The sequence below is a fragment of the Bubalus bubalis genome, chromosome X, assembly GCF_019923935.1.
Source record: "Bubalus bubalis isolate 160015118507 breed Murrah chromosome X, NDDB_SH_1, whole genome shotgun sequence".
NCBI lineage: Eukaryota > Metazoa > Chordata > Mammalia > Artiodactyla > Bovidae > Bubalus > Bubalus bubalis.
The window spans coordinates 23,758,192-23,830,280 of NC_059181.1; the positions used below are offsets into that span (position 1 = coordinate 23,758,192).

A 72,089-nucleotide genomic window follows, 5' to 3' on the forward strand; every position below is an offset into this window, starting at 1 on the left:
TTCAAAAGCAAAGACATTACTTTGCCAACAAAGGTCCATCTAGTCATGGCTATGGTTTTTCCAGTGGTCATGTATGGATGTGAGAGTTGGACTGTGAAGAAAGCTGAGCACTGAAGAATTGATGCTTTTGAACTATGGTGTTGGAGAAGACTCTTGAGAGTCCCTTGGACTGCAAGGAGATCCAACCAGTCCATCCTAAAGGAGATCGGTACTGGGTGTTCTTTGGAAGGAATGATGCTGAAGCTGAAACTGCAGTACTTTGGCCACCTCATGTGAAGAGTTGACTCATTGGAAAAGACCCTGATGCTGGGAGGGATTGGGGGCAGGAGGAGAAGGGGACGACAGAGGATGAGATGGCTGGATGGCATCACCAACTCAATGGACATGAGTTTGAGTGAACTCAGGGAGTTGGTGATGGACAGGGAGGCCTGGCGTGCTGCGATTCATGGGGTCGCAAAGAGTCGGACACAACTGAGTGACTGAACTGAACTGAACTGAACTGGAGGTTAGGGATGGTGGACTGGGTGGGTGTGACTGAAGAGGTAGCAGGCTGGCATCTTTGTGATGGTGGACTAGTTCTGTATCTTGATTGCTGTGGTGATTACATCTATCTACAGAATGTGTAGATATGATAAAATGGCTTAGAACTATACACACGTTGTCTGTCACTACAGTTATGCAAGATGTAGCCACTGGGAGAAACTGGGTGTAAGCGATGCAGGATAGATTGTTCTTTAGTTACTTACTTACTTAGTGTTAGCCGCTCAGTCGTGCCCGACTCTTTGTGACTCCATGGACTGCAGCCCACCAGGTTCCTCTGTCCATGAGATTTTCCAGGCAAGGATACTGGAGTGGGTTGCCATTTCCTTCTCCAGGGGATCTTCCCATCCCAGGGATCAAACCTGGGTCTCCTGCACTGCAGGCAGATTCTTTACTGACTGAGCTACAAGGGAAGCCCCAGACTGTTCTTTACTATCTGATTATTTCACAATAAACACATTTTGAAAAGAAGAAGCCCTCATATTTATTTGGTGAAAATTTTTAATTTTCATTTACCTTTAATAAGTGTTTTTTTCTGCATTATTATAAAATTTGTCCCATAGAAATCTTACATGGCAGTAGCAAATTAAAACAGGAATTTTCTCTCCTTAATGTTGTTTTACCTTTGCGTCATTGTGGTTTAGATTTGCGAGCTATTGATGCCAGTATTTATAGGAGAGAATGAGGTGACTGTTTCACCCCCTTCTCACTTCACTGTAAGCAGGACTGCTCTGTGGGGTTACTTTTCAGTAGGAACGCTAAAAAAAGAAATTCAGATCCTTCATTATGCCTGCCTTACCCAATGACCTAATTTTATGAGTTTGTTTGCTGCAGTCAGAGGTACATTGGTGGCTGTGGAGTAGAATTCTCATTACACAAGGTTAGGTAAGTAACCTATATGATTTTCCTCTTCATAACTTTGACTAACTGAACTTGGATTAACTACAGGTTTTCTCTTGTGACTATCCTGTTTTCCGCTAATTAATCAAAATTTCCGGAAGCTCTTTCTGTACAACTAACTAAACTAGATCTCTCTACAGAGGTGGGAGTAGAAATTACTCTGGGAATCTTGATTGTGTTACTGATTTGCATAGTGTTAATGATTTGTATGTTAATGGGATCAGGAGGCCCAAGACTTGCATGTCAGTACAACCTGTATCCTATTTCCAGTTCTGGAGCCATGCAAGGTTAACTTCACCCTTGTTTTTGGTTTCTTTTTATTTAATTTTTGTTGCACTGTATTTTATGTCCAGAATTTTATATCAAGTAGCATTTGGGAATATGACTTTGAGCTCTCTGCTCTGCTTTTGCATATACTATCTCAATTACTCCAAACAGCCATCTTTTATTTTAAGTAATAATTTAGTATTTCGGTATTCCATTGTGTTGGCATTCTGTTTAAATGCCATATTAAATATTAAAAATTTGATGAATGCTTTCAAATGCATTCTAAATGACACGTGGGACACTTACATTGGTTTGATACAATAGTATTATTAAATACGCCTTAAGAGACTTAATATCATTTCAGTGCATCCAGTGAAGGAAACTTAGAAACCATAATCAAGAAGCTCATCTATTAAAAAATTTTCAGTCTACCATTTACTTACATTAGTCCTCTGATGTTCATCTTGAAGTTTCTATTTCAAGTATTATTACAGATGTACAAATAAAGGTGAAATGAATGGTAGTATATCCCAAGATCTATGTAGTGGTTAACCAATAATGAAACCATTACAGTTCATCATGATAAAGCACACACACTTGGAAATGTATTTTTGTTATTATTTTCATTATGACAGTGTTGAGAGGGGCTCAATTAATCAGTCTAGGGTGTAGCCATCTGATGGAAAGATGGGATTTGTAATGAGAGGTTTACTATTGGGTGGCAGATTTGGCAGGTAGCCCAGAGAACTAGCTTGGGCTGGTGAACCACACATCCCACTGGCAGCATTTGTGGCCCCGGACGTCGTATCTATATGCAAGTATTTACTCAGAGGAGTAGGAAAGGCGAAAAAATAAGAGCATGTATGTGAATGGCATAATAAAGCAGTGGGCTCCCAAACTGTGAACTAACTTTCAAAATGCACCCATTATTTGAAATCCAGTTTTACCTCCTGACAAATGCTAATAACAAGACTGCTTGTATTATAGTATACTCAGCAGTAAAAGTATAACTGTAGACGGGTTTTTTAAACATTTATTTTATTGAAGTATAGTTGATTTACAGTGTGTGGTTTCTGCTGTACAGCAAAGTGACTCAGTTACACATATATATACATTCCTTTGCAGATTCTGTTCCATTCTGGTTTATCACAGGATATTGAATATAGTTCCCTGTAGACATGTTTTTCGTCAATAAATTGGGTCTTATATACTGTGGCAGGCAGCCTCAAAGATGGCTTCCAGTGATCCCTGCTTCCTGATATCCACACCCTTGTGTAATTCTTTCCCTTAGAGTGTGGGCTAGACTTTTTAAAAATATTTTTATTTATTCTATATTTATTATTTGGCTGTGTCTGGTCTTAGTTGCAGCACGTGGGATCTTCCATGTGTCACACAGACTCTCTAGTTGTGGCGCTTGGCCTCAGTAGTTGTGGCTTAGTTGCTCCACAGCATGTGGGATCTTAGTCCCCCAGCCAGGTATCAAACCTGTGTCCCCTGCAATGCAAGGCAGATTCTCAACCACTGGACCACCAGGGAAGTCCCAGAATGTGGCCTAGACTTTTTGACTTCCTTTTAATGAAAAGAATAAGCAGAAGTGATGAGATGCCACTTCTGATATTCGGTTATAAAAAAGACTATGACTTTCTCTTGGAGTGCTTGTTCTGGGGTGTGTTAGTCTGCTTGGGCTACCATAAAAAATACTACAGACTGGGTGGCTTAAACAACAGAAATTAATTTTCTCACAGTTCTCGAGGCTAGAAGTCCCAAATCAAGGTGCTGGCTGATTCTGTTCCTGATGAGGGCTCTCTTCCTGTCCCATAGGCAGTCGCCATCTTGCTGTGTGCTCATATGGTCTCTATATGTGGGAATGAGAGAGAGCTCTCTGGAATCTCTTCTATAGTGGCTAATCCTATTGGATCAGGGCCTTACCTTTATGACCTCATTTAACCTTAATTACTTTGAGAGGCCCCATTTCCAAATACAGCCACACTAGGCTTAGGGCTTCAACTTAGGAATTTTGTGGGCATACACACATTGAGTTCACAGTGTGCTAGAAGCCAGCTGTCATGTCACGAGGCAGCCCTGTGGAGAGGCGCACACTGGTGAGTTTGGACACGGATCTTCTATTGCCTGCCAACAGCCATGTGAGCCATCTTGGACCTGGCTTCTCCCCCGGTTGAGCCTTCAGATAACTGCAGTCCTGGCCCACACTTTGATCATAGCCTCATGAGAGACTGGATCAACACCACCCAGCTGAGCTGCTCTTGGATTCTTGATCTATGGAAACTATGAAATAATAAATGTTTATTGTTTTCGGCCTCTAAGTTTGGGATAATTTGTTATGTAGCAATAGGTAAATAATACATATTGTAGTATTTAATATTTGACTCTTCAGTTCTTATGTCAGAAACTTAAGAAGTTGCATCTGTTATTAAGACAGTCTGATTATCATCAGGGAGTGGAAGAACAGGGCATGTGAAAAGGGACTGACACCTTTCTCTTCATTGATAGTCTTCTTCCCAGAAATGATTTATAGAATAAGGGAGTATGCTGATGAGTATAATGGTTTTATCTGACTCAGGGAATTGTGTGTTTTATTGGAACTATCTCTGGGCCCTTTGATTCAGCAAATGCATCCTGAATAGAATGTATGGAAAGGCTTTGTCACTGCAGGATTTCACAGACGCAGTTGTCACTGAGCATAATTTTTACCAATGAACACCAAACAGCCTACAGGGGTGACAGCCTGATAGCCAGTGGGAGGGGAAAGTTGGCAGATGAACCATTTACAATTATAGTGCTTGCCCAGCAACCTTCAACTTTCCCGAATGCCCACTGTAAGGATCTATTTGCCTCAAGTCTCTTAAGACCGTGGACTACCCCGTGCTCCATTGGCATGCTGGAGTAGTTACATTCGTAGCCAATTAGCAGGGTGGCATACACTCCGCCAAGAAGCCCCAGTCTCTATAGACCCGGTATAGAGAGTGAAATTAGCTGAGACAAATACCTGTTAATCCCCAGTTCTTGGCCGGCGTGGAGCGCCTACTGTGCAGTGCTAATAGTTCTGGGAAATCCCAATTCCCAGTGTCAAGAGTTGAACAGACTAAGTCTGTTAAATGAAGAAATTTACAGCGCATTAGCTTTGATCAAGAAATTCTAGGTGCAAGTCTCTTAAGCAAATGAATGCTGCTTGGGAATACAGGTCACCCTTTCTGGGAAGCTGTTTTTAAGCAAGTTTATCTTCACTCTCTTTCCCATGCCAGAGCCAGGGCAGAAAAGTGACACTTTGAGTGTCTGGATTTGGAGGCAGTAGAAAATAGTCTTATTTGAGCAAGAGGAGAGAACTGGGTGACTGTACCAGAGTTATGTCCACGGGAGCTTGGATATGGTTTTTGGAAAATGCGAAATTTGTGACAAAAATTGCAGGAACCCTTACAGCTTCCATCGCAGGCTCTTTTATACTTATATGTGTAAGCTGCGCCCTCTGCTGGCTGCATCAGGCTATGTCCTTGTTCTTTCCCCCTCCCCCCGCCTCCTTCCTGGGAAAAACGTGTTGTATTTTCCCATCTAAATTATGTTTTCAGTTGCATTCTATCAGCTCGATGCTGTCTATGCAAAGAATGAGGCAAGCAGAATTGAAATCATGGCGTGCACCATACAGTCTGTCACTCAAAGTTCTGCATAACGGCTCTCAGAGAAGGACGAAAGATTCAGAATTCTTCAGGACACACTATAAATGTTCAGATTCTGATTCCTGGCTAAGTTCACAGACACCCAGGTTTATTATTTTTTTTGTGTGACATATCTTTTAATGTAATTCTTGTTCCACCGTGGAAGGCAGAAGGATTTTTTCTTAGTCTCAGGAAATATTTTTAATTAATTCATATGTTTTAATTCAGAATGCTTTTAATTCTTGGTTATATGAAATCTAAGGGAGATTGGTGTCTCAGCTCTGGATAAGGCAAGGGAGAGAGGATGAATAAAGTCGCAGTGAAAGAGGAGGAGGGTGGGCTGCTGAGACCAGTGGTGGGGAGCCTTTGAAGAAAGATGATTTATGTCTTTGACGTATCAGTGAAAGGAAACCAAAAGAAGGTGTGCAACTAACAATTTGTTAAGGGCTTCTCAGGCATAAAGCACTCACCATTTTTTTTTCCAAAAAAGGAAGAAAGGAGTATCCATTCCATGGAAGGCAGAGGAGAAATTACAGCCTAGCCCCTGAGATGAGCATGCCATGAAGAGTCAAGGTGGTAGATGGTCGTGTAGAATTTCATTTTGGAAAGGCATATTCAAAATGTAGTCCAGGAGGTTTGTGAAAATGAGCCTATATCATTTTAATCCCTCTAGATTGACACACATCATTTAACCTTCTCCCCTCACCCCCTGCGCAGAGGTTGGCATTGTCTGGTGTAGTTGGCAGGACTAAGACCTATGACAAATAATACAGGTGCTTTTTTAAACTGGGATTAAGTCCCAGTTAGCAGAGATATACAGCTGAGCTGTTTGGGTAACCCTCTCTCTCCTCCACAGTGGGCTTTAGCTGATGAAAGCATTCTCTAATAACTGTGGTCACTGTATGCTTATTCTGTTGATCCCAATTCATAAAAATAAAATCTATAGCAAAGAAGTTTCTACTGATGTCAGGATTGGAAAACTCACTTTCAGGCCAACTCTATGCATGGGGGATGTTAAGTTCTTACAACAATGGATTCCAGCTACTGGTGTTTACGAAGAGCTAGAGATAAGGACCCATGCTGTTATAATACAGTAGAATATTTTGTGATTACATGGGAGTACCACAGACATGTTTAATCTTAGTCTGAAATTTGTATGCAACATAACATTGCTGAAAACTTTTAGCTGTTTTAAGCTCTGAGTATTAAAAAAATCAAGCATTTTGCTTGCCATTTTTATTTTAAAGATTATATTTTGGTAATTTTTTTCTATGTTGTTCAGTCATTAAGTTGTGTTCGACTCTGTGACTCCATGGATTGCAGCACGCCAGGCTTCCCTGTCCTTCGCTATCTCCCATAGTTTGCTCAAACTCATGTCTATTGTGTCAATGATGCCATTTTTTTCTATATTTGCAATATATCCAAGTAAACAATTGTTTGATAATCCAGTCCTTCTAATTTGAGAGCTGTACTTTGTATACCAAAGTGTTTACCAGTAACTCATGAGAGTAATGGTTCAGAGCATGGGTTTTGGAGTTAAACAGACTTGGATTTGACCTTAGTATATATGTGATCTCAGAGAAGTTATTTCATGTCTTTGGATCTTAGCTTTCTTTAATTATAAAGCTAGGATAATTGTAGTATCTACTCATGGAGTGGTAAGGATTTATTAGGTTGGTGCAAGCATAATTGCGGTTTCACACTGTGAAATTTTAATCATTATAACTAGGCTCAAATACATCTTTGTTAATCAAAATACAAACCATTACAGTCAACACATTTTTGCCAACAAGAAATAAGTTTGTTTATTCCTGTAGGGTAAAAATCCATGCTTCTGGATTTGACGAGCTCTTGGAAAGCATTTTCTGCCTCCTGCTGGTTGTAGAAGCATCTTCCTTGCAAAAACTTTGTCGAGATGCTTGAAGAAGTGGTAGATGGTTGGCAAAAGGTCAAGTGAATATGGTGGATGAGGCAAAACTTCATAGCCCAATTTGTTCAACTTCTGAAGCACTTGTGCGTTGTGTAGTTGCACGTTGTCGTGGAGAAGAATTGGGCCCTTTCTGTTGACCAATACCGGCTGTAGGCATTGCAGTTTTTGGTGCATCTCATCGATTTGCTGAACATAATTCTCAGATGTAATGGTTTCACCAGGATTCAGAAAGCTGTCGTGGGTCAGACAGGCAGAATACCACCAATCAGTGACCATAACCTTTTTTGGGGGTGCGAGTTTGGCTTTGGGAAGTGCTTTGGAGTTTCTTCGTGGTCCAACCACTGAGCTAGCCATCACTGGTTGTCACATAAAATCAACTTTTCATCACACATCACAATCCGATCGAGAAATGGTTCCTTGTTGTTGCATAGAGTCAGAGAAGATGACACTTCAAGATGGTGGTTTTTTTTTTTTTTAATTTTTGGTTGGCTTGTGAGGAACCCACTTATCAAGCTTTTTCACCTTTTCAATTTACTTCAAATGCTGAGTTATTTGGCAACCTCTTGTGTAGTTGTAAGAGGATCAGCTTTGATGATGGCTCTCAGTCGGTTGTTGTCAGCTTGCAATGGCCGGCCACTGCGCTCCTCATCTTCAAGGCTCTCATCTCTTGCAAAACTTCTGGAACCACCACTGCACTGTACATTCATTAGCAGTTCCTGAGCCAAATGTGTTGCTGATGTTTCCAGTTGTCTCTGCTGCTTTACAACCCATTTTGAACTCAAATAAGAAAATCTCTCAAATTTAGTTTTTGTCTAACATCATTTCCAGAGTCTAAAATAATTGTCAAATGCACAGCAAGTAATAAGTCATTGCCAAAAAAGAATAAAGTGAGAAATGTGCATTAGGATGATGTATAACATAGCCACATTTAAGAACGTATTTGAATATTGAATAGCAAGGTTCAAGAATGCAAAACCACAATTACTTTTGCACCAACCTAATAGTTAAATCATGCATAAAAAGTTAAGCCCAATTCTTGGCCCATGTATCTTCTAAAAATGTTAGCTGTGTAAATAGTACATCAGACAGACAAGAATCTTGGGATGAACTTAGAAAACATCAACACTTATTTGGGTCTCCCATTGTCCCTTTACATTTATTTTGTGGAAAACTTTCTTCTCCAGCCACAGTTTAAAAATTCGGTCAAGTCCCCAAATTTCCTGGCTACTCATAGGAAAAAAGCAATTTCTAAGGTGACTTCAATTTGCAAACCCCACCTCAATTCAGCAGAACTCCCAGTCCCAGAGAGTCCAAGTCTGACTGAAAGTGAAATTTCTCTGTTCTCTGCTTCTCTTCCCCAGTTTGCTGCCTAGACTTTCGATACCTTTGGAATCAGAGCATGGGAAGAGAGGAAGGGAAAGAGGAGCAGGGACGTTTTTATTTGTTGGTCATGTTTCAGAGTGGCTTTGCAATCTTTGGTCAAGTGTTTGAAGTTGAATCTCTCTGAGCTTTTCTGTGGGTTCTACAGAGAAGCCATGCTGGGCCTCCCTCCTTTCAGGCAATGTTGCCCCATCCCCTCAGTCCTGGTGATGCCTTTCTCAGCCTGTTAGTCCTGCAGGCTTCACACTCTGACAGGCGCCCTCTTAGGCAGGGTCCTCATTTGTTCCCCAGGATTTATACACATTTGACCTGTAACTGAAGATTGGTGTCTTTACTTCCTAGCTACATTGGTTCTCTAAAGCCAACCATCTGTTCTCAGTCAGCTGTCAGTTCACCACGGGCCCTCTTCTATTGAACACATACTAAGCTCTCCAAGCGATGCCTGTGGAGCCTGTCTCACCTGACTTGGAGATGGAGGTAGTGCCCCTATCCCATGCCCTTGAAGGGTACAGTAATGAGAATCAGAAATCAGCCCTTTCCAAAAAGTAGAAATTATTCTCGTTACAAGTGCTCTGAATTTCCAATATTTTTCTTTTACATCTTCAGTGTGGGTGAAATATCTGACACTTACTCTCCCACTATGAAATCTCTGGGTGGTAGCCTAGGTGTGGGGCCTGAAAGAGGACAATGAATAGAGGAAGACTCCACGGTGCATAACATGGAACAGGGGCACATTAACTGGGGTAATGTAAATCATGGTGTGAGTTTCATTCAGTTGTTCGAAAATATGGAATGCCTGCCATTTAGCAGGCCTTGGGTAAATATTTGTTGGCTCTGTGAATGAATTTTCGCCTAATAAAGGAGTGTAGCTAGGCTGTTCATATGAATGTGTTGCACAGCATAATTGTAACTTAGCTGTAAAACCAAAGGGGCTATTTTTAAAAAAGTCTCCTTTTCACCACAGTGGCTTTTATGCGCTCCCTTAGCTGGTCAACGTAGGAGGGTCCCGAGGAATTGAGGTAGTGATCCCAGTGGGTGGATGACAGGGAAACACAGTAAAAAGCTTGTCGAAGTGACCGCTTTTTGGCTCACATTTAGTTTTGTCCCTTTGCAGTCATATTGTGCCAGCAGCATCACTGTGAGGATGTAATAATCTCGCTAAAAGCGGCTTTGTGTGTGTGGGCAGTGGAACAGAGAAACAGAAGACATTTCTAGAATGCCATTTTAATCATGTAATTGAACACTTGCCCATGTACCTGGAATTTAAAGATGATTCTTTACTCCTTTCTGCTGAGTTTCATGGGAACTGGGGTCTGCAAGGTGGATGAGGGAGTGGTTTGGATCCATATGGCATACACAGCTCCCAGAGAACTTAAGGTCACTGTCCCTGGGTATTGACATTTGACTGTATATGTTTATCAGGCTAATAGAGTAGCTATCAAATCCAAGAGAATGTTGACCTTTTCTGTATATACACATCATATGTATGTTGGCTTGAAGGAATATGCCTTATGCCTACTTTTTTTTTTTGGCCACTCTGTGTGGCATGAGAGATCTTAGTTCTCCCACCAGGGATTGAACCTGTGCCCCCTGCATTGGAAGCACAGAGGCTTAACCACTGGACCTCCAGGGAAGTCCCAAATATGTCTACTTTTAACCAAATGATGGTGGATTAGTTTAGAGCAGCTGAAAAAGAGTAATGATGAGTTCAGTGTTTTGAGGACTACTTTCTATAGGGAGCTACAAATACATGTGGGGCTCAATTAAAACATTAATCCAGCTATAAGCTCTGTTATTGAATATAAGAGGAAACAAATTGACAAGGTGGCTTATTTTTGAACAAAGCAACTGGCCCATGATGATATTATTTTGATGTATCTGGGATTATCATAATAGCAAAGTCCGACAGTAAATGGAAAAATGAATGGCAGTGAGAATCCAACAGAGACCATTTCTCTAAGAATAGGAGTCAGAATATGCACCATTGTATTCACAGTATCATTAAAATATGAATAAACAGCAGCAACTTTTTTTATTATGCAGTGAAAGAACCTCCTACAGGGCACTGAAAATTGAGTGGTGTGTGTTTAATAAATTAAAATCATCAAGAAATGGCTATTTACCAGGATGCAGGAAGGACTCTGAGAATAATGGGGGTTTAGCTAGGGACATAAATGAAACTGATTTATTATGAGGTAAGGTTTTAAAGGTTTGAAAATGTTAATTATATGGCAGAGGTTGGGAGGGGAGGAGGGGTAATGGTGAGAGATGAGACCACAGAGTTTAGCTGGTGCCCCAAGGTGAAGGGCCACTTTTAGTAAGTTAAGATGTTTGGGCTTTTTCTTGAGGGAATCTCTTCTGGGATTTTAAGCAAGGGACAAAAATGATCAGTTAGCATTGGCTGTGTAACAAACTGCATCAAAACTTGGTGGCTTAAGACATCAGCCTTTTATTATTTTTCATAAATCTGTAGGTAGGTTGGGCTGTTCTTTTGGTCTAGTCCAGCTCAGCTGAGGTTGGATGGTCTAGGAAGGGACGTCAGTGAGATGGCTGGGATCTCTCTCCACATGGTCTCTCGTTCTCCAACAAGCCAGCCCAGGCTTATTCCCATGATGGCTGAAGAGTTCTCATGATGGCTGAAGGGTTCCTAGCAGCAAGAGAAGACAAGTACCAGTGTGTGAGCACTTCTGAAGCCTCTGCTTGGGTCCTGTTTATTAATGTCCCATAGGCTGAAGTAAGTCACACGACCAAGCTCAGATTCAAGGAGTAGAGAAATAAAGCCTACCACTTGATGGGAGGAGCTGTAAATGTCATAGTCATTTTTCTCCTGATCTGGCATAATTAAATTTGAATTTTGGAGGATGGACTGAAATGTGGCAAGTCTTCAGCAAGAAGAGGTAGGTGACAGATGTAGTAATCAAAAAGAGAAGTAATGGATAGTGGCAACAGTGATAGATGCTGAGGATTTAAGGGACTTCCTTGGCAGACTCTGATGCTGGGAAATATTGAAGGCAAAAGAAGGGGATGGCAGAGGATGAGATGGTTAGATAGCGTCACTGACTCCATGGACATGAATCTGAGCTTTGCTGGGAGATAGTGAAGGACAGGGAAGCCTGGAGTGCTGCAGTCTATGGGTTGCAAAGAGTCAGACATGATTTAGCAGCTGAGCAACAACAACACCTTGGCAGTCCAGTGGTTGGGAGTCCATATTTCCAATGCAGGGGGCAAGGGTTCGATTCCTGGTCAGGGAACTAAGATCCTACATGTTGCACAGTGCAGCCGGAAAAAAAAAAAAAAAAAGTAAGAGATGTCAAGAATTTAAGAAATATTTAGGAGATAGGATTAACAGATCTTGGTTTAAGGGTCTGTGTGTGTTGTAATTTCAGAATCAAGCATGCTATTCATGTTTTGATTCATAATAGTCCTTCTGTGGGGACTTTTTATTGATATATATTTGTAACTGAATTAGACTACTTTTGATAGAAGTGCACTGGCTGTGACGGACCGGGCAGCAGAAGCATGGCCGAGAGGAGCTACCTCTCGCCTGAGGCCAGGGGTGGCTGCCGAGAGGAGCAACCCCATGTCCAAGGAGCAGTGGCTGCGCAGGCACAGGAGGGCCAAGAGGAGCTGCTCCATGTTCAAGGTCAGGAGGGGTGACCTCCTCCAAGGTATAAGGAGCAGCGGCTGCACTTTGCTGGAGCAGCCGTGAAGAGATACCCCACGTACAAGGTAAGAGAAACCCAAGTAAGATGGTAGGTGTTGCAAAAGGGCATCAGAGGGCAGACAGACTGAAACCATAATCACAGAAAACTAGTCAATCTAATCACACGGGCCACAGCCTTGTCTAACTCAATGAAACTAAGCCATGCTGTGTGGGGCCACCCAAGACGGGTGGGTCATGGTGGAGAGGTCTGACACAATGTGGTCCACTGGAGAAGGGAATGGCAAACCACTTCAGTATTCTTGCCTTGAGAACCCCATGAATAGTATGAGAAAGCAAAATGATAGGATACTGAAAGAGGAACTCCCAGGTCAGTAGGTGCCCAATATGCTACTGGAGATCAGTGGAGAAATAACTCCAGAAAGAATGAAGGGATGGAGCCAAAGCAAAAACAATACCCAGTTGTGGATGTGACTGGTGATAGAAGCAAGGTCTGATGCTGTAAAGAGCAATATTGCATAGGAACCTGGAATGTCAGGTCCATGAATCAAGGCAAATTAGAAGTGGTCAAACAGGAGATGGCAAGAGTGAATGTCGACATTCTAGGAATCAGTGAACTAAAATGGACTGGAATATGTGAATTTAACTCAGATGACCATTATATCTACTACTGTGGGCAGGAATCCCTTAGAAGAAATGCAGTAGCCATCATGGTCAACAAAAGAGTCTGAAATGCAGTACTTGGATGCAATCTCAAAAACGACAGAATGATATCTGTTCGTTTCCAAGGCAAACTATTCAATATCACAGTAATCCAAGCCTATGCCCCAACCAGTAATGCTGAAGAAGCTGAACGGTTCTATGAAGACCTACAAGACCTTTTAGAACTAACACCAAAAAAGATGTCCTTTTCAATATAGGGGACTGGAATGCAAAAGTAGGAAGTCAAGAAACACCTGGAGTAACAGGCAAATTTGGCCTTGGAATATGGAATGAAGCAGGGCAAAGGCTAATAGAGTTTTGCCAAGAGAACGCACTGGTCATAGCAAACACCCTCTTCCAACAACACAAGAGAAGACTCTACACATGGACATCACCAGATGGTCAACACCGAAATCAGATTGATTATATTCTTTGCAGCCAAAGATGGAGAAGCTCTATACAGTCAGCAAAAACAAGACTAGGAGCTGACTATGGCTCAGATCATGAACTTCTTATTGCCAAATTCAGACTTCAATTGAAGAAAGTAGGGAAAGCCACTAGACCATTCAGGTATGACCTAAATCAAATCCCTAATGATTATACAGTGGAAGTGAGAAATAGATTTAAGGGACTAGATCTGATAGATAGAGTGCCTGATGAACTATGGAATGAGGTTCGTGACATTGTATAGGAGATAGGGATCAAGACCATCCCCATGGAAAAGAAATGCAAAAAAGCAAAATGGCTGTCTGGGGAGGCCTTTCAAATAGCTGTGAAAAGAAGAGAAGCAAAAAGCAAAGGAGAAAAGGAAAGATATAAGCATCTGAATGCAGAGTTCCAAAGAATAGCAAGGAGAGATAAGAAAGCCTTCCTCATCAATCAATGCAAAGAAATAGAGGAAAACAACAGAATGGGAAAGACTAGAGATCTCTTCAAGAAAATTAGAGATACCAAGGGAACATTTCATGCAAAGATGGGCTCGATAAAGGACAGAAATGGTATGGACCTAACAGAAGCAGAAGGTATTAAGAAGAGGTGGCAAGAATACACAGAAGAACTGTAGAAAAAAGATCTTCACGACCCAGATAATCACAATGGTGTGATCACTGACCTAGAGCCAGACATCCTGGAATGTGAAGTCAAGTGGGCCTTAGAAAGCATTGCTATGAACAAAGCTAGTGGAGGTGATGGAATTCCAGTTGAGCTATTTCAAATCCTGAAAGATGATGCTGTGAAAGTGTTGCACTCAATATGCCAGCAAATTTGGAAAACTCAGCAGTGGCCACAGGACTGGAAAAGGTCAGTTTTCATTCCAATCCCAAAGAAAGGCAATGCCAAAGAATGCTGAAACTACCACACAATTTGCAGTCATCTCACATGCTAGTAAAGTAATGTTCAAAATTCTCCAAGCCAGGCTTCAGCAATATGCGAACTGTGAACTTCCAGATGTTCAAGCTGGTTCTAGAAAAGGCAGAGGAACCAGAGATCAAATTGCCAACATCCGCTGGATCATCGAAAAAGCAAGAGAGTTCCAGAAAAACATCTATTTCTGCTTTATTGACTCTGCCAAAGCCTTTGACTGTGTGGATCACAATAAACTGTGGAAAATTCTGAAAGAGATGGAAATACCAGACCACCTGACCTGCCTCTTGAGAAACCTATATGCAGATCGGGAAGCAACAGTTAGAACTGGACATGGAACAACAGACTGGTTCCAAATAGGAAAAGGAGTACATCAAGGCTATATATTGTCACCCTGCTTATTTAACTTATATGCAGAGTACATCATGAGAAACTCTGGGCTGGAAGAAGCACTAGCTGGAATTAAGATTGCCAGAAGAAATATCAATAACCTCAGATATGCAGATGACACCACCCTTATGGCAGAAAGTGAAGAGGAACTAAAGAGCCTCTTGATGAAAGTGAAAGAGGAGAGTGAAAAAGTTGGCTTAAAGCTCAACATTCAGAAAACGAAGATCATGGCATCTGGTCCCATCACTTCATGGGAAATAGATGGGGAAACAGTGGAAACAGTGTCAGACTTTATTTTGGGGGGCTCCAAAATCACTGCAGATGGTGATTGCAGCCATGAAATTAAAAGACGCTTACTCCTTGGAAGGAAAGTTATGACCAACCTAGATAGCACATTCAAAAGCAGAGACATTACTTTGCCAACGAAGGTCCGTCTAGTCAAGGCTATGGTTTTTCCAGTGGTCATGTATGGATGTGAGAGTTGGACTGTGAAGAAAGCTGAGCACTGAAGAATTGATGCTTTTGAACTGTGGTATTGGAGAAGACTCTTGAGAGTCCCTAGGACTGCAAGGAGATCCAACCAGTCCATCCTAAAGGAGACCAGTCCTGAATATTCATTGGAAGGACTGATGCTGAAGCTGAAACTCCAGTACTTTGGCCACCTCATGCGAAGAGCTGACTCATTGGAAAAGACCCTGATGCTGGGAGGGATTGGGGGCAGGAGGAGAAGGGGACGACAGAGGATGAGATGGCTGGATGGCATCACCGACTTGATGGACATGAGTTTGGGTGAACTCCGGGAGTTGGTGATGGACAGGGAGGCCTGGCTTGCTGTGATTCATGGTGTCGCAAAGAGTCAGACACGACTGAGTGATTGAACTAGACTAGTTTAAAAAGGCTTAATCTCTACTTGACTCTATAGCTAAATATGAGGAAGAGAACTAGAAGGACAGATCGTACTGGGTAGAGACGATGCAGTCAGCTTTCACCTATTCACACAAACATGATGATTTTCTAGTCATTAATAAAAGTTCTCTGGATATGGCTTGTACATCTGGTGTGGACTGAAGGAGTGGGTCATTATGTAGACAGTTGGTTTAATGAGTCAAATCCCTAGGAAATACCTTCTATGCCAAAGTTACTAGGCTAAGACCTAAGGGCAGTTTGAAGAGACATAAGCCCCTGACTTGGTTCCATTTTTCCCTTTATGCTGGGGCACGAGGCACATTTACAGCACCTTGAAAAAGATTTGTCACCATTCAGAGATGTAGGTAGCTGTTGAATCAGTGGGAATGATAGTGAGGTCTTCTGAAGTCCTGAGGAGGAAGCAGGATTCACAACTCAAGCTGTCTGGCTAGGAGTTAGATTGGTAGAATGTATACTCTGGAAGATGATTCAATTTTAAATCAGTTTCTCAGAAAAAGTTGATGTGTTGGAGTTAAATTACTTTTACAATTGAGTTATGAAAAAATGGACCACAGTAGATTTCTTTCTGAGTAGTATACTTTATTGCTAGCTCTTCTGCTTTTAGCAAAACTCCTATATAAAATTTTATTTAATAGCATTAAAATGTTTTTTCCTTATAATGCTTGTTTGTTAAAATAAAAATGTAGTGCCACTCCCCCCTTTGTTTTGAAAATTTATAAAAAATGATATGGAGGTCTGAATCAACTATCTGGGTACTTCAGGTTTCTATAATTTAGGATAAGATTTTGTATAACTAAAGGCATATACATGTTTTTTTCATTTTTTTCTCTAGATAGCTGTCATAAGGTTAGCATTCATTCAGAGCTTCCAATCAGCTTTATCTCTCTGATTTTCCATTGTATTAATGTGGACATTTTATATATTGAAAAAGAAGTTTGGCCTTTTAAAAAATGCTTTGGTATTTACATCTGATGACTAGGAAACCCTTGTTTTACTTTCTAAGAAAAAATAAAGTTTCTATAATGTTTCGACCATTCTTACAACTGCTAATCATGGTGATAGAAAATCAAGTAATTATTGCTAACACTTTACATACATTTCCTCATTCACTTATCAGAACAATACTTTAACATGAGCACTATTTTACCCCCAGTTTACAGAAGAAGAAACTGAGGAACAGAGTGGTTAAGACACTTTTCTAAGTCCATATAGCTATTAAGTGGGAAAGCCTTGGAAGTTTGGATTATTGCACAAAAATACTCATGCTGTCACTTACAGCCTCAGGGGAGGAGTATATGTGCCCATTCCACTGATTTTGGGCTTGGCTGTGTGACTTGTTTTGTTCTCTTAGAAGGTGGAGTGTACCTTACCACTTGTTGCCCTTGAGCTTGGCCATTGACTTGAATTGGTCTTTGGGATATTAGCAGAAATGATGCAAGCAGAGACTCAAAATGTACTCATGTGATTGGGTTTGTCCTATTGCATTTCTGCTAGTATCATGAGAAGAACATATGCCAGTTAACTCATTGGTTCAAAGAGGAGATCTATATCAAGCAGGTATAGATCCAACCAACAGCATGAAGCCAATTCCAACTGATCCCAGCCTAAATCAGCAGAACCACTCCAGCTTTGCAGTGGTGAGTGGTGAGTGAGAAGGAATAAGTGATTATTTTTTTAAGCTTCTGAATTTGGTGTCATTTGTTATGGAAGAAGAGCTAACTGATAAAGAGCCTAAACAGTCCCAATCTAAGAGCCTGCACTATTAATCAGTGTCAGTGTATCAAATTTAGCATTATTCCTAAACTGATATTTCTAAAACAACTAAATCAAGTTCATTTGTCAACAAAAATTAGCTCTAGAACAGTATGGGATAGATACTATTATAGAACTATTCTTCTTGGTAGTTACATGTCTTCATATCTCTTTCTGTAACTTTAAAGTTAAGAATACAGATATATGATTTTGTTTACTGTCCAGTTCACACAGCCTCTATGTACATTTCTTGGTCTTCAGCTTCTAGGTGTAATCCACTTATGAGTTAGGGAACATGTCTGCCACTCTGAAACAATATCTGAGATGGATAAGTGAACACATTTTGAATGACACAAATGGTTCCCATTCACGGAAAAGCAATGACAGGGAAGGAAATGGAAAACTGGATACTTACAATAAAAATAACTAACAATGCGAAGAGGTTTGTTCTGCACCAATGGGTCAGAGATGTAAAATTTAGATAGAGGTGTGGACAATAGCTACCTGAGCAATGACAGACTTTGTTTTTCACCTTTTAAGATGTTGATCTTATGCATTTAAAGCAGTGCTGAGAAAAGCGAAAAGCAGGTCAAGGTCTTGGTTTGAGCTTGCCTATGTTCGCTCCCTGAAGCTTTAGGGCATAAAATAGCATGGGAGATTATACATTTTAGAACATGGATTATCTAGCCTCCTCCAGTGGACTGTACATTTGTTTCATGAGCTATTTTCTAAAATATGTTCTGAAATTTTGGGATTGGGGGGCATATAGGTTTTGAAAATGGATGGTCACTCAAAAAATTAATACATTTCTTGGTTGCAGGAATTCTAGATTTTAATGCACTAAGATGCTTTATGAATCTTCCAGAGTGGGGGTGGACCATGCAGCATTTTCTAGGCTATTTGTTCCTGAACACTGTTCAAGGATTTACTCCCTGGGCTGAAATTATACAGAACATGCATTAGGGAGTTTTGCTCTAAAATATTTTTCTAATAAAATCCTGTTCCTTCAGGGACCCTTTTTCACTGTATTCTCAAAGCATCCAGTGAAATAAGTAGAGAATAAAGTTTATTGGCCAGATTCTTCTTGATGAAGAAGGGGAGGCTGCCTATGAAAACCTACATGCTAGTGAGCACGATGTGAGTTCTGGCACCTGAGTTCATGGAATCAAATTCTGATTTTACTAATAGTGTCAGCTTGGGTGTCTGTGCCTCAGTTTTCTCATCTATAAATAGGAATGATAATTCATGTACCTAGTCTCATAATTTTGTTTTGAGGACTTAATGAGATAATAACTGGGAAGCAATTAGTGTAGTGCTTAACATATGGTAGATTCTCAGTAAATATTATTGTAAATTATAATTATAAATTTACTAAGGGACTTGATACAAGAATATATAAAGGAATCTTGCAACTCAAAACTAAAAAGACATAATCCAATTTGACATTTTAAAAAAGGGCAAAGGATTTAAACAGACATTTCTTCTGGTGTACAAAAAGGTGTACAAATGGCCAATAAGCACATGACAGGGTGGTCAGTGTCATCAGGGAAATGCAAATCAAAGCATAGTGAGAGACTACTTTACTCTCACTAGGATGGCTATAATAAAAAAGACAGATAATAACAAGTGCTGGAGAGAGGATGTGGAAACACTGTAACCCTCACACATTGCTGATGGGAATGTAAAATGGTACAGCTTCATTGGAAAACAGTTTGCTAGTTCCTAAAAAGGTTAAACATAAAGTTACCATATACTTCAATTCCACTTCTAAACATATACCCAAGATAAAGAAAAACATACTTTGACACAAAAACTTGCCAATGCAAGGTTATAGTAGCATTAATCATAAGAGCTAAAAAGTGAAAACAATCCAAATATCCATCAACTGATGAGTGGATAAGGAAAATGTGGTCTCTCCAGACATTGGGATGCCATTCAGCAATGAAAAGAGATGTGGTACTGATACATGTTACAACACGCATAAACCTTAGAAACATCCTAGGTGAAGGAAGCCAGTCACAAAAGGCTGCATACTGTATGATTTTATTTATAGGAAATATCCAAAATAGCTCAGTCTATAGAGACAGAAAATAGATTAGTGGCTGCCTAGAACTGATGGGGACTGGGTATGAAGGGAAGCGACTGCTAATGGGTTTTGTTTTAGGGGGATAAAAATGTTCTAAAGTTAAATTGTGGTGATAGTTACATAAACTTCTGATTATAGTACACACATTGAATTACACACTGTGGGTGAATTGTATGGCATATACAAATTGAAATATATATAAACTGACTTGTATATATATATATAAATGCTAAATATACATTGTAGAAAAATATATTGAATTATATATATACATATATGTTGAAATATATCTCAATAAAAATGTTAAAATTATAGTTATTATTACTAAGCAAAATGGCTGGCACTAGCCTGTGGGACTTCCCAATGTATGGAAATGTCTGATATCAGTTGGATTCCTCCCATAGCTGCTAATTGTGCTGTACAACTTAGACTTCCCAGTGAGGTCTGAAGTATGACAAAAGATGAGAATGTTGGATAGCATCACTGACTGAATGGACATGACTTTGAGCAAACTCTGGGTGATGGTGAAGGACAGGGAAGCCTGGCATGCTACAGTCCACAGGGTCACAAAGAGTCGGACATGACTTAGCGACTGGACAACAATTGAGGTATGAGTTGAAATGTCTGGGAAATTTCTCTCCTTCTCTATTTTTATGGTAGATATTTGTGCTGAGGCCTTTGATTACAGTCTTTGTGTCTGGTTGATAAAAGGGATGAAGAAAGATGTGGATGAGGCCAAGTTCATAGCCCATTGAGATGATCATAACCAGGTGTCTTTGCTTCCTGCTCCGTGGCCAGAGAATTCCTTCTCATGTGCAGATTGGCCTTTGGGGAATTTCTTCTGTGGCATCCACAGCTGGGAAGTGATTCTCTTCTTCAGTTTGGTTATAAGGTCTTCTCTCCTTTATGTCTTTGGCAGTGAGCTCATTATTTCTGTTTTATAAAGCAGAATGTAAAATCACTTCCTTTCATCCAGCTAGATTGGTTTTAGATTTTACATTCAAGACTAGATAGGGAACTTTATTGTCTTCTTAATGTATGTGAGTGGGGGTGGGGGAGAAAAGTACTCAACTAATTGAGGGATTGTTGCAGACATCATGACATATTACCCCTAAATACATCATCCTAAGAACAAGGACTTTCTCCTAAATAAGCACAGTATAGCAACCCCCACTTCCCCAGGAAATTTAACAATCATGAATCTAATACATAGACCATATTCAGATTTTTCCCTTTATAGATTGGAAACATTTGTTTTTGTTTTGATGACCTTTCTAGAACCACCAAGGTTGTGTTTTTTTTTTTTTGTTTGTTTTTTTTTGGTGCTTTTGTGCTTATCATGCACATTATTTTCTATTTACTTGACCTCCCAGCGCTAGGCTGGGAGTTAAGAGCTTTGCTCACAGTTGCAATTCAGCACAGACTTGGGTACCACCAACTCCTCTGCTCACAGCGCCACCTATTGTGCGACCCATAATAGATGCTCAATACATGCTTGAGGACTTAGATAAAACTGAGTATTGCCAGTCAGGGTCCATGTTGCAGAGATACACTTTGGTATTTCTGAGTGTCTAGTTTTAAAGCTCACTATGAGTTGCCCTTGACTGCCCTTTTCCTCAGATTTCTTGGCATTGCTATCAGTCTTTTGTATACTCCATCTCCCTACTATACTCATATATTATCTTTTGTGTGATTTTTGATAGCTCATGAAGCACTGAGTAGAAAGGGAATAAGAGTGATGATGTAAGTGGAAGAAACTGAGATGCTAGTTATATTCAGAGCAAGTGGGTACTTTTAAGCTGGTGTCAGCTGTCTCAGTGGCAAAACCCCAAAGTTACCAGTACTTTTGAGCAGCTCAGGGTGTAATTTTCTAGCCTGTTTCCACATTCTTTTTACAGGTGTAATGTTATAATACCAGAATGGTACTGGGATCAGATCAGACTGGAAGTAAAAGATCCCAGAGGTTTTATACTTTAGTCCTGGTTGGCAGGAAGATTTGCCATGGGTAATCAAGGTGGTTGTCAGTTCATCTGTTTTGTCTTGTCAGGAAGCCTGCAGGACTATGACATTTTTAAGGCTTGTCGAGTTTATTAGATCCATGAGTAATAGTTATGTCATTTAAATTATGCTCTAAGGACAAGGGTGATGAAGGAGTTTAAGACAAACTTTTCTTAGCATGCCTTTGGGAGCACATTAATATCTGACATTACCTACTTTGACAGGGTCCTCAAGAGTAAGATTAAGGAAAGGAATGGATATGTTTGGAAGCTCTGAAGTGTCTTAGTCCAGGTCAGTAGAAACTAGAATCCAGTGTTTTCAAGATGTTGGATACTGTTTAAAGTAGAGTGAGGCCTATGTACTTACTTCAGTGTTTATATATGGATGCAAAGACCATGCTTGGCATGATTTCTTCATCTTCATCAAGTAGTTATAATGTGATACAGATTTGTTTCCTATTGATAAATGGAGAACTTGAAGTGTAAGGGTTGCTAAGTAAATACCCCCAAATGAGAACTGACAAGACCTTTCAATACACGGTGGAAAAGCCAAACTTTTATCAGCATTTCCTTGGCTTTTTCAAATCTCAAAACAAAAGACAAGATGAATACAGGGTAAACTTTTTTAATCCTAGATATCTGTAACAGAGATGTCACTTTTGAGTTATGCTCAGTGTTGGTCATTTAAATAAATCCTAATGATTTACTGAACAAGTGTGGGGTTACTCTTTTTCATCTCAGTGACTTCTACAAAGATGTCTGAAAACACAAGAGATAAGAGTCTTTGGGCCTCAAGAAGGATATCAACAGAGGAATGTTGTTATACACAGGTGAAATATTGAAAGTGGCCATATCTTTTCTTCTTCTTCTTATTTAGAACTTTCTCCTTATTCTACAAGCTAGGTACCCAGAAACACCACTGTGGCAGCTTACTTAGGTCTGGTCTTGGACAGTTCTCTCAGTACTTGGAAAATTTCTCAGCTTTATTGCCGCATTCAACTTTTGCTCATTTCCCCAGTCTAAGAGTCTAAGGGCTTTGTGACTTTAAGTAAACAAATGAATTAATTTGCCCTTTGGTGTGTGTGGCCATTTTAATGTAACATATAATCTTTCAAAATATTTTTAAAAGTTCTTTAACTATGAAACTTTTTAATGGAATTTTAAAAACGTGTACAAAAGCAGAGACACTAACTCTAAGGGACTTGTCTTCAATGATTATCAATACACGACCAATCCTGCTTAATATAGAGCCTCACCTCCCTCTCCCCCCGATGATTTTTAAGAAAATCCCAAATAATATATAATTTCATCTACAAAAATTTCAGGGTATCTTATAAAGACTTAGAAACTACCATACCATCATCATAGCTAAATATTAACAGTAATTCCTTAAAATCATCAAGTATGTAGTCATTCACATTTATCTGATTATCTTATAACTTTTAAAAATAGTTCATATACTTTGTTTGCATTTGGACCCAATTAAGGTTCATACATTTCAGTTGGCTGATATGTCTCAAATCTCTTTTAATCTACTGGCTTTTTCTTCTCTGTCTCTGTCTCCCCTTCTCTTCTTTACCCACTCACTTCTCATGTATTGAAGAAATTGATCATTAGTCCTGTGCTCATTTGGATTTGCTGACTGAACCCTTGTAGTGTCATTTACTGTGCTTCTGTTTTGCTCTCCGAATTTCCTGTTGTTGTTCAGTCGCTCAATCGTGTCTAACTCCTTGTGACCCCATGGACCCCAGCATGCCAGGCTTCCCTGTCCTTCACCATCTCCCGGAGCTTGCTCAAATTCACATCCATTGAGTCGGTGATGCCACCCAAATATCTCATCCTCTGTCGTCCCCTTCTCCTCCCGCCTTCAATCTTTTCCAGCATCAGGATCTTCTCCAATGTCAGCTCTTCGCATCAGGTGGCCAAAGGATTGGAGCTTCAGCTTCAGCATCATTCCTTCCAATGAATATTCAGGACTGATTTCCTTTAGGATTGACTGGTTGGATCTCCTTGCAGTCCAAGGGACTCTCAAGAGTCTTCTCCAACACCACAGTTCAAAGGCATCAATTCTTTGGCACTCAGCCTTTTTTGTTGTCCAGCTCTCACATCCATACATGACTACTGGAAAATCCATAGCTTTGACTAGAGGGAACTTTGTCAGCAAAGTAATGTCTCTGCTTTTGAATACACTGTCCAGGTGTGTCATTGCCTTTCTTCCAAGGAGCAAGTATCTTTTAATTTCCTGTAAATCGGTTGATTTGGAGGCTCTATTAGATTTATATTTGAGTTTTGGGGCAACTTCACTGGAAGTTTTGCATGTTTTTTCCTCTTATAAAGGTTTTAGCTGTACTCCACATATTTTGATATATTGTGTCTTTATTAACATTGTTTTCAAGAAAATTTTCAAATTTTCCTTTTCTCCAGTCTCCTTATTTTTGAATTTTCTTAATTCTGATTTATGCTGTTCTTTCAGAGCTTCCACCATTTTCTAAAACTGTTTAGCTGATGTTGAAATATCAGTGTGCAGTTTTTAATCACTTTTGTAGGTATGACTTTCTGGATTGCTTTCTTTGTGGGAGCACTAGTCTACTCCTTATTCTCCTTTTTGTCCCAATCACATGGTAGAAAGTCAATTGTGAGTAAGTTTTCCTGTACTTTTAGAAGGGTGGGGTGGACCAGGTAGCTTTTTTGGCCTCACAGATTTACAAATCCCTCTTCCCAGGCTTTCTCAAGGTGTTAAAGAAAACGATCTCGCTGTTTCTGGGATCTGCCTCCTCCGCCCACCTCCTTCGCTTTCATCTGACCTCATCATCAGAGGTGTCCATATTGTCCCAGTCTTGCTTAATTTGGCGTTTTCCTCTCAGCATTTTATCATTACTGTGGAGTTTTCTCTTGGGAGGGAGATTTGGTTTGTTAGTTTTGACGTGTGAAGGGTCCAACCTGCTGCAGCCACATCATATCTTACTGCGTCAAGACCCCCTTGATGAAGGCACTCATTCACAAATTGCATCAAGCAGAATCTCTTCCGAGTTTGGCTGGCCATTCTCAGGCTGCTCTGCTGTGCATACTTGCCGATCTGGGGGTTTCCTGTACTCAGGGACATCAGAAGCCCACCTGCCTTCCTTCTGCATCCTCCTGTCCGGATGTGTAATCCACATGAATTGTGCAGCTGTTGGAGTTTTGCAATACCTTCTTACTAGTTTCCCCACGTCCAGTGCTTTCTCCCTCTAATACCTGCCTTGTGTGCGTGCTTAGTTACTCAGTCCTGTCTGACTCTTTGCGACCCCACGGACTGTAGCCTGCCAGGCTCCTCGGCCCATGGAATTCTCCAGGCAAGAATCCTGGAGTGGGTTGCCATTCCCTTCTCCAGGGGATCTTCCTGACCCAGGCATCGAACCTGGGTCTCCTGCATTGGCAGGTGGATTCTTTACTGCCTGAGCCACCCTTAACCATATTCTGTCTCACACCGCCACTCTCCTGGATGGAGTTCTCACTCCTGTCACGTTGTTTCCTGCTTCTGGGGCTTTGCTAGTGCTGTGGTTTCTGACTACAGTAACTTTCCCATTTCTTTGACTAACTCCTTCAGTTAACGGTTTCCCTCCCCCAAGAGAAAGCTTCCCAGATCCACTCCTCCACTCAGCCTGAGTTAGCTACTCCTTTATGCTCTCACAATGCCTCATGAACATATCTTGCCTTGTAGTCATCACTGCATGATTAGCTATTGAAGGGCTCTTCACGTCCTCATCACCTAGCTTAGCTCATGACTGGCCTAAGCTAAACTTTGTCTTACTCACATTTGTTTCCCTAGCACTTTGCTAAGAATGGTTCTTCATAGATGGTTGTAGAATAGAGGAATGAATGAAAAAATAAATGAATTATTAGTTGGATATTTTTAGGTGAAGTGTGAGAGGCACACATGAAAAAGGATGAGTTTCCAGTATAACTCCAGTAGAAGAGTGGAGTAAAAGAGGATCCATTCTGTCTACATGTGGGTTTGGCTCTCTGTGACATGTTGCTTCTCTGTAAGAGATTATAACAAAGTTCAAACTTTGTTTCTCTCCATATTCACAATCTGGCAAAAGCAAGACCACACGGTCCCATTGTGGTTTGTAGGCAGATGTGTGCGTGTGTAAAGTCTGTCTGTTACTGATCAGTACCAAGGTAAATACAACATTGAGAACCGATTGATTCAAAGCACTGTGAAAACAATGCCCATGGGAAGCCTGTGTGTGTGTGCGTGTGTGTCTGTCTGTCTCTGTGTCTGTATCTCAGCACAAATGGCTGAAGCTAGATGAAACAGTGACCTAAAACTGGCAAAACTGAGCACTTCCCTGATAAACATGCACCAGTTGTTTGGAGGACTGAATTTATATTTGTGGAAGTAATTCGCGCATGATAAAGGCAAGGAAACAAGGGAGAGGAAGAACAGGCTCCTCTCCTTAATCAACTTTTTTCTCCGAAGAAATAAAAGTAGCCAACACCTGCTCTGGAGGATGATGAACATTTGAATGAAGGAGATATGCTTCATTGAAGTCAGTAAACAGGCAAGTTAATATACTAAGTTCACAGCACATGGAGCTATTGTTGTCTTCCTCCAACAGTATTTAGATGATAATTTGGGAAACAACTTAAGTGTAGTAAGAGAATCCTTGAAGGCTGAGACCAAACCTCTGTTATCTAATATCAGTGACAAACCTATTTCTATAAATACTAAGAAGCAAGCTTAGTATTTTGCAGAATGCTAAAGACGTGGCAGTATGTAAGCCGGGACCAAGCTAAACTTATGAAATGATTTATGTAGTTGTCCGTCCATCCAGCAAGCACTTAGTGATTATGCACTATGGTGAGAAATGTTATGAATGTAATCAACGTGGTCAGCCCTTCAGCTGACGTCATCTGCATAGCATTCTGTTCCTCCCCGCACCCGCCCCCCACCCCCACTTGCACATTGCGCAGCTTCTGGGATCTTAGTTCCCTGACCAGGGCTCGAATCCAGGCCCTCAGCAGTGAGGACGAGAAGTCCTAACCCCTGGACTGCCAAGGAGTTCCCAGCATTCTGTCCCTTTATCCTTTTAACTTTTCCACTTGATGCTTTTTTAAACCCTAGCTAGTGTGTTTGGCTGTTTAGACTTTGGGACCAAAGGTTACTCTAGCCAGAGAGATTGTAAGGAATTCTAGCTCAGTAGACATGACCCAGCCTCAGCCTTTATAGCACAAGCTCTCCTGGATTTCTGCTTAATGGAGGCCACTGGACTCAGACTTTGAATGGCAGCTCTTGGAATTTTGCAGTGCACAACTTGCGTAGCCTAATATGGCAGCCCTACATAGGGACTGATTCTTTCTACTTTCCTTGTTCCTTCCAGGGAGTCTACACTAAATTGTCCTTATAAAAAAGACAGTAAAAGTACAGAAGGATTCAGGCCAGTTTCTGCTGCTGCTGCTGCTGCTGAGTCACTTCAGTTGTGTCCGACTCTGTGTGACCCCAGAGACGGCAGCCCACCAGGCTCCCCCGTCCCTGGGATTCTCCAGGCAAGAACGCTGGAGTGGGTTGCCATTTCCTTCTCCAATGCATGAAAGTGAAAAGTGAAAGTGAAGTCGCTCAGTCGTGTCCGACCCTCCATGACCCCATGGACTGCAGCCTACCAGGCTCCTCCATCCATGGGATTTTCCAGGCAAGGGTACTGGAGTGGGGTGCCATTGCCTTCTCCAAGGCCAGTTTCTAGTTTGTTATATCTCAGGGAATTCAACATTCTTTGAATATTCACAATTTTAATTAGCTTTTAGAGGGCAAGCACTATCTCCTGGATAACTTTGAATCTCACTGAAGATGCTGAGGAAATTGATCTGGAATCAGAACTGAATATTATTTTAAAAAAATATTTAGTGATTTGGGTGAGTTGGGTCTTTGTTGTGGCATGTGGAATCTAGTTCCCTGACCAGGGATCAAACCCAGGTGTCCTGCACTGGGAGTGCAGAGTCTTAGCCACTGGACGACCAGGGAAGTCCCAGAACTAAATGACTTAACTTCTGTTCATGTTGTTACAAACTATAATTAAAATCCATTTGTAGAACAAAATTTCAGTACTAAGTTTTACCTTTGGGGGCAAAATTCAAGTACCCTAATGATAGTGGAGAAAGTGAATTGAAAGTTTATGGACGAAAGGGGTATAGAAATTGCTATTTTATTTATTTGGATCCATAGCTTTAGCTTTGTTCACTATGATCGCCAAAGGACATTCAGCTGGAGACAGAAATGTAAAGAAAACATGTATGTATCATTCTGCCTATCCAAGTTCTTGGTGGCAGTGGAGGGATCAGGCTTAATTTTAGCTATGGTGGTTCTGAAAGTGCTTCAGCTTGGTGGCTGACTGCATATTTGGCTAGACCCTGTGAGCTATTTGCAACAGTAATAAAAACGTCACATAAAAGTCACCCAGTCCATGGAAACTTCCCACAGCTGAGTAGAGCTTAATCTTAATGCTCTGCTAAGGTTGTACGGGGTTGTTAGGCATTGGTGTGTATTTGCCCAGTGACCCAGGCCTTTTAATGTGTATTAAAGAGACCACTGAGACTCACATTTAAACTCACCTGTGGGTACTATTTTTCCATTTCTGTGTCAACCTTTGGAACATAGGAAGTTCATCTTCTTGTTTAGTTGTATGAGAGAAACATTACATACATATTGAGTATCCAAGAAATATTAGATACTCAAAAATAATCCGGGCCATTTAGGATCTTTAAAGCCACGACTTCCCTTGCCTTCCAGGGATAAAATAAAAGTTCTGTGCTGGTAAAATTGCTTGGACCTGATACGTTATGTCTGATGGCCAGAGCAGTAGCAAATCTGCTGACAGGCTTGGACAGGGGAAGGAAAAAGCCAGTTAAAATATCTGTGTAATGCTGCTTCAGGGAAATGCTATTTTTAAAGAAATGAAACACATTATTTAGGGTTTGTGGATGCAATCCAGGGCTTTGAAGATGGGAAGAAGATCTTAATTAGAAAGAAATGGGAAGATTGAATGCTTTTATGGGGAACCCAACTTTAAGAGGTCTGTTTATCATAGATGCAGATGATATATATTGTGTACTGGCTGCAAGCCCTTCTTTGACAAAACCAAAGCCTTTAAAGTTACAGGAGTGCATCCATCCACAAGTTTGTTCAGTGTCTAATGAGCAGGCATTCATCATGTAAAACTTGGAGACAGTTCATAAAAGGACAATGAAGATGATTTAAGGCTTGGAAAATAAAACCTATAAGGAAAGGTTAAAACAATTCACATTATTAGCTTGGCAAAGAGGAGATGAGGAGTGAGGATTTCTAGTCTGTGCAAGGTTATTCTTGGTGGTTTGGCATGCTTAATGAGAAATGATTCCCCAGGAATTCTGAAATTTCCCTTTTGTTGGTCTTGTTATAAAAATATATTCATAGGAATAATTAGGAAGCAGAATATGTCCTAAAACCTTCTCACCCAGAGGGGCTTCACAAAGCTAAAATGGAGAGGATGAGCTGAGTGTTTGGAGCTAGGGTTTTCTTAGGCAGAAAGTACAATATTCTGTGTGTTTTTTTTTTTTTTTTGCAGCATTTCTCATAATTGCAACTAACTAATGGCTTGTATGCTTATTTATCTAATGTCTACCTTCCTGGCTAGACTGTAAGCTTCATGAGGGCGGGAATTATGTTTGTCTTTGCACCGCTGCATTCTCAGAGCCTAACACAGTGCCTGGCATGTAATAGGTGCTTGATATGCATTTTGTGCACACACGGGGAATATATATGCATTTCATATTTTAAACAAAAATGGGTTCATCCTGTATGTGCTGTTCCATAAACCTGTCACCTTTAACGAAATATTATGCCATTTATATTCTATACTGTCACTTGCATGGCAGCAAGATGTTCTGCCATACGCATGTGGCCTCAGGTATTGAACCACTCCTCTATTCTGGGACATTTAGGTTGTAGCTGGTTTTCCCCATTTCCAATAGTACAGCAGTAATCACTGCTGTAGCTAAATCCTTCTTCAAAAGAATTTTAAAAAGGAGACGATTATAAGAGATGGCAAGATGTTGTTCACTTAAGGTCTTAAAAATGTGGCAGATACTGATTTAATCAGTTTTGCTGTGGTCCTGTATGGAAGCAGGGAAATGGATCTGATGACCTCAGGATCAAATTGTGATTGAAACCTTAGATGTGTAGATACAACTGTCTTAGTCTGTTGGGACTGCCATGACACAAGACTGGGTGGCTTCAATGGCAAACATTTATTTCTCACAGTTCTGGAGGCTGGGAGGTCTAAGATCAAGGTGCTGGCAGATTCTGTGTGTGGTGAGGGCCCGGCTTCCTGGTTCTTAAATGCCTATCTTCTTGCAGTGTCCTCATATGGCAGAAGGGATGGGAAAGTTCTCTAGGGTCCCTTTTATAAGAGCACTAATCTCATTTATGAGGGCTCCACTCTCATGACCTAATCACCTCCCAAAGGCCCCATCTTCTAATCCCGCCAGAGTGGGGGTTAGGTCTCAACTATGAATTTTGGGGAGGGGACACAAACATTCAGTCCTTTGCAATGACTGTCCCCTCTAAGTTACTCTTGCACTTCTGTTACTCATTGGAATGTGAGCTTGTAAAAGTTACAGAGTTACCTCAACTGAACACTTTTGAGATAGGAGAGAAAATGAAGTGTTTTAAAACAGAAACCACAGTTATCAATCTGCTTTTGTCATTTAACATTTGTCAGCATCAGGGTGGCTGACACTGAATCCTGATACACGGGAAAATATTGACTGTTAGACTGAGCTGAGTGCACTCTTTTTCTAAACTGAAAAGCTAAAGCCAAGTTCAAATTTTTCTTAAAGATGAAAGGGAATTTTCAAGTGTTACTCTTCATTAGGTGCCGTCTTGTTTAATTTTAAGGAAATGAGTCATTTCTAAGGAGTGATTCATAACGGAAATGTCTGTGTATAGAATTCCATCTTTCTTTCCAATTCCTTTCATGATCAGATTGGAGATGTGTTCTGAAAAAAATGTTAAAAATGCATTCAAACATGGCTCTTCAACTCTATATACCAGATGCTATTTTCTTCAACTTCCATACCCTTTATATAAGTCAAGTTGTCCTAGTTTTTTTTTTTTTTTTCATGCACTGTGATTGTGGCTAACTTTGTGTTGACTGGTCATGGCTTTATCTACAAAAAGCTGGAAGATGAGCTTCCAAAGAAATGCTCTTTGAGGATTGTGCCTCTACTTTCATTTCTGTCTTTCTTTTTTTTGTATTTTCCCATTTTTCTCCTATTGAGTTCTGGGTTCCCAGCTGCTGCTGGGGCTGGGGGTTGGTCACTGTCACCCTTCTTTGCTCTCTGTAGTGTCTGTTCTAGACACAAGTCTTTCTAGGACTGTTTTTTCTTAACCCCTAAGTGAAACACATTTCATGTGTCCCTAAATTCGACCTGACCCTCTTTGGGACCAGGAGTGGGCATGGCATGGCAGATGCTTGCCCTTTCTTCCTATCTTGGCAATCACAGATCTTGCTGCAAGAAGTGTTGACCTCCCAAAAGTTAGTCAGGCAGAACGAGTAAGATGGAGTCAATTTGCACAGCTCTCAAGGGGTGAGTCTAGTTGAGAGGGACTATCACCCATCTCAGGGCATTCTGCACTTGCTCTTTTCCCTGCCTGGCCCACCCTTCCCTCATTTATTCTCAGTGCTGTCATGAACGCTGAAGGGCCTGACAGTTTACCTTGCTTGCAGGCCATTGAGTTAGCCTGCTGCAGTTTCATGGTTGCTGGCAGAAGACATGACTTTCCTGGGTCATAGACAAATGACTTTATTATTCACAGCAATATCTGTAGCTGGAGCATCAGCATTTTCTTGTGCTACTTTTCTGAGTCCCAGTTCCCACAAGAATAAACACAGAGGGCCAGATGACACCAGCACATGCAGTGGGTTGTCTTCGAGGAGAGGAACCCTGAGATTAGGAAACCTGAATCATTTAAAATGGGCGGTAAGCATGGCTGTCCTTTCCTCCAGGGGGTGGCATGTTATACTGGACAGCAGTGAATCTGTGCTTAACTCTGGAGGAAGACATTATCTCTGCCATCCATGGATGTTTGCCATATAAAACCTTTTACAAGCTACTGAACACAAAGGCAGTCAGTGCCTTTGCTCCTACATTGTGCAAAAATGCTTGAGACCATGGAGGGTTGTCTCCCGACAGTGACTTGCTGTCTCACTTCCCTTGGGTCTCTGTTCAAATGTCACCTTATCAATGAAGCTCACCTAGAGCATCTTACATCAAATAGCCGCTTATGATCACTCACATCAGATAACTCCTTATCATCACTGGAGTACTAAACTGTGTGTACTTAGCTTTATGTTGTTGTCTGTAAGCCAAAAAGGTTTGTGATGGCAGAGACCTTGTCTGTGTTACTCACCATGGTATCGTCAGAGCCCAGCACCGTGCTTGGTGTTAGTAGACAGTAAATATTTACTGAATGAAAGAATCAACATGTTACCACTAGATGACAAAAATGGTCCATTTTAGCTTTACAAAGTGATGTTAAACTTGCTCTGTCTCACTCCATAGTCTGTTCTAGCTCCAGCTCAGAGTGCTATTCTAAGCATCCAATTCTGTTTCTACTCCTGGTCTTCTGGCCTCTCTCTCGGCCTGCCCATCTGTGCATACTCCCTCCTAATCTCTTGGCCAGTTCCAAATCCTGGCTCCTTACCCTGTCATCCTTTATCTGTCACTGTCTTATGTCCCACCACAGACCATGGCAACCCTTTGAAAAACCAGCCAGTGGTGTGCTAGTAAACTAGCTCCCTGCGTGAGAGCTCTGATGTGTGATGATTGCTGATTTCCCTGGTGTAAATACTCCCACCATGGCTGACTGCAGGATTCCAGGGGTTTAACAGCTGGCTTGCAAACTTCCTGAATGCTTACCAGCGGCCTTCACAAGCTGCTAGACGCTAGCTCCAGTACATCATTATAATAACAAGGCAGCAACGTATATGTGGTGTTGGGCTATAATATAAACATTTACAGAAAATATGTCCGTGGGTGAAGAAAACCCCTTACCTTGAACTGGGCTTCTCATTCCTTATCCTCATGTTCTCTACTTACTGTGTTTCTCACACTCTTGCTGGCCTCAGAATTACCCAGGGCTGGGCCCCAACCCCAGAGTTTCTGGACGCTTTGTCCTGGAGGATTGCATCTTTAACATGTTCCCAGGTCAGGATACTGTGGATCCTGTGACCCTGCTTTGAGAGCCACTGCCCTAGTGGCATCACAGGAGACATGTTTTGCTCAGAATCTGTTTCCAGGTGCTAGGTGGAAGAGGTAAGTTTTTGTAAATAAACAGTGTATCAGGGCCAAAAAGAAGGAAAGCCGCAAAACCATGGGGAAAAAAGTTTGAAATGTTTTTATGAAATAACTAACAGATGGGAGTGCTCAGTAACTGAAGCTCATTGCTACAGGTCTTCAAGGTGGTGAAAAGTGAGTCTCCAGGTGTGCCCAAAGAAAGACTCCCTCAGTTTCTAACTCTGCTGGAGCTAATTTTGTAGTATTAGGTTTCTGAACGATGAGGTCAAAATGGCTCTGATGAGGGCATGAATCTTCAGACTTGCTGGGTAACCACTCCTTTAGATGAAACTGAGCACTGATCACTTATTTAAGGGCCTGCATCTGAAACAAGCTTGAAAAAAATTATTTACCCATTACCATGTGGTACTCGTGCAAATAAGAGGGCTTGGGCAAAGAGGGAACACTTAGCCTTGATTAGGTGGGGCATATTAGCTTCCTGAAATTTTCTCACCTGTTTAAGCAGCTCTCAATCACAGATCCTGACAGGATAGACACTCAGGGTAGGGAGGATTCACTGGGCTCAGCTAAATCCAAGGGGTGTCACACTTAGCCTAGGTCTCCAGGGCGATGTGTGGTTCTCTGAATTCCGCCAGGATTCCAGTTGTGGCCATTCGTGGTGGCCCCGCCTTTGTAGTTCTCCATGAGGACAATGCTCTAAGACAGTATTTCAAGCCTAGCATCTTTGCAACTGATTTAACCCCAGGACTAGCTAATTCATGGACAACAGGGCAAAACAAGATAGGAATGTGATCCCACTTGGGGACTGTGGGCGGAAGGGCTGGTAGTAAAAGCCCAATCTTCCTGAATTTAGCTCTTCTGTTGTTTGCCAGGGACCAAGCCTGTCCTTGGCCATCAGGCACAGTTTGTTTTGACAAGCTTTATTGGAAAGAGGTAGGGAGGAGACATAGTTCATTATCAGATACCTTCTTGGCACAATAGCCTCTCTGACACAATTTTCTTTTTCACTGAGCAAAGAAGAGAGGCAGACCTCTATCTTGCTGGCGTTTCTCTGCACTACGTAGAACAATCGTCTTGATCACTCCAGGGATTTCTATGTGACATCTGTAATTCAATGAGACCACTTTCCCCTTGGTGACCTGATGTCATCAGCAGCCTTTATCTAGCCCAAAGGGTTTCCTTATCCTTCTGAAAGGGCTGAACCCAGGGTATTAGAGGATGTTGGGCCTCTAGGAGGAAGCAGTTTACTTTTTATCTGAGGGATCTATAGCCTCTATTATGACCTGGACATTTCCCTTCAGGTCCAGGGATCCTTTTGTCCAGGAAAGTTCTAGTCACCTTTTAGTTTTAACTGTTAGCACTGCCAACGGGCTGGACTTAAGGCTGTCCACCAACGCTCCCAAAGTGTGTTGGGGGTCAGCAGCACACCTGGGAACTTGAGTTCGCGCACCTCATCCCACACCTGCCGGATGAGGCCCTCTGGGGGAGGGGCCCAGCGTGCGGTGCTGTAACTCGGCCTCCAGGTGTTCTGATGCACGCCACAGGCCTGTGTGGACTTCAGCTCCTGCAGACATTTTGTAGTAGCAGCAGCGGTAGCTGTGAGGCGTTCGGAATGAGCTGTTTCTTGGCAGTCATCCTTTACACTCTGTTTGCATTTTAAATAATACTCTCTTCTTCCCTGGCATCTCTGCTTAATGATGAAGTGGCACTCTGGCTGTTTAAAAGGTAAGTAAAAACTGTTCCTCAGTAAGTAGAGATGTAAAGCCATATAAATAAAGGGAGACAGGCTCGTTAGTATCCATCTTTTAGCTACTGTGATTGTGTGGCTACAATATTCACTCTGATTAAGTCTCCCCTCTTGTCCAAATCAGAACATTTCATGTCTGTGTCCTTTCAGTTGGTTTGGAATCTCACCCTAGGCTTTGCAGAATGTTTTGTGATTGCAACATGGTAGCAGGCCATGGTTTTAGAGGCGTCCTGTGAATCTGGATTGACTTGGTGACCATATGGCAGGAGCATAGACCTCACTGTTCCTGAAGTTAAGATGTTTTCTCAAAGGTCACCTTGTGAAGGTTAACATGCACCAGGGAATGCTGGCCTCAGCATTTATGATACACTTTAGGGTACACTTGGGCTTCCCTGATAGCTCAGTTGGTAAAGAATCTGCCTGCAATGCAGGAGACCCTGGTGCAATTCCTGGGTCAGGAAGATCCGCTGGAGAAGGGACAGGCTACCCACTCCAGTATTCTTGGGCTTCCCTTGTGGCTCAGCTGGTAAAGAATCCGCCTGCAATACAGGAGACCTGGGCTCGATCCCTGGGTTGGGAAGATCCCCTGGAGAAGGGAAAGGCTACCCACTCCAGTATTCTGGCCTGGAGAATTCCATGGACTGTATAGTCCATGGGGTCCCAAAGAGTTGGACATGACTGAGCGACTTTCACTTACTCTTAGGGTACACACACCTTCCCCCCGCCCTGCTCCCCTTCCCCCACCAAGGGGTCTAACAGACATGGAATTAATGGTGATGTTGAAGTAAAATTTTGGTGGGCTGGAAAATGTGTGGAGCTGCTAAGGAAAAGAAATGTTTTTTGGAAGAGATGGATGTTGAGTCAGGATTTACTTAATAGCTTATGATTTTGAGCAAGTTACTGAGCCTCTCTAGGCTTTTGTTTCCTTATCTGAAAAGTGAGTATAGTATAAGGAATGTATGTCTTAGGGTTCTTGTGAAAATGAAGAGAAATTATTTACGGAAAGTACTTAGCAGAGTGTTTGCAAGCTGGTAAGCTCAGTAATCAGGAGCCATATATCAAATTTATACATGTGGATGTGACTACAGACACACATACACACATACATTCATAACCACTCAAACATATATGCTCCTGCATGTATATACACACTCACAAATATATATTTACATATATTCATGCATAGATTGAGGAAAGATTGAGGGCAGAAGGAGAAGAGGGCATCAGAGAATGAGATGGCTGGACAGCATCACTGATGCATGGACATGAACTTGGGCAAACTCTGGGTGATGGTGAGAAACAGGGAGGCTTGGCATGCTGCAGTCCATGGGGTCACAAAGAGTCAGACATGACTGGGTGACTGAACACCACCACCACAATCCATATACATATAAAACATACACATAAAAATATCTACATATACTAATATATCATGGAATAATAGGGCATTCTGTGAACAGGAATAATCTAGATCAGAGTGTACCTCACACTATTCCTTTCTTTCCCTCTGTATATACCTGTCCCAACTCATTGTCACTTTGACCTTATGGTGACCAGTTGTCCCCATTAAAGCACTAATGTCCATGGGATTGGTCACTCGACCCATCTGAGCTTCACTCTGATTTGGGGTGGGGGTGGGGGGGACAAGCACCGGGCTTCACGGGCACAGTTGTTGTAGGAAGGCATTTGAGAATAGGAGTGGGCTACAGAAGCAGATTCAAGGTGGTGCTGCCCTCCTCACCATGTGCTCAGGGCTGTCACAGAATAGAGGGGAGGCTACCTTGTCCTATGGTACCTGTTGACTCTTAACGAGATCTTTTCTCTGTCTCTTAGAGTCTTGTCTCTTAGCACATCCCCTTTAGTCACATGAGTAGGGAAGTGCACATGGAATTGCACAGACCTTGGCCATCTGGCCGCTGTCTGCTTCAGCTGCTTTGGCAGGTCTCACTCTTCTCTTTGCTAACTGCACTCCTACATCATGGGTCTTATTTCAAGATGCCACAGTTTCTCTACCCCAGGGCCCTTGCACATGCTGATTTTTCTCCTTGGAATACTCATCTCACACATTTGGCCTGCCTATATCTTACTTACCCTTCAGGTATTAGCTCAGGTATCACTTCACTGGCCTCTCCCACACTATGGATGCATCTCTACCTAAGGGCCCCTTAATACTTTGTCCTAAAAATTTTAACCCTTCTATTCCCAGAGCTTAACACAGAGCTTAGATGGGGGCTATGTTGATATTTGCTCTTGAATAAGGAAGTGGCTGTTATGTGGATGGTCACAGTTGTGAGAAGGGATTCCTTTAGTTGACTTTTCTCCATCATGATAAAAATCATTCCTGGATCTCTAGGATAGCAGCTGTTCAAGAAGGGGAAACTGTTGCAGTTGGAAAAGGGGGGGGGGAGATATTTTCACAGTTCCTGTGAATTTTGTTCAAATTCTATGGCATGACAAAAATCTCTTATTCTATCAGCCCTGGGGGCTCAATTGTTAGCTTATGGCTCTGTGAAATGTATCTTCCCCATAAGCTCAGTTGAAAAATGAGTACTTTATAAATCTTAGAAACAAACACGCACTTTACCTTTTCTGTCTTAGTAGGTGGGAGCACCAAGCATTTCTGGGGATTTGAACATTTCTTTCACAACACTGTGCAGGAAGTGGTTTATCATTTTACTTTGAGTTGATGTTCTTGGCAATAACATTCACATACTTAGGATGGATGCAATTGTTTAGCTGTCACCCCCAAACTTAGTCATACCATTGATCTGACATCAGAAAGTACTTATCCTATTGATCGAGTGTCAGATGGGTGGTATAATAATGAGCTTTGATTGACAACTTGAGTTGACAGATTATCAGGTTGCATTTTCCCACAGCCAAACTGCTGACGGGCTTGGAACTTTTCCTTGCCCACACAGATCCCTTTGACCTTTAACTTCTTGTTACATGTGCTAAATCCAGTTCTCATTTAATGGCACTGGGAATGCTCCCAATTCAGCTTATTTAAAATGCGCAGACGGAGAGTCTAGAATGATGTGAACTTAGCTGAGAGCATTACACATAAGAGGTAAACAGCAAATGTTTATTGAATAAACGAATATATGAATTTAAGTTTATGGCTTGTCTTCCAAGAGAGGTGATCAGAGATGGTCCGGTGACATTCTCCATGGCATCTCAGGCATTCCAAGGTAGACTGTCCCAGCGGTTAGGACCAGCCTGCATCAACCATGCAAATATGTAGAGTCAGCTGAGGCACTGACCAGAATAAGGAGGGCAGTCAGGCCCTTATGTGGCTTGAACTCAAGGATGCCCAGAAGGATCAAGGCCCAAGGCCCCACTCTTAGAACTTTAGGTCTGTGGTTTCAGGACTCGCTCCACAGTGTGTCCCGGGACTAACATCTCCAAGGAGCCTGTGAGAAATGTACATTTTCTGTTTCCCCTTAGTCCTACTGAATCAGACTCTGCATTTTAACAAGATCCCCAGGTGATTCTCATTTAATTCTGAGACACAGTGGTTTAAGAGTTTTATCCCTCTTAAGATGCAAATGTCTTAAAGAGAAATTCTTCCTAGGACTGCAGGGGTTTAGACTCTAGGTCTTAGGTTCTTGACCTCCAGCTGTTACCTTTAGAAGGTCAGAGTTCTAGCTGTAAGCAACAGAAACATTCTTGGGCTGATTCAAATAATTGATTAGAAAGACTATTTCATTGTTCTCAGAATGACTGAGAAGGATGGGGAACCAGGTTGAGAAACTGCAGCAAGGGATGCTAATTAGCTAGGACCTCCGACACCAGAGAACTGGTTTGCTTAGAACATTGCTGCCACTCTCACTGAGGCCTCTGCTGGTACCACAGGTGGTGGTGTGTTGGAGCTGGCCTGTACCAGCTTGTAAGGGCTGACTGCCTGCCTCTCTTCCTAGTTCTTTATTTTATTTTATTTTATTTTTAAACCTGAAATACTGTATTAGTTTTGCCAAACATCAAAACGAATCCGCCACAGGTATGTCTAGTCTGTTTGGAAGCTTGGTACCAGCTGTGGTGGGAGTTTTTACAGCATGAAAATCAGCAAATGCTATGAATCAGGGGCTATTTTATTTTTTGAGAGCTGGTTCATTTTATCAGTGTGCACAGCAGTAAGTCCATTACTAGTACCACTGGCCCTGCTTCCCCTGGAAACTAGGTATTCCTGCTGGAGCTGAATCAAGATGGCTATTTATCTGTACCCCCTGCACCTCTCCCGCTGTTATGTATCACTCATCTAAGGAAAATGTCATGTGATATGGGTGTAGATCAGTGTTTCCCACCTTTGACTGCACCATGGGATTGATTACCTGAAGAACTTTAAATATTACTAATGTTGCACTTCAAGCACTGAAGTTCTGATTTAGTTTGTTTGGACAAGGGATTCTTGAAGTGTGGTCCCTGGACCAGCAACATCTGCATCACTTGGGAACCTGGTAGGGATGTAGATTCTCAGGCTCCGACCCTAGATCTACTGCATCAGAAACTCTGGAGGTGGGGCACAGCAATCTGTGGTGTAAAAAGTTCCCCAGGTGATTCTGATGGAGCTAAAGTTTGAGAACCACTGCTCTGGGGTGAGATGTGGGCATCTGGGCTTAAAACAGAATTCCCAGGTGGTTCAGAAGTGCAGCTACGGTTGAAAACCAGAGGGTTAATAGCTTAATAGAGGGTCCCAGTTTTCTGCCCTTGCTTATAGGGATTGCAGATGATTCATCCAGAGGTAGAGTCATGTCCATAGGTTGATAGGCTGAGATGAAATAAAGTCTGAAATCTCGATTCGTGGTGAAGATCAGTAAATCCCAATTTTGGTTGTCATTAGTCCAACATAAGATTCCTCTAACGGCAGTCTTTTGTGGGATTGTCAGTAGAATACTGCCATAGGAAAGTGTTTCACTTGGTAGTTTCCAAACACAATGACCCTTAGGTCAGAAGCACCTGGAGTACCAATGAGAATGCAGAGCTTTGGGCTCCACTTCTTACTGAGTCAGATTTGGGGAGGTGGAAGGGGTATAGGCTGGACAGCTACCTTTATAGCAAGTTTTCCATACCACTCTCAACAACACCTGTTTAACCGCTGAATTAATTCAGGGAGGAGGAGGGACTTGACAATTATGATTTAGATAAATCCTAGACAGACATTTTTGATCCAGAGCTGATTCTTTGTACTACTCATCAAGCTCTGACAAAAATAAACACTGGTAGGTTCCAACAAACCACAGGGAGACTAGCAGAAAACCTGGAAATTCTGGATGAACACTCAACTTGGTCCTGGATTTGAAGACAGCAAAAAGCTATACAAACTGGAAATCTTCTAGTATTATCTTTCCTAAGTATTTGATCTTATGTTAAGACAAGGAGAGAAATGGAGAATAATGTAAAGAAGCATTTTCATTTTTATTTCAGTTTCTTTTTGATTTGGCAAAATATATCAGTAATGTTTACATTCAGGCTACTTTTGGATAGTAGCTAAAATTAGTTGCAAGATTCATTGGAGATGGTTGTATTTAGGTAGATCTTATCAGTTTCAAAATTAATAACAAAAATTAAAATTAGTAACAATGCAGCTCTAATTTCCACAAAGCTATGTGCTCTCTTTGACTCTTTCAGACAGTTTTGGGAGATAGGTATATTTATCCCCCTCCTCAAATGAGGAAGCTGAGAAATTGAGTGAATTAGCTATACACTTAAATGGTAGACCTGGGTTTTGAATGTAGGGTTTTTGTTTGTTTCTTCTCTGTGCCATTTTGTGATTGAGAAAAAATAGCATTGAAAGTTTTTTGTGGCAAGTTGGTGAAGTCACAATATGTGAAGGAACCAAGGTAGAAGGAAGATAGTAAAGATGAGGTAGTTGATCAGAAGGTAGATGAGGTTATTTTTGTCCACAAATAGTTTAAGCAGAGTCAATAAACTTTCAGTGGCTGTGAAAGAGATGAGCTGGCAGCTGAAGAAATCATCCTGGATGTAGTTTTTTTTTTCTTTTTTTTTAATTTAAATTTATTTATTTTTATTTGAAGAACAATTGCTTTACAGTATTGTGTTGGTTTCTGCCAAACATCAACATGAATCAGCTATCCTGGATGTAGTTTTATTGCTAATTGGCTCCTGGTCCCTGGAGGTGCAAAGTCCAAGAAAGGAAAGGTAGGGGTTAGTTAGATCAACTAAGGTCTGGGGAAGGAATTGTGTTTAGATTAAGCAGTGACTGGTCACACTTGAACTGCATGAAAAAAAATGAAGAAACTTAAAAAAAAATAAGCCTGTAAAATTTGAAAAGTTTTATTTGACATGTTGCTTTCTCTGTGAGTTAAGACAAGTATGATTTTATTTTCCAGAGGAAACTGAGACTTAAGAAGTTTCTGTAATTTACCCAAGTTCATAGAGATAGTAGAATAGTAGAGATAGTAGATAGAATAGTAGAGCTAACTGGAATCTTCTGGTTTTTTTTTCACACCACAGTACCTAAACATATGTAGGAATTTGTACATAGTTAAGTCTTATTATAAATTGTGTATCTCTTTTGTGTTATCTGGTGGTTTTTGTGATGTGATGTGGTGGTGATGTGAGAGTTGGACTGTGAAGAAAGCTGAGCGCCAAAGAATTGATGCTTTTGAACTGTGGTGTTGGAGAAGACTCTTGAGAGTCCCTTGGACTGCAAGGTGATCCAACCAGTCCATTCTAAAGGAGATCAGCCCTGGGTGTTCTTTGGAAGGAATGATGCTGAAGCTGAAACTACAGTACTTTGGCCACCTCATGTGAAGAGTTGACTCATTGGAAAAGACTCTGATGCTGGGAGAGATTGGGGGCAGGAAGAGAAGGGGACGACAGAGGATGAGATGGCTGGATGGCATCACTGACTCGATGGACGTGAGTCTGGGTGAACTCCGGGAGTTGGTGATGGACAGGGAGGCCTGGCGTGCTGCAATTCATGGGGTCGCAAAGAGTCGGACCCAACTGAGCGACTGAACTGAACTGAACTGAATGCTGGTTAATGTTCGTTTGGTATTTAAATAAGACTTGACTGAGGCCTGAGTACTAGCCTAGAGATTCTGATTCAGGTTTGCCTGAGGGATTTTCAGAAGTTGATTCTGAGGTGCAGTAAAGTGAGAACCACTGGACTAGAAAAGTCTCCTCTTGCTCTATTATCTTGCCTTTGCCTTCTTTAGGGAACATTTTTAGGAACTTGAGGCTATAAACAATGTACCCTCATTAATCTGTTAGCATGATAGCAGGCCAGAGAGCAGCCTAAGTCACACTGACAACCGGGAGACATAAATCTGACACTCAGTCAAATTTGGAGACTATCTGCATCTTTCATTCATCCAGAGACCATCCTGAGGTTGTCATAACTGAAGTTCACAAGCTGGCTAACTTCCATCAGTGAGGTTTTCCTTTGCTTTTCTAATGCAGTGGCAGTTGAGGCCTTGTCTCGATGAGAGCTATTAGTGTATGCAATAAGTAGCTCTTGAATGTGTACGAATATGTGCTTCAGTTTCAACTCCTGTAAAATGGGAAGAACCACACCAACCTCCTTGGGCAAGTGGGAAATTTAGCTGGGATATATTTGTGTAGAGCACCTGGAACCCTCCCTGGCACTAAGCAGCTCCTTAAAGAGCTCTGTATTCCAACTGTTCATCTGGCTTTATTTTCCTCCTTAGGGTTTAGGCTCTATTGAGGCATTCAGTAACAGAAACATCCAACTAAAGCAGAAGATCTAACTCTAACAAGAGGTTTGTGTGCAAAATAATGATATAAACTGAGCCCAGATTTAACATATGCTAATTGTCATTCTTTCCAGGAGTGTGTGTGTGCTCATTCATGTCCAGGTCTTTTGCGATCCCATGGACTGTAGCCTGCCAGGCTCCTCTGTCCATGGGGTTTCCTGGGCAAGAATACTAGAGTGGATTGCCATTTTTTTCTTTGGGGGATCTTCTCGCCCCAGGGATTGAACCTATGTCTCTTATGTCTCCTGCATTGGCAGGTGGATTCTTTACCAGCCGGGATTTAACATATGCTAATTGCCATTCTCTCCAGGAGAGGTCTTTGAATATTTGTTGATATCCAAAGAGCTTCCCTGATATCTCAGCTGGTAAAGAATCCGCCTGCAATGTGGGAGACCTGGGTTCTATCTCTGGGTTGGGAAGATCCCCTGGAGAAGGGAAAGGCTACCCACTCCAGTATTCTGGCCTGGAGAATTCCATGGACTGTATACTCCATGGGGTCACAAAGAGTCAGACATGACTGAGTGACTTTCACTTTTTCACTTACTTTCACATCCTCAATATGAAATCTACTTGTAGTCTAGATTTACAATAAACATAATACTAGGGGAATTTTGCATTAACTCAGGCTTGAATTAGGCAGTCGAGCTGCACAGACATAAGCTTAGCAGCCTAGTCTTTGACTTAACTTCTAATCCCTTCCCTTAGAGGATTTTTGCCCCTACTGGAATACCTGCTCACAGCTGTCAGGTGATATTTAGTTTAATTCTACTTTAGATGCATTATTGTTATTTTTTAAAAGTGTACTTTTTTCTTCTGTTTCAAATGTGTGCTTTGAGTGTTTGAATAAGATAGAAATTTCATCTCCTAAAAGTAAGGGCAAAGAGAAATCAAGGAATACTTCCTTTTTGACTTGCACGCTTTTCTTCTGAGGCTCTGTGGCAGTAAATAAAGAACATTGGACAAAAAAAAAAAAGGCACCACGGCAACGTGTCTTGTCACGTTCTGCTCACCCCTACACCTGATTTCGAATGTAAATTGCATGGCATTTAGCGCTAATGAAAATACTCTAGTGAAGGAAATTGTTAAGATTTTCTGGTGCTCCCCTAGGGGTAATATTAAAACCCCCATTACTAGCATCTCACTCCAAGAAGACAAAAATGTGTACCGAGAATACAAAAGCCCTGTTGGCATCTAAATGTGGGCCAATTAATTTGCTGTTAGCGACGTACGGGTTTACAAGGAGATGTAAAAGTAGGACCCAGGAAAGCTATTGAGATCCCCATATTGCGGGGCTCCTTGACCCTGGGTTTTCAATGCTTGCTTAATCATGGCATTCTGCTTTCTATTTATTTATACAGTTGCTTCAATGAACAAATTAATAATTATACAGCACATTGACAAACATGCCGGGTAATATTTGCCAGATTTTAAATTAATTTAATTCAAGGGCCACTTCATTTACAGGATTCATCCGCACATCAGGCATCAGCCTCACCTCTTTGCTATTCATGCTACACCAAGATTTTTCATCATTTTCCCCCTTCTTTTCTTCTCTGCAGACAAAGACAGCACAACTTGCCATGTCAAATAAATAGACACTAACAGAAAGGAGGAAGACAGACAGATGACAGAGAAATAAGAATATAAATAAATGTGCAGATGACATAAATTTAGAAGGCAGGATAATAGCTCTTACTATGATATGTGGAAAACAATTAGATTCCACTAAAATCTTGTATTTATTTTCTGTGTAGCTCCGATTTGTAATTTTTCTTCTTTTGTTTCATACCCACAAGCCTTCTTCACAGTTTACAGATTGGAAATTCAAACGAAGAGCTTAGAGTTCCAGAAATGATCACTTCTTGGAAACAGAAATACCGTGTGAAAATGGAACTGCATGGGCATGGGAAGCCATGCAGAATTCTGGGTTTATTTATGTATTAGTGAGATCGGAGGGAAAGTTAACTGATGAGATTGGATTGCAGAGACGGCATCAGTTGCTTTTAGAAAAATCACAACTGAACCATCAGATGTAATTGTATTAGAATTTGTAAGAAAGTAAAAGAGTTTTTAATTCAATTGAAGTATATTGTCATATATATAATTGTGGCTAAAGATGAACCCTTGTGGTTAAAGATGAATCCTTCCTAGGATAATAGGAAGGAATAACACCTATCAAGGAAATTAATGAATTAGTTTTCATGTGTAAGACCTCATTATGAATATCAGCATGTAAAAATACTGTCTGAGCCTGAGTTTCTGCCATAAAAGAAAGGCCTGGGTATCAGGCTGTTTTCTTACATTGATAAACAGTAATGAAATGTAATTCAGTCATAAGAGGTTAGCTCAAACAGAAGAATTGTAAACTAGACCCCAATTAGAGGGTTTGCCAATTACTTTGTGCTGCTAGTATTCTAATATTTTGGGCATTAGAGGCTTTATAAATGTATATAAACCAGTTGGTGGTTGTGCTTTAGGGGAGATGAAAATTTTTCCTACATGATGTTTATACTTTGTTACATATCCTGGATATGGATCAGTGTCTATCACCAGACTGTCCTACAATTGATAACCATTTTGAGTGACATCAACATTGTTATTGTTTTGTCGCTAAGTTGTGTCCGACTCTCTTCCAGACAAGAATACTGGAGTGGGTTGCCATTTCCTTTTCCAGGGGATCTTCCTGACCCAGGGATCGAACCCAGGTTTCCTGTGTCTTCTGCATTACAGGCAGATTCTTTACTACTGAGCCACCTGGGAAGCCCCAGATCATGAAAAGATATACTTAACGATACCTTAATAATGCTTAATAATATCTACCTCTGAAAATACAAACAGACTGATGTTGTGTATATACCACGATATCAAGAGATACTTTTTTTCAGGAACATGTTCATTCATTAGAGTTGCTTTAGGTTTTTCGGTGTATGTGTGTGGGGTGGAGTGGTTAGGAAATCCACAGGGTGCTGTTGATAAAGAGAAAGCTTTTCTTTTGGGGAGGATAAATGTCCTCCCCAAAGGATTGCATTACAGAATCAGAATACTCTGTATATGTGCCAAACTGTTTGTCTATCTTGATTAAATTATTCTTAGAATGTTTTCATTTTCTAAGCATAGAAGTATATGTAGGTACAATGCTATAAGGTGGCTCTTTTTCAAAAATGGAGTAACCATTTAGAGAAAAATCAGGCAAAGACTAGGCAGATAATTTTAGTACAAGCAGGCTTTTGCTTCAGTACCCGAGATAATTGTCTCAATCTCCTTTTTACTCTGCAGGGTCACAGATGTCAAAAGGCATTCCCACATGCAAGTTGAAATTGTGCAATACATAGCCCAGAAATTATGTGTCTTTTACTTAAAAAAAAAATCAAGTAGACCTATATGCCATAATAATTATAAAAATTATACTAGCATGTATTTGGTTATATTAATGTGCTATTTGTATTAACTAGTTTTACTAATTACCTAATTACTGCCCGCTAGGGTAATTACTCATCTTGATTAAATGAATGTTGAAAGGTGAACTCATAGGCATTGGTAATCATTTTCCTATCTAGAATAATAATGCTGAGGGCAGATGCTCAATCCATTTAATACTCTCATTGATTGTAGAGCTAGGAGGAGATTATAAGGTGTAGTTCATGAAACTGGTGTAACTAAATAGGAAATTGAAGCAAATTAGATATACATTAGAAGCACTTAGTGGTGTTTTTTGATAAAAGGGAGCATTAAAATGGATTATTTGAAAGTCATTTTTTAAAAGGTGTTGTGGAAAAAGCAAAGACGTCGGCACCAGATGGACTTGAGTGTGAATCTTAGATCTTGTCTTCCTATGACGTGTGGAGAGCAGCCTCACTCCCTCTGAGTCACTTTTTCTTATTTTGTGCAATGCAAATATCATATTCAGTATCATCTTCTGGGATTGTTGTGAGGAGTGAGTTAAATGATGTTTGCAAAGTGTCTGGACCCAAAGAAGTTGCTTTTAAAACTATTCTGTTCCACTCTATGATTTGGGTTTCATCATCTTGACATATTGTTTAATTATTAATATGGAATCAAAGTTTAAAATAAAAGTTATTAGAATGCTTAATAGTGTGACAAAGAGAGAATTCTTAGAACAAATATGCTTCAGTAGCTGGACTCTGGTATCCCCAGTCCTAAAGTGTCCTGGTTGTATGAGACAGGTGTACATTTTGGCATAGGTGCCGCCTTTGTGAATGTGAGCACATGATGGTAGAGACTTTGCTTACTCTGATATCTTCAGTATTTATCATGACTCTAGTCCAGTCTGCTTAGTAAATATTTGTTGAATGAGTAAAGGAATTAATGAATAAACATCTGTCTAGATGTTAGTTTAATAAATGCATCATATCCTTTGTGTTCTCCATGGCTCTGAAGGTCACATTGGGGCACCCATTGTATTCCTAGGAAAATAGGACTATCTCTGTGGGCAAGTTTTGCACGTTAGTAGCCATGGTGGACCTGGATGGTTTACACTGCCCAGCTCTTCTCAACAGAACGTTTGAGGTAACAATGAAACGCACATCATCTCTCTCAGCAGAGGTATGCAATTTATTTCACACTGCAGCTTCCCTCTGCTCTAGTCTGGAGCTGCCAGCCAGCATGGCTGACTCTGGGGCCAGGCAAGAAATGGGGACCCACTCATCACAGAGGAAGGGTCAGGCCAGCCTTTTTTACCTTGTGCGAGGGCTTTCTGTGCCTGCACTAAAGGGCTAGCTATGGGGATTCAAAGGAGAAGAAGTCAAAATCATTCCCCAGGAAGTCCAGTGGGCAAGCCAGACAACCAAGTGAGTGCTTGCAGCTAGGCAGTGAATGCTCACGAGATCTGTATTCAAGTACAGAAGACGAGCTGCCCAACACTTCCTGAATGATCTGTCCAGAGGCCTGAAGGCAATCTTTGATGTCTCATAAAAGGAGAAGCTTGCTGGATGGACAAGAGGGCTAGGAAGGGCTAGTCCAGTGAGTATCCTTGAGAGAATCTGCATCATTTAAAACCCTGTCAGGCCTCTCAAAGATGTTGATCACAAGAAGAAAGTAATAGTGTGAGCATCAGTAGTGGAAAATAGCACACTTATGGTGATGATGCAATTAACTGCAAACCCTGTCAATGCGGCACCTATCAGTGGTGGTACACTGATAATGCAGATACTACCCTTCCCCCGATGGACGGAAATTTGGACTAAAACACAAGTTAGGAGGGTGAGTGCTTGGATAATGTTTTGAGTGAATGAATTTTTTTAAAATAAAGTAAATGTTTTAAAATGCAAGGTGCTCCTCAATGGGAACAGGGTTGCATGAGACATTGCGGTGACACACTGATACTCTAAAGAGAGGTGTACTCACAGGTGGTGCTGGGTTTTTGTCTCACAAAAAGGTCAGAGAGGGCCCTGAATTCTTAGGTCAGAAACACTACTGGCGATTCATTTCTCACTTAACCTAGTGAACTGTACTCAATCTTTGCTTCCAGCTTTCACACAAACAGAAGAGGACCTTGCATTTAAGCAACACAAGCAGAAGATGAAGACTTCTTTTCTTTTTTTCCCCAAGAGCTTTTAGGTGAGCTTCCAGTAATTTCTAACACCACTTAAAACCCTTTTAAAGAACAGCCTTCTTTCCCAATAATTGACAGCCAAGAGAACACCTTGGGGGAAAGGAGATAGAGGACTGAGGTGTAGATATCCTTGACTGAAAGAGCCTCTGCGTTGTTGTCAAAAAATTATAGCAACATCATTGTAAAGGTTTTCCTCCTATAATGTTCTTTCCTCCAGTTCGTCTCCACTTTGTTTTGTGTGATCCACCTACAGGTGAGGTTATATTGGCTTTTGGGGGTTGCTTCTTACAATGTTGAAGGGAGATCCCAACACTCCAGGTGGAGAGTGTTAGCTACTGGTGTGTGAGACAGTCTGTGGATTTCTGTTTACATGCTTTCAGGAACTCTTCTCTAACTGTATTGAGTTATGTGCTTCTGAAGAAGTCCTGATTTGAAGTCTCCAAGAATGCTTTTCTTGGAGGATTCACTTGGAAAACCCAGGGAAGCAAGAGAAATGGATAAACTAAGGCAGGAGTGGCCTCAGAATTCACTGCACTTAGAGACTGTCTGACAGGAGCTGAGAAGGCAAGGCTGTGGGGAATGAGCCTCAGTCTAGAATGAGCACTCTAGGGGGAGATTTTGAAAAGAAGCCATTTGCAGACTTAGCGAAAGTGTTGCTGTCAGGAAGACCTGGAAGTCAAGGCATCAGGAATGGGAAGGACCTAAGAGGGTCACGATGCTACCACCCAGTTTTTCACATTCGTAGAGACCCCAAAATGCAGATTCTCTTTGGGTCTGATGAGAATCCTGTGGACTTAAGGTCAGCCTCAAGGGCTCTCTAGTTAAGATTTTCTATTCATCCATCCATTCATTCATGAAACACTGAACACCTACTGTATGTCAGGCTTTGTGCTAGGTACACATTTAGAGGCTCATGGGCATCACACATTTGACTGTTACTAACAGAAATTTAGGCCCTCTAGTTTTGGTTGATGCCTTAATGCCTCTTGTCAATCTTTTGACTTGTCAGTTTACTCTTCTCTTAATTATTCCAACCCCTTTTCATGCTCAGACCTACTTCATAGGAAACAGCTGGCATTGCCCTCTGGCCGCCAGGTGGGCTCAGCCTGTGGGGTGCGCTAGCAGAGGGGAGGAGGAAGAGGGAAGTTAGGGTATTTCTCACTTTCTTGCTCTTTCTTTCATGTGTTATCTCTGGTGGTGACCATGTCTTCTTTTTGGCTCCAGGCCCCTCACAGAGCCTCTCCCTCTGGGGTATCAGTTACTCCAGGGCAACTGCACAGTGCTCCAACTTGAGCTGGGGTGATCTTGGATTTGGGCTTAGGTAGCACCACTTTAGCAGAGAAGGCAATGGCATCCCACTCCAGTACTCTTGCTCTTGCCTGGAAAATCCCATGGGTGGAGGAGCCTGGTAGGCTGCAGTCCATGGGGTCGTGAAGAGTCGGACATGACTGAGCGACTTCACTTTCCCTTTTCACTTTCATGCATTGGAGAAGGAAATGGCAACCCACTCCAGTGTTCTTGCCTGGAGAATCCCAGGGACGGGGGAGCCTGGTGGGCTGCTGTCTATGGGGTCGCACAGAGTTGGACATGACTGAAGCGACTTAGCAGCAGCAGCACCACCACCACTTTAGCGGAGAAGGCAATGGCACCCCACTCCAGTACTCTTGCTCTTGCCTGGAAAATCCCATGGATGGAGGGGCCTGGTGGGCGACGGTCCTGGGGTCGCTGAGTCGGACATGACTGAGCGACTTCACTTTCACTTTTCACTTTCATGCATTGGAGAAGGAAATGGCAACCCACTCCAGTGTTCGTGCCTGGAGAATTCCTGGGATGGGGGAGCCTGGTGGGCTCTGTCTAAGGGGTTGCACAGAGTCAGACACGACTGAAATGACTTAGCAGCAGCAGAAGGAAGCACGACTTTTCTCATTGTCTTGCAGTTCTAGGGATGACTGTAGCTTCTTGCTGTTGATAATCATTGGAATGGCCCATCATTCCCTACTTGGCTTCTCAACTTTTCCATCACCCCTTCACTGTATTACATTCCGTGTTTGAAATGCCTGGTGCTATGGACTGAATTGTGTTCTGCCTGCTTCCTCTCTTCTCGTGTTCATTTGCTGAAGCCCTGACCCTGCTGTGATGGTGTTTGGTGTTGGGTCCTGTGGGAGGTAGTTGGGTTGTATGATGTCATGAAGGTAGGGTCCTCATAGTGGGATTCATGCCCTTGTAAGAAGAGACACCGGAGTGTTTGGTCTTTCCTTCTCTGCCATGTGAGGACACAGTGAGAAGGTAACCATCTGCAGGCCAGAACCTGGCTATGAAGACACCCTGATTTTGGGTTTCTAGCCTCCAGAAATATGAGAGAATAAATTTCTGTTGTTTAGCCCCCCCAGCTTATGTTATTTAGGTATGGCAGTCCAAGCTGACAAATGTACCTGGAGTGGCTTCTCTTTTCCTGATTAGACCCTGCCTGATACAGTTGTCATTAATTTTCAGTTCTTATTTGATGGCATTTAACCTTGTTGAACACTATGTTTAATCTTGCGAAATTCTTTCTCTGGTCTTTGTGTTGTCACTTTATTGATTCTTCCCCTACCCCCAGAACGTTCCTTCTCAGTTTCCTTCTGCCTTCTCTTCCTTCATGCTCTCTTCATTGTTTCCTGGATTTTAACCTTTTCCCTTTACATATTCTCCTTGGGCCACCTCATCAGGTATTAATCAAGTGATTCTCATGTTTGAGCTTCAGTTCTGATCCTTCTCCTGAGTTCTAGACCTGTATATCCAGCTGTCTCCTAGATATCTCTCCCTGGATATCAGATTCAGTATGTCCAAAGGTTCCAAATAGGAAAAGGTGTAAGTCAAGGCTGTATATTGTCACCCTGCTTATTTAACTTATATGCAGAGTACATCATGAGAAACGCTGGGCTGGATGAAGCACAGGCTGGAATCAATATTGCCGGGAGAAATATCAATTACCTGAGATATGCAGATGATACCACCCTTATGGCAGAAAGTGAAGAAGAACTAAAGAACCTCTTGATGAAAGTGAAAGAGGAGAGTGAAAAAGTTGGCTTAAAGCTCAACATTCAGAAAGCTGAGATGATGGCATCCGGTCCCATCACTTCATGGCAGATAGATGGGGAAACAATGGAAACCATGGCTGACTATTTTTCTGGGCTTCAAAATCACGGCAGATGGTGATTGCAGCCATGAGATTAAAAGATGCTTACTCCTTGGAAGGAAAGTTATGACCAACCTAGACAGTGTATTAAAAAGCAGAGACATTACTTTGCTAACAAAGGTCCGTCTAATCGAGGCTATGATTTTTCCAGTAGTCATGTATGGATGTGAGAGTTGGACTATAAAGAAAGCTGAGTGCCAAAGAATGATGCTTTTGAACTATGATGTTGGAGAAGGCTCTTGAGAGTCCCTTGGACTGCAAGGAGATCCATCTAGTCCATCCTAAAGGAGATCAGTCTTGGGTGTTCATTGGAAGGACTGATGCTGAAGCTGAAACTCCAATACTTTGGCTACCTGATGTGAAGAACTGACTCATTTGAAAAGACCCTAATGTTGGGAAAGATTAAGGCAGGAGGAGAAGGGGATGACAGAGGATGAGATGGTTGGATGGCATCACCGACTCAATGGACATGAGTTTCCATAGGCCTTGGGAGTTGGTGATGGACAGGGAGGCCTGGCGTGCTGCAGTTCATGGGGCCACAAGGAGTCAGACACAACTGAACTGAAAGTGTTCCTTAGCCTGTTCCCCAAACCTTCACACTCTGTATTTCGTGGGATTTAAACCTGACACAAGTCAGGAGTCCAAAAGTTGTATATGTCTCCTAACTCTCCTGCCCCACCCTAGAATGATCTAATGGGTATTTATTTCTAATGGCCTCACTCAAGTCTTTCCCTCTCTTAATATCTCCACTGCTAATGGGTACACATTTTTTCTTGCCTTTACTATGAAACTATTCTGTTTTGTTCTCTCTGCTTTCTGTCTTGCCCCACTTCTCCATCCATGTTCCATATTGCCACCAGGGTGAACTTTCTTAAAAACAAATTTAACAAAAAACCCAAATCTGATCATGTTATTTCTTATAATGCCTTTTAAAGGCTTCTACTGCCTCATTAAGAGTCAGGAATGGAAAACAAAGTTTCCACTTGCCAGTATTTTTTGGTTGAAAGTGAAAGTGAAAGGGCTTCCCTAGTAGCTCTGTTGGTAAAGAATCTGCCTGCAATGCAGGAGACCCTGGTTCGATTCCTGGGTTGGGAATATCTGCTGGAGAAGGCATAGGCTACCCACTCCAGTGGGCTTCCCTTGTGGCTCAGCTGGTAAAGAATCCACCTGTAATGCAAGAGACCTGGGTTTGATCCCTGGGTTGGGAAGATCCCCTGGAGAAGGGATAGGCTACCCACTCCAGTATTCTGGCCTGGAGAATTCCACGGACTGTATAGTCCATGGGATTGCAAAGAGTCAGACACGACTGGTTACTGGAATTATAAATATCTCCCACCATCTTCTTAAACACTTTGAGACTGGAGGGGGCTCTGTTCCATGCATTCAGGGATCCCTGCTTCTCCTATCAGAGAAGGCAATGGCACCCCACTCCAGTACTCTTGCTTGGAAAATCCCATGGACAGAGGAGCCTGGTAGGCTGCAGTCCATGGGGTCGTGAAGAGTCTTACACGACTGCACGACTTCACTTCCACTTTTCACTTTCATGAATTGGAGAAGGAAATGGCAACCCACTCCAGTGTTCTTGCCTGGAGAATCCCAGGGACGGGGGAGCCTGGTGGGCTGCCGTCTATGGGGTCGCACAGAGTCGGACATGACTGAAGCGACTTAGCAGCAGCAGCAGCAGCAGCAGCTTCTCCTATCTTGAGAAGATCACCTTGCTCTAGATCCTTGGAGCCCTCTCCTTTCAGTCAGATGGCAGATAGGGAAAGAATATGAGGGTTGAGGGTGAGAAGGTTTTTGTTTTTCAATTGTGCATCTTGTAAGATCTTAGTTCCCTCACCAGGGACTGAACCCACACCCTTGGCAATGAAAGCCTGGAGTCCTAACCACTGGACCACTGGGGAGCTCCTATGAGAGGGTTTTTATGGGCCAGGTTTGGAAGTGATGCTTATCACTTCTGCTTAGATTCAGAACTCAGCCACATGGCGACATCTAACTGCAGGCTGCAAGGGAGACTTTAGAATACAATCTGGCCATGGTCCCCCAAAGAAGGGGAACACGAGCAGTTTCTGCTACAGTGGGAAGAAGAAAAATAATCTTTGCCAGCTCACCCTTTAAGAACTAGTTCAGGAGTTGCTCTTCCCAAACTTTTCAGACCAAGCCAGGCACTCCGTCCTTTGTCACCCCACTGTACCCCGCTCACCTCAATTGTGGCACATGCCATACTGTGTTTTAGTCAGACCCAGAGGGATGGTATGGGGAGGGAGGAGGGAGGAGGGTTCAGGATGGGGAACACATGTATACCTGTGGCAGATTCATTTTGATATATGGCAAAACCAATACAATATTGTAAAGTTAAATAAAATAAAATTAAAAAAATAAAAAAAAATTTAAAAAGTTTATTTATTTTTGACTGTGCTGGGTCTTGCTGCGTGGGCTTTTCTCTAGTTGCAGAGAGTGGGGCTACTCTTCATTGCATTGTGCAGGCTTCTTATCGCAGTGGCTTCTTTTGTTGTGGAGCACAGGCCCCAGGGCACCAAGCTTCAGTAGTTGCGGCACGTGCGCTCAGTAGTTGTGGCCAACAGGCTGAATTGCTCCATGGCATGTGGTATCTTTTGGATCAGGGATCGAACTTGAGTCTCTTGCCTTGGTGGGCGGATTCTTTACCAGTGAGCCACCAGGGAAGATCCTTACTCAGTTCTTTACATGAGTGGTAGTGGGAGACTCAGTGACTTGAGGACAGGGACAATGTCCTCAGGATGCAATGGTATCCTTGACACCTAGCTCAGTGCTTGGCCCAGAGTAAATGCTCAATAAAAATTGCTTGAGTTAATTATTGAATGAATTCATTGTAATAAAAAAAATAATCATTGGAGTACAGTTGATTTACAATGTTGTGTTAGTGTCAGGTGTACAGCAAAGTGATTCAGTTATGCATATGCATATAGCCCCTCTTTTTTTACATTATTTTCCCATATAGGTCATTACAGAGTATTGAGAATTCCCTGTGCTATATGGTAGGTCCTTATGAGTTATCTATTTTATATATAGCAGTGTGTATGTGTCAACCCCAGTCTCCTGATTTATTCCTTCTTCCCCTTCGCCCTGCCCCCACCTCCCGTAACCACAAGTTTGTTTTCTATATCTGCGACTTTATTTCTGTTTTGTAAATAGGTTCATTTGTACCATTTGTTTTAGATTTCATATCTAAGTGATATATGATGCTTGTCTTTCTCTTTCTGAGTTATTTCACTTAGCATTATAATCTCTAGTTGCATCCATGTTGCTGCAAATGGCATTATTTTGTTCATTTTTATGGCTAATACCCTATAGTTCATATGTACCATATCTTTATCCATTCCTCTTTCAATGGACATTTAAGATGCTTCCATGTCTGGCTTTTGTAAATAGTGCTGCAGTGAACATTGGGGTGCATGTATCTTTTCAAATCATGGTTTTCTCTGGATGTTTGCCCAGGAGTGGGATTGCTGGGTCATATGGTAGCCCTATTTTTAGTTTTTTAAGGAAACTCCATGCTGTTCTCCATTGTGGCTGCACCAGTTTACATTCCCACCAACAGTGTAGGAGAGTTCCCTTCTCTCCACATTCTTTCCAGCATTTATTGTTTGCAGATATTTGAATGATGGCCATTCTGACTGGTGTAAGGTGATACCTCATTGTAGTTTTGATTTGTAATTCTATTCCAAATAGGAAAAGGAGTACATCAAGGCTGTATATTGTCACCCTGCTTATTTAACTTATATGCAGAGTACATCATGAGAAATGCTGGGCTGGAAGAAGCACAAGCTGGAATCAAGATTGCCAGGAGAAATATCAATAACTTCAGATATGCAGATGACACCACCCTTATGGCAGAAAGTGAAAGCCTGTAGATGAAAGTGAAAGAGGAGAGTGAAAAAGTTGGCTTAAAGCTCAACATTCAGAAAACTAAGATCATGGCATCTGGTCCCATCACTTCATGGGAAATAGATGGGGAAACAGTGGAAACAGTGGCAGACTTTATTTTTGGGGGCTCCAAAATCACTGCAGATGTTGACCACAGCCATGAAATTAAAAGATGCTTACTCCTTGGAAGGAAAGTTATGACCAACCTAGATAGCATATTGAAAAGCAGAGACATTACTTTGCCAACAAAGGTCTGTCTAGTCAAGGCTATGGTTTTTCCAGTGGTCATGTATGGATGTGAGAGTTGGACTGTGAGGAAAGCTGAGTGCCGAAGAATTGATGCTTTTGAACTGTGGTGTTGGAGAAGACTCTTGAGAGTCTCTAGGACTGCAAGGAGATCCAACCAGTCCATTCTGAAGGAGATCAGCCCTGGGATTTCTTTGGAAGGAATGATGCTAAAGCTGAAACTCCAGTACTTTGGCCACCTCATGCGAAGAGTTGACTCATTGGAAAAGACCCTGATGCTGGGAGGGATTGGGGGCAGGAGGAGTAGGGGACGACAGAGGATGAGATGGCTGGATGGCATCACCGACTTGATGGACATGAGTCTGAGTGAACTCCAGGAGTTGGTGATGGACAGGGAGGCCTGGCGTGCTGTGATTCATGGGGTCGCAAAGAGTTGGACACGACTGAGTGACTGAACTGAACTGAATTGTAATTTCTTTTGAAAAATATTTTTAATTTACTTTAATGGTAGATATTTTTTCAAGTGAAGTTTTGCTAATTTCCATCAAGACTCTGTTGATTTTGTTCTCATATCACTGTCTTTCTCGGGGCCTCATAGTCCATCAAAAAGACTATAATTCTTCCCATCCCAGGTCACTCAATAATTAGGTTTCTGGGCTAAAGGGCAAATGCAGACACATTTTATGATTCAGGCAGGAAAACAGCCATTAATAAAGGCAGCAGTTGTCAGTAGGGTAGGGAAAGCACTGGATTTAAAGGAGACATCAGCACAGGCATGGTTCTGAGTAGAGCTCAACACTAATGGATTGGGCCTTACCTGTGCCCAGTTCACTTGTCCTGCGGGGGCCACAAGGCCGATGAGAGTGGCTGCTGGAGGAAACACTCAGTGATTCTGCATGGGCAGCAAGTACTCTGGGTACTCTGTAAGAGTGATTCATCTAGTGTTCTTCAAAGGACCTTCTCTTATATTCTAAGCCAGGGCCACAGAGCTTAATGTAGAGAATTAAATTGCTCTCTAATTGCTCAGTGTGTGAAATCTTTTTCCTGCCAGGGTGATAAGTTTGATGTATGTCTAGAAAATGTCTTCATAAAATGTTTGCCTTTTAAAAACTTTGGCCATTTAACCTGATAGGCATGTGGAGCACAAAAGGACTTTAGAAATCACTTGGTCCACTGAGCTTGAAGTTCTGATGCCCACCATTCTGCAGAGGTGCGTTAGGGGCTTGGCTTGGAGACTGAAGGAGGGGAGGGGATGGTGGTGGTGGTGGTGGCTGAGTCTGGCCTGCCTATCCAGACGCTGAGATAGCAACTGCCTATTGATCACTGGCATATTAGGATTCGGGAAACTCTGAAAAGAATAAAAATGTTTCATTGTGAAAAATAATTGAAAACCTATTGATCTTGTAATCCCATTTTACAGATAAGGTAACTGAGGATGAATGGGTTAAAATCACATCTATAGTTAGTGGTGGAGGGTGCGGCAGAAGTCAGAGTCTCTGTTCTACACAGATGCAGTGATTCTCTGTCTAACTGACATTTAGAATCAAATTAATGTACTTTAGGATGACTGTATTACACATTTGTGCAGAGCATATACTTACTTGAGATTTCAAGCAAATAACACATAGCTATTCTAGAAAAGAGAAAAGTAGTCCCCAGCCATGAGCAGAATTTGCCCTTAGCAGCCATGAGGAGAAATTTTCATTTGCTTTGAAATGCCCCTTTCAATGCCCCTTCGAGTCTGCCTCTAACACTAAATTGTGAAACTTTGAACAGGTAACTATTGTAGAAGAACTTTAAGAAGCTGTGTTGCTTCTCTCTCTCTCCCGTCATGGAGAGCATAGCCCTGGTCAGTAATGCCCACTGACTGCACTTGGAAATAAAGGAAGAATAAGAAGCAGTTAGCAGATGCCTGGGACTGAAGGGTGGGGTTCGGTGCCTTTGTCCCACAGACGTGCGGGAGCGCCGGTGGCGGGTCATCGCTCCCTGAAGCAATTAGCCACAAGGTGGCTGCAGCTCACCCGTCACCTGCTCAGCACCCGCCCGCTGCTGCCTTTCCATCCACCCCGTCCCCCTTCCCCACGTCTCCCATGAAGGGAATTTTAAGTACGTTAAGCAGTGTTTTTGGAAGACAAGAATAAACATGATTTCATCTTTAATCAGTGAATTTATGATTCTTTATGAAAGAGCTGAATGAAAAGCAACAGATAATGTTTTTCAGCTGAAAAGGGATGCAGCAAGACTCTTGTTTTTTTAAAAAAAAGCTCACAGGCGGCTTTATTGGCTGCTTTGTTTTTTATCCTGAAATGAGAAAAGGAGATGATGGGGCTATGTTAAAAGAAATCATATCTACCATGAAGTAATTTTGTGTTTTGGGGGAAGGGGGACTCTGCTAGAATGAAGAGTAAAGATAACAGGTCAGGTGAGTTCGCCTGTAACAATGTGTACTTTTCAAGTGGTCACTTTGAAATTATAAATCTCTACAGAGCTTTACAGTCTGCTTAGGATAATAGTGACAATGTGGGCGCTGGTTTCCCACAGACATGGATGCAAATCCTGGCTCATAAATGCTGGCACTGAAGGTTATTTCACCTTGAGCTGCCTCAGCTTTATCATCTGTGATGCAGAATAAGAATACCTTCCTCACAGCCTTGTTTTAGAGATTAAGTTGATAATGTATGTGAAAGCTTATAGCACACTGCTTGGCACATTGTAGCCATTTAATAACTGAGAGTCTTCCCTTCAAATTATATAGCAGGAAGTTGAGGTCAGGTTACTTAAATGGATACATGGTATATAAGACCTATATTAACCTATAAGACCTACACTGTTTATGAAAATAAGACCCCAGAGACCTAGATATGGGCTTTTCTTTCATATCTGCTCAAATAATAAGACTCTGTGTGTAGCAATTTTTGTCTCCACTCCTTCCCATAGGATTAAATGAATTAGAACTGAAAATGCAAAAAATAAAAAAGAAGAAGTAACATTTGACTGGGACAAAAACCTAGTAATTTTGCTGCACAAAGAGTCAATGAAGATTGGGTGTGAGGATTTCGGGTGGGGAGTGGGGAAGGGGCAGGGAGCTGCCCCAGATGGCAAGTGGCTGATCACCACTGTCACCAAAACCTGTGGCGCTGACTGAAGAGTCAGCTCAGGAAAATGGTCTCCAGAAGTGGGGCGCATTTTTGTTGAAGAGAGTAATGTTAGGGTGAACCACACGAAACTGCCATTTCAAAGGCCAGAATCACTCAAATATTGGCAATTTCAAATGATTCAACTTAACAATTTGTCCATTAGGAAGACAAATAATTGGAATGAGTTGCTATAGGGAGGGTGTGGGGTTTTTACTCCTGAAAATACTTGACAAGAGACTAGACAAGTATTTGTCTTGGGTGATTTAGACATTGAGTTCCCTTGAAAGCTGGGGGTGGACAGGATAATCTGTCAAGATTAATTTATTTGTCTGTCTCCTTGAGGAGAACATGGAGAACAACTCCGTTCTAGGATGATAATAGAAACTATGGTTAGTATCTGGGCCTTTATAGAAAAAAAATCCATCAGCAGTTTTTGTTTGCTGTGGGGCCATTTCTCTAGACTAGGGTTTCTCAACCTTGGCACTGATGACATTGGGGGTGAGGTGCTTGTGTGCTGTGGAAGGCTGTCCTATGCATTGTATGATGTATAGTGGCATCCCTGGCCTGCACCCCACCCCCACTCCGTTATGAAAACCAGAGATGTCTTCAAATATTGCCAAATGTCCTCTGGGATGCAAAATGCCCCTAGTTGAGAACTCTACTCTGGATAGCCATCCCCACCCGAGAGCTTGTTCACTCAGATCCTGACAAATGTGAGGCCTGACACTCTACCTGCTCTCCCTTTTCCTGCCCTGACATCCACCCTTGGGTGCTCCTGCACTTTTTTATTGAGGTGACATGCATACAGATTCAGAAATGCTTAGAGGTTCTTTTAGCCTTCTTAAGGAATGCTAAATTGAACTTTATGGAGAACTTAAATTTCCAGTGGGGATTTGGTTACCATCATCACTGTCATTGTCATCTGTTATACTTTACATTGTGAGGCTCTGTGACTAGGCATGACTGCTTGTTCTACTACATCTGTGTAATGTGAACCTGCCAGTCAGGTCACCACCGTATTCTTTAATGGTGAAGCCGTCTCCGCTAGGTGTAGCCTCAGAGGTCACATGCACAGGCATAGAACTGGGGAAACATCTGGCTGTCATTGCATGAAGGTACACAGGTTCTATGGTGCTTTGGGACAATTGAAACCTTCTATCTGGAGGCTTGTCCTTTCTTGAGTGTCCCCTCTCACCCATGGATGCAAGTGGACTTAGGTTATGTAGACAGCTGCTCCTGAGGCTAAGCCCTGAGGGGGAGAGGGTTGTGTGCTCCCACACAGTTGAAAGCCTTTTTTGTTGCCCCGGGCAGCTGGAGTGGACTTAGAGCTTCCTTTCTTCTCCCACTGGAGACCCTTATTCACTGGCCGGGTTTGGGAGAAGATGGTCTCTGGAGACTAGCTGAGGGGTTGCATGGCTTAAAGTTGGTGGTGAGATATCTCGACCTCTTGGGGCCTCTGCCTGTGTATGCTGGCGCCTGAGTGAAGTCTGGGGGGCAAATACACCAACGACCCTGTGATGGCTGCTGCCTCTGCAGTAGAAGAAACTGCAGCCTCTCCTCCTCCCTGGCTCCCATACAGTGGGGGCAGGGCAGGGAAGCCTTGCTTGTACAAAGCCAGCTCCCAGGGTGAACAAGGGATGGGCAAAGAGGGCTGGCCGCTGATTTGTTTTTCTGTACTGCTGAAATAAAAGCTATTTCCCTGCGGGTGCAAAAAGCACAGCAGTGTTGACAGCTGAGAGTATATGTGTGAATCCTTTGAAGGCAGCAGACCACCACATCAGAAGGAGTCCAACCTTCTCTTCGAGGTCATTGATGTAGCATTCCTGAATCATGTCCTCTCACACCGCTTCACCTTTTACATCGGAGCTTCCCAGCCCCGGCTGTACCTTTAAATCTCCTGGAGAGCTGGGAAATAATTTGGACACCAATTAAATCAATTTCTGACGATGGGGCAGCTTGGGCATCAGTAGTTGCAAAGCTCCTCAGCTGATTTTAGGGTGTGGCCAGGGTTCAGACCTTTAGACTTTTTTTTCTAAACACCCTAACAAGATTCCTTCCTTTCTCTCGGTCAGTGGTTCTTGTACTTGAGTGTGCAACAGAGTCTCCTGGAGGGCTTGAAGACAGGTTGCTGGGCACCATCCGCAGAATTTCTATTCACTAGGACTGAGTGGAAGCTGGAGGATTTGTGTATCTAACAAGCTCCTGGGTAATGCTGATGATGCTGGTCACGGGGCCACATTTTGAGAACCACTGCTCTATGGGCTGCGTGAACTCTGATGACTTGCTGCCTTCAGAATTTCTCTAACACTGTCCCTGTCCTTGCCACTACATTTCCCTCTCATTTCTTCCTCTTTTGTAATGATATACCCTTTCCTTTTGATTCTAACTCATCCATCCATCCATTTATTTGTAGACAATTCCAAGGCACCTGATACACGCTGGGGGCAGTGTTCCTGTGTCTTTCCTCCATTAAATCTTTCTTTCAATCTGAACACCATTGGCAATAGCTGCTTTCTCCCTTCATTACTATTCCTGGCTTAGTCTTTGCCTGTGGAGGTTGATTTTGACATTGGCATGCATTTTAGTTTGGCACTCATAGTTACCTACTGTGTTTAGCATTTTCTTATTTCTTCTGAGGCATATTTGGTTCATACGGTTCTTTGCACTTAGGAGCTGTACATGTGGGAAAAGGTAGACCCAGAATGATGGTCTGTAGTCAGCCAACAATGCTGGGGGAGGGAAAACCTTTCTGAAATGCACATTAGGTCTCCCTTCTAGATCCTTTGCTTTTAGATGTGGGCAAATAGATGAGGTTGGTTGGGAGTGGAAGCACTTGTTCTAATTTATGATCCTCTGATTTCTCTGTTCAATGACTGTTGGGGGTTAGGGATGCACTTAGGGGAAGACTTCTTATTCCACTGTTGATTTTTTCATGACTGTATTCATCTTCTATTTTGCCTAACAAGTTGTCATAAACTCAGAGGCTTAAAACAAATGTCCTTGATTATCTTCAAGTTTCTGTAGAAGAGAAGTCTAGGCACAGATTGACAGAAGTTTTTGCTCTGGGTCTCCAAGGCCTGAAATTAAGGTGTAAGCCAGGCTGAGTTCTTATCCGCAGGCTCCACTAGGGTAGGATCCATTTGTAAGAGCGGGTGTTGGCAAAATTCATACTTTGGAGACTGTAGAATTCATGGACATTTGCTTCTTCAAAATCAGAGAGATGAGAGAGAGAGAGAGCTGCTTCAAGTCTCTGACCTCTGCTGCTGCTGCTGCTGCTAAGTTGCGTCAGTCGTGTCCGACTCTGTGCGACCCCATAAACGGCAGCCCACCAGGCTCCCCCGTCCTTGGGATTCTCCAGGCAAGAACACTGGAGTGGGTTGCCATTTCCTTCTCCAGTGCATGAAAGTGAAAAGTGAAAGTGATGTCGCTCAGTCGTGTCTGACCCTCAGTGACCCTGTGGACTACAGTCCACCAGGCTCCTCTGTCCATGGGATTTTCCAGGCAAGAGTACTAGAGTGGGGTGCCATTGCCTTCTCCGCTCTGACCTCTAGATTCTCTTTTAAACAGCTCACCTGATTAGATCCGACCTACCCAGGAAGATCTCCCTTTTAATTAGTGTAAAGTTAGCTGCTTAGTGACTTTGATTACTTATGTAAAATCCTCTACCTTACCACATTCTGTTGGTTATATGCACATCAGGTCCTGCTTACATTTAAGTAGAGGAGATCTTTAAGAGGTAATGGATCATTTGAGCACATCTTAGAATTTTACCTACCACAAAGACTATAGCAAAATACATGTCAAAAGCAGCAGAATTCCAAAGGTACTCCAGAACTGTAACTTCAAGGCCATATCACTGCGTTCAGATAAATGCCTTATGGATAAAGCTTCTTGAGCATCGTGTGGAAGGCAGTGTCTAGTCCTTGGGAAGCAATTCTATAAGCCACAAAAAGTAATTGATTTGGCAAGAGCATCATTTTCCCCTTCTTTAGTAAAACAGACTCTTCATTTATTCTTCTATGCTGCATTCAATTTTTTACTTCTAGTGCATTTTCTAAATAAGCAAATTATTAGTTATATTCTTGTTACCAAAGACAAAGAAAGTAAACCAACCCTTACCCATTTACTCCAAATAAATGGGGTCTTTAATCAGAAATAGCAAAGTTCGTCAGACTGAAACTGATCATAAATCACATTGTTTTGGGTATACATAACCAGCAGGGTGAGCTATTATATTAAAAACCAGTCCACAGATCCCAGTCAAGAGGAGCATCTTTAAGCCAACTGGAGAAGCCTTAGTGTCTAGAGTTTTGCCATTCTCTAGGAGCCAGGGGGTTACTCACCATGTTCTAGAACCAACTGTGATTGACCACTGTGAAGTGTGATAGGCTTTCGCTGTTGGCTCCAAGGATGGCATCTTTCTTTGACTTGTCCAGGAGAAGTTATCAGGGGAGCCTAGTAAGAATCAAGTGTTGACAGGAATAACAGAGTATTAAGAAGGAATTGTGGTGTTCAGACAGCAGGGGAGCATGGTGGTGACATGGTTGGGAATGGTGGGGCCAATGAGCTCCATCCTCAATTCAAGCCTTCCAGTGATCTGCTTGAGATTTCCAGGCAGCCCAGTCTTCAAGAGACATTTCTGAAGTGAGCAGCTTAAGCATCTTTTCTCCCAAAGAATCCAGCCAGAAGGCCAGTCATTTCATACTAACTCTGTCCTGGACTTAGTTGCATTTTGCGTTTATTGCATAATTTAAACTGAGTCATGCCAACCAAAGTCCTATTACATCACATAACTCAATAATACAGACTACGGTTAGTAATGTTTCTTGTGAGTATCTGGACAAAATGCTCTTCTGAATGTATTGGAAAAAGAACATCAGTAATGCAAGATACTGTCCTAAAACACATAAAATAGATTCTGGTCCTTGGTAAAGTGATATAATTTCAATGAAGTTTCATCAAAGGACATCTGAGTCTTGGGAATAATTTAAGAAATCTTGATGAACCTTCAGTCTAATGATTATTTATTAATGTTATGAAAGAATCCTTTGTTGTTCAGAAGGATTCACTCAAGGGTTCCTTTAAATAGTGCCTTTAAATGTTTGTTTATAAACTATCAACTACTTGACAGAGAAGCAGGGAAACTTGAACTGTTGGGAGCCACTGCCAGTTGAAGATTAATCCAAAATGTAGATAAAGCCGCTCTCTGATTATAATGTAAGTCAATGAGAAAATATAATTAAATTTATAAAAATTTAATCACCATGGAACTCTTCAGGAACATATCTTTTGCAAAAAAGGAGATAACACCTGTGGCGTGTCTCTGCCTAGCGGGTCTGTAAATCCTTCTAAAAGTCATCATCCCACAAATCTCGACTCAGCCCACGTAGTTCTCATGAGCCATGGTTGCATTTGCAAACACTTCACTGCTTTGCATTTTGCTTTCCTTGCACTGCCTGGCAGATCGCCTGGATCACCACAGGCTCCTTTGTAGGTATTTGGTGATTCGATGCAAGATGTTCTTTCAACAGTAGGCCAAGATACGGACATCATGCATATGGTTTGTGGAGGGTTGTGATAAGTCCTGCTGTGGTTTCCAAAGTTGTTTTTGAAGCAGTGATCAGGATTTACACCTCTGGGCTTAAGGAAACATAAACATCGACCTGAACTTAATAAATTCAAAGTTCTTGGCTCAAGGACAGTTCCCACAGAACTTTGACTCAAGTGAAGTAGAAAGGAAAGCAGATTCTTATTTATTTATGCATTTTACTGGGAAAACACAGACACAGAAAACTGGATACAATAAATTCAAAACTCAGTGGATTATTATAAGGTCCCCACCTTTTTAAATGACACCAAAGTCAAGAAACAGAACATCACTAGTCACCTAAGAAGTCCCAAGGCTGATCAAATGTCCCATCCCAACCTCACCTACCTACTTTTCTCCCTGTTGGATTTTTATGGTAATTACTTTCTACCATTTCTTTATAGTTTTATAACCCCAAAATTCATCCTTAAACCCTGTGGTTTAGTTTTGCCTGTTTTTAGAAAATAAAGTCTTTTAAGTCTATTTTGATTGAAAATTTCCCCCCTCCACTGCTGCCGTTTCCCCTGGAAATTTATTCATTGAAGAATCTGGGTCATTTGATCTTTGAAGTTTCCCATAGTCTGTAATTTGCTGGTTGCATCCATATGGTTTAATTTGACACGTTCTTCTGTCCTCTTGTTGTAACCTGTGGAATGGTAGTTTCATCTAGAGTAGTGGTTTTCAATGGAGAGTGCTTTTGCTCTCCCTGCTTGGGGACTTTTGGTAGTGTTTAGAGATACTTTTATTTAAAAAAATTTTTTTTACTTGTACAATAAGGTGGGTGGTGCTATTGCCACATCCTACAATGCACAGGACAGAGCCCCACAGCAAGAATTTAGCTGGCTCCAAATTCCATCAGTGCTGAGGTTGAGAAATCCCAATTTAGAAATTTGTTCAGATTTATGTTCTTTTTTTTTTTTTTTTGCATGTGTGGCAACACTATAGGTGTCATGATCTTTCATCAGCAGGCACATAACATCTCTATACCTCTATTTTTATGATATTAACAACTTTTGATGCTCAGTGCCTGTGTTAGTGGTTGCAAGATACTGATGTCATATGTCTCTAATTTCTCCTTCATTTGTTAGTTGGAATATTTTAATATAAGACCGTTTCCTCATCTCATTGGTTAACCAGTGGTACAATTCATAAAAGAAGGGCAGCATACATACTTGATTCTTTCCTTTCATTTAATAGTTTTCAAGATAATGAATTGTTGCCTTTAAAGGCAACACAATTATGTTAATAATATTATTAATATATTACCTGTGCATACTGTGCAGATGCTGATACCATGTAGGTCCTGTGAATGTTGGTGCATTATCCTCACCTTATATTGTTTCTTGGGAACATCTTGCCACCTTGTTTCTTATAAATGTTGTCCATAGGCTTGGGGTTTTGCTAAGTTTATCTGATTTTATGGGGGAGATTTGAGCAGAGTCAAATAAAACATACCATCACCACCACTGTTTCTCAGAATACCTATGTTTATTCCATACCACATGATTGAGATTTAGGGGCTTTTAACTAAAAAAAATTTTTACTTTTATCTTGAAGCTGTTTTAAAGTTTATTTTTTATTGAGGTAACACTGATTTATAACATTATCTAAGTTTCATGTGTGCAACATTATCTTTAGCTTTTTCCACATAGACAAGTGTTGACATCTGAAGGAATTTTCATTGAGAAGATGACATTTGAGTAAAGACCTTAAGAGGGTAAAGCAGCAAACAGTGGACATCTAGATAAAGAGCATTACAGGAAGAAGGAATAGCAAGTGCAAAGGCCCTGAGGTGGGAGGATGAGTACTGTGTTCAGAGAACAAATAAGGAGGCTAATGCAATTCAAGTGGAGTCAGGAGGGAAAAACAGTGGGGGCTGAAGTAAGAGACATCCATAGGGAGGTTGTTGTAGGGTCTTGGCTTTTGAGGGGACTTTGGCTTTTGCTCTGAGTGAAGTAGGAAGTCATTGAAGGGGCCTAAGGAGAAGAATGACATGACTTGACTTACTCTTTAGAAAGGGTCCTTCTAGCTGCTGTATTAAGAATAGACCCTAGTGGCAAAGCTACTATCAATGAAACCAGGCAAGAGATAATGGTGGCTTGTGTTAGAAAGTAGTGAAAAGTGGTCAGATGCAGAATGGTCAAATTTAGAGGTAGAGCCAACAGAATTTATTGATGTATTGGTTTTGAGAGGAGAGGATTCAAAAATGACTCAGAGTATTTTGGTATGAGCAATTGAATTGATAGAGCTGTTATTTACTAAGTTGGGGAAGATTATGGAGTGAGTGGGTTTTTGGTAGGGAATAACAGGAGTTTAATTTTGGATATGAAAAGTTTGAGATGCAGATTAGATATTTCAGTGGAGTTACTGAATTGGCAGCTGCACATGCTAGTCTGAAGTTCAGGAGAGAAGTCTGGGATGGAGGTCATATTTGGAAGTTATTAACATGAAGATATCAAAATGAGATTACCAAAAAGATTGGATTTGGATAGAGAAGAGATGAGGTCCTGGAACATTCCAATATTTAGAGGTTGGAGAGATGAGAAGGAACCAGCAAAAGGTATTGAGAAATTGTCATTTGTGGGATAGGAAGAAAACCAGGAGTCTGGTGTTCTGGAGGCCAGCAAAGATTGTTTTTTAAGGAAGGAGTAATCAAACATATTGAATGCTTATGGTAGGTCAAGAGAGATGAGTTCTGAGAAACCATTACTGAATTTAGCAATGAAAGGGCTATTTGTGATCTTGACAAGAATTCTTTCAGCGGTGTATGTGGGGCAGGACAGGAGTTAGGAGCAAAACCTGTTTGGAGTAGATTAAAGAGAAATGAAAACAGTAAGAGTTTCCCTGAAGATTTTGGTTATAAAATGGAGCAGAAATGAACTGTTTTAATTGTTTGATTTTGGTTTTTAGTTTAAATATCATAAATTGAATAAAAATACTTCTGGAATTTGAATTTGAAAATTACTTAGGGAATTTGTTAAATTTCCTAATTCTGATATGAACTGTGGTTATGTAAAAGGATTGTCCTTATTCTTGGGAAAACAGAGATAAGAGATGGTAAGAGAAAGAGATGGTGATGGTGATAGACCAAATGTAGAATGAAAGAATCTTGGTAAAGGATATGTGGGAGTTCCTTGCAACTCTCCAATAAGTTTGAAGTTCTATCAAAGTAAAAAGTAATAAAAATGTCTGGAGTATATTTCTTAATCCAGCTTGTTTCTTAGCACCTATTGTAGGATCGTAACATTACTATAAATAAACACTTATCTCTTGAGTTTCCATTCTCTGCTAGACACTGTGCTTGGGTGGCATATACATCATTTCTAATCCTGCTGAGTAGGTATTTCTATCCCCATAAAAAATGGAGCAGAAAAATGGGATAATACCTGGAGAGGGGTATGTGGGCTCAAGAAAAGGTTAAACATTTTTTTTTTTGTTTTAGATGGGTTTATTTCTAGAATATTTGAATACTGGTGGGAATGATTCAGTAGAAAAGGAAACATTGATGATGCTGAGAGAGGGGAGAATTGCTGGAGAGATGTTCTTGATTAAGGAAGAGGGATGGGATCTAATGTGCAAGTGGAGGGTTTGGCTTTCAATTGGAGTCAGTATTGCCCATCCACCGTATCAGAAGAGAGGGGAGCACACATGCGGACAGAATGTGTGGTGACAACCTGTGGGGATTCTCTTTTGTTTCTGTATGTAGCTGAAAACTGGGCCATCAAGGAGTGTAAGGAGGAAGAGGCATTGAGATTTGAAGAGAGAAGAGAAGCTGTGAAATGGATGTCTAGTGGAGGGCAAATGGATGAAGGAAATATAGTGGATGGCCAGTCTTACCAAGGACCCTCTTCAAGTAATCACAAATTTAGAATGAGACCAGTCACTACATTTCCGCGCCACCACCCCCTCTCGCCCCCCGCCTCCCCAGCCCCAGCAACATTTAGGTTCCCTAGATACAGATCTGGAGTCGGCAGAGATCTGGATTTAACAATGTGCAGGGTTTTGCTTGGCAATTATGTTGAAAAGAGAAAAGAGCAATGAAGTTGACGGTGAAAGCAAAGGAGTGAAAATTGATCATGGAGTGTATGATGGCTAAGTAGGAAAGATGGGGACCCTGTAGGGAGGTGACAGACAGTGAAAGAGTGGTACGACCAGTGATTGGATATATCAATGGAGTGGAGGGATAATGGGGAGACTGGATACCACAGGGAGTGAGCCAGAAAGATAGGAAATGGTGTTTGAGGGATAGAATGATTAAAATTAAGATAATGGAGAGGTGTTGTTATTAATAATGACAAAAATCTTGGAGGTGGCCATGGAAGTTAAGGTGAAGCTCAGTGTGTGACATGTAGTAGACTGTGAGTAAACGTTTAGTCCTTCTCCTATTTCTTTACTGCTTATTAGATTCAGTTCAGTTCAGTTCAGTCACTCAGTCGTGTCTGACTTTTGCTTATTTGATTAGAGCACCATAAATCTGGGGCACTACTAAGCAGTGAATTTTCTCTCTTAAACTACCAAATAATCCAGTAGCATCTTTGGCCCACATCTCTCATTTCAGATTGAGGGTCTGTATTTACTTTCCATAAATTATGGCAGTTAGCCCAAGTTTTTGGTACTGGCACATACACATTGCTTATTGCTGATTGATGCAAACATGTTTTCTCTTGGATGTGACCTCAGAATCCTTCTCAACACAGTATCTAGGTCTCCACTACCAATCAGCAGGAGTTAGCATATATGATTAAACCTATTTGAGCTACAGATAAGGTTACTTAGAAATTATTTTAGTGTATTGATTTGGTGAAACTCAATTATTTCTAAACGAATGTTCTGAACTCTATTTAATTTTCCAATGGGAGAATAAATGCTTCCTTAGATAAGATAGGAAAACAGCTTTCAATTTTGAATAATGACTTTTTAGGTATGTGGTTTCTCCAGTGCTGTGCTTTCTCTAGGACAGCGCCACAGAAGAATGTGTTTTTTTTTTTTTTTCCTTTCAGATTAGCTTAATAAAAAGAAAATGGTAGGAAATTAGTTTCTCCAGGATACTTTTATACCAGATCATTATTATTAGTTAGAGTTTGTCCTAAAGAGTGGCACTAATTTGAAATGTTAGGTTTTGAGCATGTATTTTAAATCTTTAAATTATAACCATCTAGATAATTGTATTGGATTATTTTAGTTTTATCAGAGAAAGCAAAATGAGTAATGCTTGAAAAACTATTTGCATTTCAGAGTAACTTTGGATTCTAAGTGACTAACAACATGAACTATGTCTGAGTCACTTTGCTTTAACTATATTTTGGGGGTTGCTTGATTTATTTGATTGCCTTGCCTTGAACAGAACACATTTGTGTCCCAGTGATGGCTCACTCTCCCCCTGCTTTCATGGGGGTGGAGCACTTTGGAGATGCAAAGTGATTATTTTTGGTTTCATCCATCAAAGGGAATAGAATGAGATAAAAAAGCATTAACTTCTTTTTTTTTTCTAAACTTAAATTTCCAGCAATCTCAAAAGATGACTGCTTCTTAGCAAAAGAATGTTGGCAGAGTTTATTTGATTGCAAAATTATCGGAATAAATGTTTTGAAAGTTATCTCTTTGCTGAAGGTCCAATTAAATCTTATTTAATGAGTGGAGAATTGTGCTAAGTGCTGTGAGGATTATAGAGAAGTATTATTTACAGTTCCTGCGTTCAGTGTTTTAGAGTCTAGTTGGGAAGACATGTTGTACTAAGATAAAAATGCAACAAACATGCAAAACTGTAAGTGTTCAATATTAAATATGCATGATTGATGGTAAGAACTATAGGACTTAAAAAGGAGGCACCATGGTGGCTTGAGTAGGTGGGGCTATACTATAGTGAGGAAGACCTGGAGCTAGAACCCCTGGGGCTGAATCTCTACCTTTCTACCTAAGAGCTGTGAGTGCTTATAGAAGTTATTTAATCTCTTGAGGCCTCACTGTTTCTTCTTCTATAAAAGAGAACAACAGAAATGCCTATCCTGTAAAGCAATGAATTAATGAATTAAATGAATTAATGTAAATATCTCACTATATGTATTGTCTTCATTTACCAGCGCCTGATACATGGAAAGCCATATATGTATGAAAAGCAATCACATTTTCTTTGTGCCCTCCAAGAGTGGAGTCTGTTTCCCCAGTCCCGTGGAAGTCCTATAATCAAATCCTGCTGGTCTTCAAAGTCAGATTCCCTGGGGAGTCCCAGTCCCTTTGCCAGATCCCTAGGCTGGGAAATCTGATGAGGGGCTCAGAACCTTCACAAAGTGGGAGACCTTCTTGGGTATTATTGCTATCCAGTTTGTGGGTCACCCACTCGGCAGGTATGGGATTTGATTTTATTGTGTTTGTGCCCCTCCAGTGTCTCTTTGTGGCTTCGCCTTTGTATTTGGACATGGGATATCTTTTTTTGGTGGGTTCCAGTGTCCTCCTGTCAATGGTTGTTCAGCAGCTAGTTGTAATTTTGGTGTTCTTGCAGGAGGAAATGAGTGCACATCCTGCTACTCTGCCATCTTGAACCAATCTCCTATACATTTTAGTCACTGTTAGGAAATACAACTTTCTAGAGTTGTATTTTGATATATTAACTTAATTTGAGGAGAGTTCACTATTTATTTGTAACAAATATTCCACATCTGTGATCCTTTCCAGTCAGAAGTTCTTTGAGATGATGGCTTTGGCCTTGGCCAGTTGGAGAATGGATCTTCTGACTCACCCATCCTGTGAGTGGCCCAGTAGATAGAGTAGGTTTTAAACTGGCCATTGAACCTGACTGTCACTTTGTCAACCTCGGCCATGTTCATCTGGATGGGCACATGGTCCTTGGTGCTGATAATGGGGTTCCTGGAGGAGAATTTCTGTGGCATGTACAGGTCCATGAAATTGTTGTTCTGGATGTTGAGGGAGCTCAAGCACAAACAGCAATTTTTTAATCAGTAAAATAATTTGCTCTAATTGGATAGTCTTGAGGAAGTCATAATTCATTATTTTCTATTTTTTTCCTGTTCTTTCTTTTCTACTACATTTCTTAGATCTTTTTCACTCAGTTTGCTTCTTTTTCCAGATTTGGTCTCTGTTTCTATATATCTTTCTCTGATATCCCTCTTCCCATGTCCATTAAATATTTAATATTTCATAAGAATTCAGCCAAGACTCAACAAACATCCATTAAGTGAGGTTTTGGCATCTATGGCAATACTGGGGTACAATAAAAGTATTTCCAAAAGGGTATATAGATACTTTATGTACTATAATCTATTGGCCAGTCTGCAGACTGGCTTCTTCCAATACTACCTTCTTCTTATTGGCTATGAGCTTCCAGAGCCCTGGAGGCAGGGTCAACCAGTAGATAGCTCAACTCTGTTGTTCTTTGAGAAGTTTATGCAGATACTTATTGATTCAAGTTCATCAAGAAACATCACCAGGGTTTCAAAGGTTCACTGTGTGTGATGACACCAATATGACATCAATAATGTCCTGGTATATTAAAAATGGGGAAGATCTTTCTAGTCCAGTCTCCAGAGTGATACCCAATTAAGAAATCCTTTGCATATTTTTCTTCCTGTGTATATAGTTCTCCACACTGCTTTTTTCATTGGTATGACTCATTAAAGATAATCCCTAAATATAGTTCAAGTTGATTGTATACTATGGCATCATATTAGTGTTCTGTAACAATATAATTATTCTCTTATTGCTGGTCATTTAAGTTACATTTGAGTTTTCCACTCTAAACAATGCTGTGAGGATAGTTTTGTGAATGTATCTTTGTCCAAATATCATATTATTGCATTAAGGTAAACTCCTAGATGAAAGAGTGAAGATGTCACACACACACATGAATACTACTCAGCCATGAGAAAGAAGGAAGTCCTGCCATTTGCAACAAGATGGGTGGATCTTGAGTGTATTATGCTAAGTGAAATAAGTCAGAGAAAGACAGATACTGTGTGTATGATGTAACTTATTTGTGGAGTCTAAAAAATCAAATTGATGGAATATTCTACCCTGGTTATGAGGAGCTGAGGGGTGGAAGAAATGGACAGGTGTTGGTCAAAGGGTACAAGCTTCCAGTTGTA

General features: G+C 41.4%; 1 long non-coding RNA gene and 1 pseudogene across 1 annotated transcript; one reads left to right on the top strand and one right to left on the bottom strand.

Moving 5' to 3' along the window:
- The first annotated feature begins 27,251 nt into the window (after positions 1–27,251).
- Positions 27,252–57,423, top strand: LOC123331785. Its single transcript, XR_006548561.2, has 5 exons — positions 27,252–34,603; positions 46,793–46,927; positions 47,853–47,941; positions 56,399–56,476; positions 57,043–57,423. It is a non-coding gene; the product is annotated as an uncharacterized LOC123331785 (long non-coding RNA).
- A 13,239-nt stretch (positions 57,424–70,662) lies between these two features.
- Positions 70,663–72,089, bottom strand: part of LOC102413852 — a 12,927-nt pseudogene continuing 11,500 nt past the window's right edge.